Source organism: Pan paniscus, chromosome 21, assembly GCF_029289425.2.
Source record: "Pan paniscus chromosome 21, NHGRI_mPanPan1-v2.0_pri, whole genome shotgun sequence".
Lineage (NCBI taxonomy): Eukaryota > Metazoa > Chordata > Mammalia > Primates > Hominidae > Pan > Pan paniscus.
In genome coordinates, this window is record NC_073270.2 from 8,271,018 (window position 1) to 8,343,106 (window position 72,089).

The 72,089-nt window shown below is 37.3% G+C and overlaps 1 long non-coding RNA gene across 1 annotated transcript; it reads left to right on the forward strand.

Annotated features, from left to right (window-relative positions):
* Nucleotides 1-850: 850 nt before the first annotated feature.
* On the forward strand, nt 851-21,930 carry LOC130541062 (uncharacterized). The gene is made up of 3 exons (XR_008955105.1): nt 851-1,094; nt 14,039-14,223; nt 20,709-21,930. It is a non-coding gene; the product is annotated as an uncharacterized LOC130541062 (long non-coding RNA).
* The last annotated feature ends 50,159 nt before the right edge of the window (nt 21,931-72,089 follow it).

Sequence of the window (72,089 nt, forward strand, 5' to 3'; positions counted from 1 at the left end):
GGAAAGAATCCAGCGCCCTTAAGAACTTCCTATTGTCTAGGCACCTTAGGCATTAGATCTTACAAAAGCTCTGGGAGGTTGATTTTTATCATTAGCTCATTTTAAGTCATGATAAGACAGAGACTTAGAGATGTTGCATAATCTTCCTTGCCTAGATCCCTAGAGTCATCTAGTAGTAAAGTTGGGAATTAGAAACCAGGTCTGTTGGACAGAAGCCAAGGCCCATCCCAGTCAGTAGAATGGGAGAGATGACACACCATTTTGTCATCATTCAAATAACCCCTTTGGGGTCAGAATCTCCTAAATTCTCTACAGAAAAGTATTACAGGAGAGTGCTGGCCAGGTGGAGAGACTCACAGAATCAGATACACACACACACACACGTGTGTATATAGACTGTATGCACTGTGTATACATATACTTCTTCAAAATATATTCCTATTATAAACTAGGGAATACAATTTGAGAACATGTAAAAATGAACATGTACTTTTTTTGGTTTGTGTATTTGATTGAGCCAAGCCTGGGACAGATGACCTCTGAACTGGAGTAATATGGTGTAAACAATCCCCTTGCCCTTTCTGGTATGCCCCTTTCTCTTTCTCTAGACCTTCTTCTCAGAGCTCTGACTTAGCTTCTGATGTAGCTGGCAGAATTTCTTTTCTCTCATTCCCACCAAAGTATATATCTGTTGAATTGTTGAACTGGATTATGTCAGAAGCATTAATTGGAAATCATCACTCTGTAGAGAACAACAAAAACACAAAATCTCATGACCAAGGAAGAGCAAAAGAACTTGTCGGGATTTCTCGACCTCACCTCTCAGAATGTTGACAATGAACTACAACCAAAACACAACCATGGCAACAAATTAGATATTTGTTGAACCAGGCCAAGACACAGAAATATACTGCATGCCAAAATGTAAAGGTGACATGAGTGATCAAAAGAGAGGGAAAGTGAAAGGTCAAGGGAGAAACTCTCAGCATGTAGGTACAGAACCATTTCCATGAGGTCAGCTACATTCCAAAGTGGCTGCGGCACTGGATGGGAGCTGTCGGGACATGCTGCACAGCCCAAGACAGTCTTTGAAGGTTTGTACCCACCCTCGTTTCCTGGAGATTTATGAGGCCAGTTCAGACTCTGTCTTGCCAGTGCTACATCAAAAACATGCATCTACACTCTTCTTAAACGAAACATACATCTATACTCTTCTTAAATGAAATAATAGACATCACAATAAGAAGGGCTGGGTGTATAGGTCAGGCAGATTTCACTCCTCTTTATGGATAGATTATTTTGGTAATTATAAACCGAATGGGCAGAATTAATTCATGTTTATTGAGCATTGAATTCTGGAGCCTGAAATCACAATATTGTATTTATTCTATGTGAGTTTCTTTTTTCCTTCCTTCCTCTCTTCTTTTCTCCCTCATCCTTTCTTTTCTTTTTCATTCAACAAATGTTTACTTGTCCTTACTCTACCAGGCACTGCTCTAGGGGCTGAGAAGGCATCAGTGATCAAGATAGACACAGCCCCTGACACTGTAGAATGTATCAAGACTAAAAGAAAAGATTATGTGAAGGGTTTCTTTGAAAGTCCTATGTGTTCATTTCTGTAGGAATGATCCAGGGGCTTATAAATAAAAATAGAGACAAGTTAAAATATTTCGTGATTTTAAATATGTGCCAAATATTTTAATGGTACACTCTGGCTGTGTATAGAAACTAAGAAACTAAGAGAACTGGAGGAGGTAAGGCATATGATGGGAAGAAGTTGCTGCACCAGGAAGCATAGAATAGTTCAGATCAGTGGTCAACTTCTAGAAGGTTCTGTGGTATGTAAGAGGCGATGCCTCTGCCCAGAGACAGAGCAAGTGCCTGGGGAATGTAGCTGATGAAATCATCAGAAGACCTGGCTTATGACAAAAGGGTGCATGGAAAGTTCAAGAGACTGAAGAAGTTGTCAGAGTGGCAAAGCAGCAGAGAGGGGCATACATGTGTGAAATTAGGCTGTAAAAATTGGAAGTGACCAATCATGCAGGTCATCATAAGAGTTTTGGTCTTTATCCCATGTGAAATGAAGACTTAGATATGTTTTAAGTATGCCAGTTTGTGTATGTCTCTATGTGTGTTTGTAAGAGAGGAAAAAAAAGGAGGGCAATTTTTGGAAATTTCAAGTGTACTGTGGTGGCAGTGAGGTTACTGTAAGGCAGTAAACTTAAAAAAAAATGACATTAGCCTGCAATAAGGTAATGGCCTTAAAGTGAGAGAGAATAGTCAGCTTTGAGTAATGTGAAAAGATAAAATCCACAGGGCATGCAGCTGGCTGTATTTGATAGAAGGTTATAAAGGATAACTCCTAGATTTTTGGGTTTTGTAGCATATAGCTGATAGTGTCATTCCCTGCAATAGAAAACACTGAGGGTAGAGTCAATTTGTTGGAGAGGAGGACAATTAACCTTATTTTGAAACTACTAAATATGAGGTGCTTTAGTGATATCCAAACGGTGATATCAAAGAGGCAGATGAATGGATGGGTTTGGGGCTCACAGGCAATGTCTGCGATAGAGACACTAATTCATGAGTCATCTGTAGTGAGGTGACAATTGAAGCCATTGGCCCAGATGGGATCTTTTTGCTTAACTGTAGAGTATAAGAAGAGGGCATAGGAACAAACCTTGCAAAATAACATTTCTTGGCCAAATAAACGAGATTAAATTTGAAGTGGAGATAAAATAGAAGTAAACAAAGATGTAGGGGGAAAACCAAAACAGTCTTGTGACATGGAAACAAAGAGAAAGGAGCATTTTAAGAATTAGCAAGTAGTCTATAGTGCGAAGTAATTCTTACAGGTAAAATAAAATGAGAATTGAAAAACGTTTAATCTAGGGGTCACTGGCAACCCAAGGTAACTCTTTTACATAGAAGGAAGGGGCTAAGGGCCAGGTAGAAATCAGTTGAGGGGAAAATATATCATGTTAAAAAGGAAAGGCTGAACACACATGAAATAGAAAGGATCATGGTAAGAAGAAATTGGACCTAAAGTGTAGGTTCCATGGACAGCAAAAGGGTTAGCTCTCTACTGACATTTGAGAGACAAAGGAGAGGGTAATGTAAATGGATGCTGAAAAGTTTGCCAAATTCATAGAAGTGAGTTAAGGGAGTTAGCATTATATGGCCTCCATTATCTCTCTAAAGCATTTGGCTATTTTTTGAGGGTGAAAATATTAAATTGCATTGGGAATTAGAGCAGAAGTAAAACAGAGAAATCAGGCAGGAGTTTTGTATTAGCTGCCTATTGCTACAGCAGTGCTGCATAACAAACCAACCCAAAGTGAGTGACTCAAAACACTAGGCTTTTCTTTAATTTGTGTTTCTGTGAATTAGCTTCATAATGCTTCTGGAGTTGTCTGAGATTTATCACATATTTTGAGGCTGGTTGGCTGTCACTGACCTAGGCTGGCTTCATCAGGTCACCTGAGATAAATGACTCCTTTCATCTCTAGCAGGCCAGTCCAAGAAGTTGTCATGGTCAAGGCAGAGATGCAGTAGCAGAAGTGGGAAGGCGCAAGCATATTTTCAAGCATATGCATGCATTATATTTGCTAATATTCTAATTCTATTGGCCAAACCAAGTCACATACCCATATTCAGGATCAAAGAATGGGGAAGGAGATTCTTCTCTGCAGTGGGAGAAACAACAAGGTCACGTGGCAAGGGGACATGAATACAGCGAAGGACACGGAATTGAGACCCTTAATGCAATCAATCTACAAGTCACCAATAGTATTAAGAGCACATTCACAATAATTTAACTTCATTGGATAGTGGAATCCAACAGCTCTATTGTGTGGATTTCTCCAGCAACATTTGATTGCTTAAGTAGAACACCAAAAAGATGTTTTAAACTATATGTGGGAATTGCTAGAATGTATGAAAAAGTGCAGAAAGACAGATAAGCAAGACCATGTTAGATATAAGTAAGGCTGTTATTGATGTAAAGCCATTTTAAAGTATCCACTGGCTAATGAGTCAAGTGAAGTTGTGGGAGAATGGAAAAAGGGGGGCTTGTGAAGCCAAAAGTTACTCATAGTGAATATAGTTTAAAACATAATATTGAAAAAGAGGGGGTTGAAGTCAGGAAGAGGGTGCTTGAAGTTTTCAGAGAGAACAATTTTATGAGATAACAAGGTCTAAGAAGTGGCAGTTTTGAGTAGGGAGCTGAGGTAAACCTAGTAAAAGGGGAAGGCAAAGGAAATGCAGTCAGGGAAGAGGAGAGTGTTGAGTCATTTTGGTAATAAATGAAACGATGAAAAATCTAAGTCTAGTGCTGGATGTGCGAGAGGCAGTAACCAGGAGTTCAGCAGATAAGTGTGGGGAAAGGGAAATATAATATAACCAAACAACACAGGATGCAAGAGCTGCATTTTATGGTCTGATCGATATAGCTGTTGTTATTGGGGAGAAGGGTTAATGAACTAGATGCAGCGAAGGGAAGCAAAGATGCCATCAAGATTTTCTCTCAACCTTGAAACATATGGGCTATTATACAAACAAACAACCAACAAACTCTGGGTTGTAAGAAAGGCAAGATGGAGGAAGCTACAACTTTTCTTTGTTGAGAATACATAAAGTTTTGGAATGAGTAGCGATGCCATGTTGTATAAAGTTGCCTAGCCAAACTGAGTACAGATGTTCCAGAATAGGACAGAGAATGACAAAGTTGGGAAAGGAAATGTGTTAAGGAACAAAATGGTAGGAGAAGGCAACAGAGCAACATTCACCCTTCCTCTCTGTCATCTCAGTGGTTCACTGGCAAGAGGCCAATGACTCCTGACAGTAACTCCATCTCTGTCCTGTTCACTTTCCCCACATTCATCTGCTAAACTCCTAGTTACTCCACCTCACACATCCAGCATTATGATACTGAGCTTATATTTTTCATCTTTTAATTTACTACATCTCTTCTCTCCTGGGAAGGACAGAAACCATTCTCACACTTGGTGATCTCAGAGTCCTTGAAGGAAAATAATAAAAAATTGTGGAGAGAATGGGAGGTAGCACATGGAGATTATACAGGGATAACATTATTATTCACTTTCTTTTTCATATGAGAGAAAAAAAGAGAAAACATATAAGAAAAACATGAAACTAAATATGGCATATATTTATCCTTTTAAATATAACATGAGTGTTAGGAATTATAACTTATTACATTAATGTGTCTAGAATATAATTGAAGGAACTAATTGAAGTGAAAATTAAACAGTATGTGATATTGCACAAAACTTGAATTCACATCCCAGTTTTGTCTGGCTCATAATCATGTCTGTCCTGGTAGGGGCATTGTAAATACATTTGGGAAAAAATGAATAAATTGTTGTATCTTGGAAAAGTATACAAAAAAAAGTATTTCTGATCCGGAGTTTTTCCTCTTCCTATTCTCCTGATTAATTTCTATCCATTCTCAGTATTAAACAACCTAGGAGATATGGACTTGGTATACAGTAGATGCTAGAAAATGATCTTTGGAATCTAAATTTGCTTATGTGAAGTTGGAGGTGTCAATAAAACCTATTTAGTTATTATTCAAAGTTCTTTTGCTGTCTTCTACTCATACTTGCCCAGTAACTCACGCCTTGCATGTTAGCAAACATTAATGATTTTTCTTGTAGGGCTGACCTATCATATTTACACACCCACACTCTCTGAGGTAATCTTGAGCCAGGCTCCTTCTGATTATATTTCGCTTTTTCATGCTGTTGTCCCAGAAGATGTTGACGTCATCCAGAGACACAGTAGCGCAGTCCTTCTTCAGAGGTTCAATTCATTCTACCATCCGGAAATTCTGCCGACAAGGCGGCCAGTGTTAGAAATTAAGCTTGTGACACGCAGGACATGGTGGAGTGCAAACATTGGTCAGTGCTTCCTCTCTCAGCCACAGAGGAAAGCCACACTGATTGGTATTCAGGAAGGGGACCTCCTGTTTCGAAGGATTCCTTCATGCTGTTCAGCAATGCTGTTTAGGGTGGATTTTCCCATTTGAACGGCAAAGCTTAAACACAAATATTAACTACCTGAAGCTGCAAATAGCAGCAGAGTACATTAAAAAAATAATGAATATGTTAACCAGCCTCTACCCAACCAAGAAAAATACTACGCAGAGACAAGGCTGATTTTAGAAAAATGCCCAAGGAAACATTAATAAAAAAGTTGAGTTTCCTTTCAAAGTTTGTTTTTGCTAAACATTCATAGTTTTGCTTTTTCCAATCCAATTTTATTATAAGAAAGATCTCCCACATGTGTACCTGGCATTCCTGTTAAAATAATCAGTAATACGCACACACAAAAAATGGAAATAGTGGGTGAGTTCTTAAGTGTGACAGAAAGAAACGGCAAGATATGTAACAAAGAAGGGAGACACTTCTTTGAATGCACGTGAGTTTGTAGCCTCTTTAGTTATAAGCAGAATTTCATGTCCTTATTATTTTGACTATTTACATTTTGATATTGTTCATTTGGAAAATCCAAGTCTATCTGATTCTTAACTGCAAGGTTTCTTCCCATGAAATCACTGAAGGTGCAACATTGCTTGTAGTCAGTAGAAGACTGATATTTTATGGCTATAATTCCAGGTTAGGGCAACAGATGGACATTCTATCACCTGTTGGATAGCTTCTTTGGTATTTATTTCTGTCCTTGGTGAAGATTAAAACTAAATTATTGGACTTGAAGAGGCAGTTCACACCTGTAATCCCAGCATTTTGGGAGGCCATGGCTGGAAGATCATTTGAGCCCAGGAGTTGGAGACCAGCCTGGGCAACATAGAAGATCCCTATTTCTCTAAAAAAAAAAAGTCTAGGTATGGTGGCACATGCCTGCAGACCCAACTACTTAGGAGGCTGAGGTGGGAGGATCACTTGAGCCCAGAAGTCGAGGCTGCAATCAACCATGATCATGCCACTGCACTTCAGTCTGCATGACAGGGTGAGACCCTCTCTCTCTCTAAAGAAAAGAGAAAACCTAAATGATTAAAACATTCTGTTCAATAATTCTCATTCTCAATTGGTAAAATAGGAATTTTACACTAAACTTAGCGAATAACAAAATGCTTTTGGTGCACTTTCTTTGTTCAGGGCTCTTTTTCTCAACACTTATGTCATTACTTCCTCATAACAAGCCTGTAAAGTTGGTATTAATATTAATCCATTTTCCAGATGAGGAAACTGAGGCACACAGAGATGAAAAACTGTCCAGGTGGTTGAGCCAGAATTGAAATGTTGGCTGTCTTCATCTGGAGCCCACACTTTCTACCTTCCTGTTGTGTTGTAAGTTAAACTCAGGTTGAAATTGGCTAACTTCGCTTTGCCTGGTTTCCTGTTAATCCACTGTCATTTAATGTTGGTTTTTGTTGATTTGTTTTGTTGTTTTTGTTTAGTTTTGTCTAATTTGTGGCTTATAAATCTTTTCTGTAATAATGACAGTAAAACGTGGGGCAGGGCACCTGGGTTCTAGTCACAGCTTAGCTACTAACTTCAAACAAGTTTGGATGTTGCATAAACTCAGTTTCCTTTCTATAAAGCAGATAAAATGAAAGAGCATAACTTTCTGCCTCATAAGGTTTTATCCTCCAAATCTACTGTGCTAACAAATTAAAAATGTTACCATAGATGCTTTTTCACTAAGCCAAAGGGATGCACCAAGCTGAAGTTTATGGAATTCAGTTTGACAACTTGTATATTAAACTTCTAAATTATTTTTCTGAAGAGGATGTTGAAACTAATGGAGAAAGGGAGGTTTAAGCTTATTGATGAATTTTTATTCATCCATTTACTCCACTTCAAGAGTTAGTCAAGAATGAGTTGTGACATGTATTTGAAACAATTAAGAACAATGACTGGCCACCTAGGTTTCTGTAATATCAAAAATGTGGGAATATCTACAAGGACAAATGGATGGTGAAGTAAATTTTGGATGCCAAGTGATACCTTGTGTCACTCTTCCAGGACTGCTGAAACTATTTCTAGGAAACCACACACAGGCACATGCCACAGTTGAAAGGGTCATCATAATATTTGTGCGTTCTTAGCATAAATTAATTTTGAAGACTATTTTAAGACAATTTGTTATTTTTATTTTCAAACATTTATTTGGAAGTCTATTTATTCTCACACCCACATAGGAATATTTATCTACATCCCTAAGTTTCCATTTTAGTTACTTCCTTGTAGAGTATTCTTCTGACTTGAATCTTGGATCAAATTCCTCAGTTTTTACATTGTTTAAAATAAGTTATCCTGCCATCCTTCTCTCCCAAGCTAGTGGTATCCTATAATCTATGAAAATGCACTGAAAATGAAGGAAAACCTTCAGTTAAACATTCTACCCTATTTTCTGAAAGGGATAATTCCTCCCTTTTATCTTTTAGCACAGTCTTTTGAAAGGATGTGGTCTTCATGGCTGGAAAGCCAGGATAGTTTTTGTGTGTTTTTTGATAAATTGAGGCCCATCAATTTGAATCACTAGACACTGTGCTTGTGGTTTTAGTACTTTCTTTTCTCTGGGACATCCTGCCCCCTACCATCCTTAATAACTTAGCTTTTCTGTTACCTCGTTTGATGACTGGCGGAGATGGTGGAGCAGCAGGAACCATCATAGTACATTCAATGAATTATTTAGTGAATCATCCTATAAATATTTAGTGAGCACCTTCTCTACGCAGGAATGGTTTTAAGTACTAAAGCTGTTACAGTCAAATGCCAACTCTGTACTCCTGCTCACACAGTGGTGACATTCTAGGAATATTGAACAGAGAAACCAAAAATCAATTATCTATATTAATATTTGTCTAAATGAGTACATATACCAATGAATAAGCTAATATTAAATTATGATATAAAATAGAAGTAATAAGATGTAATAGAGGTGTATGGGTTAAGAGAGGGATATGTTGGTGTAGTCAGGCTTCTGAGAGATGGCTTTTGAAGGGATACCATAGTTAGGAGAACAGCGAGCCACCTGAAGAACATTTTAGACAGAGGGAACAGCACACACAAATGCTGTGAGATGACAGCTACTGAGAATGTTGAGTAATAAAAAGAAGATAAAGTGAGAAAGATGGAAATTATACAGGATGAGGTCTGAAAGGCAGAAGAGGACCATTTCATATATGCCTTTATAGATTATGGAAAGGGCTATGTATTTTGTTCTAAGTACGATGGTGTAAAACAATGATTCTCAAAGTTTCGTGTGGATTAGAATTACATGAGTGACTTGCTAAGACCTAAGTTATTGGGTCCATCACTGGAGTTTCTGACTGAGTGCTTCTAGGGTAGAGCAAGAATTTTCATTTCCAACAGATGATGCTGACACTCCTGGTATAGGAAAAACAGTTCGAGAACCATTGCTGTAGTCAATAGCTGTTATGTGTACATACTCAGAATAGATTTCACCAAAATCGTACAAGTGAATCTTGATTTTCTTGTGCAAAACATCTCTTCTGTATTCTTAGCCCCAGCAATGTATTTTATTACCTTGGCCACAATGAGTTATTCAATGATGGACATATGACTTTTGTCAGTCAATTGAAATCCAATCCAGGAAAACTCTAGAAACTGTTGGAAAATGAAAGTTCTTAAGCTACCAGACAAGAAGCTCACAGTCAATACATAGGGAAATTCTCTCCAAAAGCTAAGTCAATGCAGATGAGCACTGAGCTGAAAGATGACAAGAGACTGAGCTCTGGTACCTTCCGTTTATACCCCTGGATGTAGTCATGCCTAGGTCAATTATACTTCTCTGATTTCTATTTCCATCACTAATCTTCCCATCTTATGGTTTAGGAAATTTCTCTTTGGGTTCTGAAACAACTCAAAATATAAATACGAATAAAAAGCTATAGTAGATACACCACTTTTACAAACTTAGATGCACCTTGCTTCATCACCAAGAACCAGACAAGTGAGTTTACATTGCTAAATACTACTCTGTACATTTATAAAATAAATAGGCTTCATACAGGCAAACGAGATATTTCAAAATAGAAAATCTCAAGCAAATAGGAGAATGAACTAGTTAGTCAAATTAACACAGGCATTTGAAAATGTGCTAAATAGCACTTGGTGACACTATATTATTGCTAGCAGCATTGTTACCTGACTATTATCTATAATATGACCCCTAAATAAAATTTGTAATTGTATTCTTCTGTCCTTTTATGTGGAAACCTCACATTCTCTACAAGTTGGTGCATGTTTTCCGTTATAATTATACAAAGCAGTTTCTCATCATTTAGCTTCTGTCTAAATGTGATCTGTTCAAATAGTCTTTCTTGACTGTTCTATTTCAACTGTCATCTCCCTACTCAAGATGAAGTCTATCAAGCCATCATATTTCATTACTTTCTGAGAAAACATTTTCTTAGATTATTTTGTTTGGTTATTTTTTATCTCTTAGAATATAAACTATATGAAAGCAGTGGTGTATTCTCTTATCATTAACATTCTGTCACCCAATTGATATTTTAGAATAGAAAAATGAATAAATTGTACACTTTTGCCTTTCCTTAAATACATTTTAAAAATTTGAGTGTTTCTTTTCTATATTTGTATCTATACCTTTGGAACAATTTTAGGTCAAATTTCATTTTAGTCACAAATCTTCTCTGGCTACCATCACCCAAAGCAAGTTCACTTGCTTCTGAGCCTAAGAACTAACGTGATAATATGAAAATTATCTTGTCCCTACTTGTGTTGAGCTTTTCTGTGTGCAAACTTCTCTTCCTTATCAGACCTTCCTGAAGCAATGCCAGTATTTTTTATTTGTATTTCCACTTTATCAATATTTCTTTGCATAGAGCACAGACATACAAATATTTGTTGACTGCATGAATAGATGGATGCATATTTAAGGGCCAAAATGCCCATAGTCATTTAAAACTCTTGTATTCTCCAAATAGATATTTTCTTATTATATATAGTCTTAAAGACTGTGAACTATGCTGTAAGTGAAAAATCTTAACTTCTGATATTATATTGAATATTCATAGAAACTGTACAATATTTATAGAAATAATCAAAGCAGATATTCATAGAACTCATGAAATAAACAGGTGAATAAGTAAAAATTAAAGTATTTAGTAAGATGATGAGTGGGAAAATATGGGGACTGCCTGTAATTTTTTATTTATGCATCAGCTTTATGATTCCAACATGCTGCCACTGACCCGTTGGCCATAAGTGAATCAAAGTGTTTTCCTGCATTAGCGCAGGATTTGTGCCAGGCTCTCCATGCCTCCTCCCTTGTCCAACCTCATGACCCCTTCAGCATGGACTTCTAGGACAAGGTGTGGGCTTTGGCAGACCTGAAACATTTCGGAAAGGAAGCTGGTGTTTTGGGGGCAGTTGTAAGTCTGTTTTTAGACATGTTATTTCTGAAGTAGCAGCAGGGTACTGAGCATGACATCTATATGTATGGAGTTGTATGTAGTTAGAAATATGGCATTGCAGATATGAGAGAAAGATAACATCGTTGGTCTTAGAATTTGAGAGTCATAAGCATATAGTCTTAAAGAAAATGTGGATGAATGCAAAATACAAGTTAGTGGTGATCTCTGGGGAGAGACAACGGCTGATGGTGTTACATGTGGGGAGGATAATTGAGGGATAATCTTCAAAGTTATTGGTAATCTTCCGTAATCTGGTTGATATGTTTTATTATTTTTTCAAAAATCACATATATATGTTATATATGAATGCTATATATCTCACAATAAAAAGATTTACAAGTATGGCTGCCTTTCAAAATAAAAATGTGCAATGGCAAAAAGCAAATATTTAATGCTTCAAATATCTTAGTTAATTTCCTAAAATGTGATTACTTGAAGCATTTAGTTGGAATAACTCAAGTGCGTACAACAATTTGCCTCAGCTTCTAGCTATTTCAGGGACACTCTTGGATGTAAATGAACTCATGATATTTTTCTCAATTCTGTTTACTCTTGTGTGAACAACCATGACTATTTTCTCTTCACACTGAAGGCTCTTCCTCTGTAAAAGATGATTTCCAAACATCTACAACAAAAAGAATGGAGAAATTTGTCCCCAAATTGAATCCTACATTAATGAATGCATGACATATGTACCAGTTACTTGTTGACATAATGATGTTTCATTACAAACCACCCTGACATTTATTGCCTTAAACGTATCATGTATTTGCAGGTTGTCTGGGAGACTCTTAAAGTCTTGAGTGGGCCCTTCCTGCACCTGCAGTCTGCTGCAGATGAGCTAGGGGGCTCTGCTGATCTTAGCTAGGGTCTCCTATGTCTGGGATACTCTGTCAGCTTGTCTAGGACCTCCGCTGGAAAACTTGGACAATTCTTCTCTGCCTTACTTGTCCCATCCACTGAGCATTTTCTCATGCCAAAGTTAGAAGAGTAAATTAGAAAAAAGACACATTCAAGGACTTTTCAGGAGTTTCCAGACTCTGTTGACACCATATTTGTTCATAATTGGGCAAAACAAGAATCAGGGGATAGAACAAAATGCTGTCCAGAGTGGGAGGGCACTGCACATTATGGGGCAAAGAGAGAGGAGGAGAGTGGGGCCATTGATGCAGCTCATCTACCACCACATGTTCTTCCTCCCCTCCTGGCCCTTGCTCATTCTCTTTCTATGATTTCCTGCCTATTAGGATTCTACATGCTAGCCTTCCCTTGAGGCTTAGGTCAGGTGTCCATGACTGCATATGCAGTTATTCCAGCCTTCTCTCCCATCCAAAACGTTAAGGTACTCACTGTTTGCTTCCATCATTTTAACTTTTTTATCTCCATTGTCGGGTGTTGTTTCATAACTGACTGTCTCATCAGAAAATGAGTTATTAATAAAGAATATTTGTTTTGTAACCCTGAAAAATCTGGTAGAAACAGGGTAGAAAATAGACCCTGATCAATAGTTTTGATTATTTGTCCATTGATTTACTTTTATAAATCTGTTCAGTCATAAATACACATGGCCCTTTTCTAGAGTCCTGGTATGTTAACATTGATTCTTTTGGCAACTGGGTATAACCCATCAATTTCTTCCTTCTTTTTATTTCTTATTTTCATGATTCTTCCTATTTCCTTCCATCCTTCTTTTCTTTTTGAAAAGCTTTTCTTTAGATTAAAAGAATTTGACTTGTTCAGAAAAAAGGTCTAAAAACCCTTTTCATCACAGTTAATTAGATTTCTGACTTGTTCTCTATAGCCAATATTTCTTCAGCACATTACTTGAGCACACCCCTAAAAACAGGTGTCAAAACACATTAAAGGCATGGCTTCCTAAAACATCAAAGGAAACTGTGTTCTCTATTTTCATAAATGCCACCACAAAGCTAAAAGCCTGTCTAAGTTAGTCACGTGAGCCATTTTACTGGTCAAGATATGGGTAATTTGAGTGCTGCCCTCGGTATTGATCTCATCTCATTTATACGTGTTTAAAATTCTACATTAATCCAAATTCTACTTTCTGAATAATTTATGCAGAGGCCAAAGAAATGTCAGTTTGCAAATAATTGGAGGACCTTTACAGAGATTCCAGGTAAAAGTACAGAGCTGAAAAGTAGAAAGCAACAGTGCAAATCTTGTCATGTGGACTGTTCAAGGGCACGATAGTTATCAAATCCAACCTTTCAATTTCACAGTCTAGGGTTTAATGAGAGCCCCCAGGGCTTAGGTTTCCCATCAGGGAGGTGACCTTGGCCCCAGCCATCAGCAACAAGGATTTGAAAAACACTAAATCCATAACCCACATTAGATTGATCCCATGTAAACTGGGTGGTAAAATGGGAAATTTGAGATGCAATACTTGAACCTTAGATCAATTGGGCAAGAAATATAATAAGGCATTATTATTCTCATTCCACAGTTGAACTTCTTCAAATTCAACTGTATAATAAAGAAGTTGAATGCCTTGCCCAAGTTCACACAACCAGCAAGTACAAGAGTATCTGGTTTATCTGGCTCTAGAATCACTTTCCTTTGCTTTCTCAACAGATGGCTGGATGCATGACCTTGTCATATACGTAAAACATCCACAGACTAACTGGAAAAGGACTTCACCTCAGCCAAAGTGAGTGCATTGCAGAATAAGTGCAGAGAGCTTACCTTGGTTTTTAAAGATATTGCAATCCGTTTTAACTGGGGATCTCATTGCGATGTGCTCCTATGTCTTGAGACAGGTAAGCAAAACAAAATGAAGGTGATTAGCATGGGGAAAGATGGGGCATATTTGAAGCAAACCCACTTTGTAAAGAATTTCCTCATTCCTCACTCTTTATTCTTTCACTTAAAACCTACTGTGACATTTAGCTCTGTTTTTCATGGCAATGTATCCTTTTCTCCTTTTCATTTTTTTATTTCTCCTTTATCTTGAATAAATTGCTCCATGAGATTTTTCTCTCTTCACTTCCTAAGACACCCTAGACATTCCCTCACATGAAATCAACCAGGTTGGTCTGTCTGCTCATGCCTCCGCTGTTCTCATAAAGAAAGAGAAGAAAGGGGCTCAATGCCTGGAGTGTGTGAAAATGGGGTAAGGTGAGGGCAGAGTGTGGCAGGTATTGTGCTGAGGCCATGAATGCATAATCACTACTGTCACAGCAAATAGATTCTGTCATGAGGAATTCCATGGTTTTCCAGAGGAAATCAGCTTTCCCTGCAGGCTGCCAAGCCCAAATGAGCTCCTTACAGCACCTGCAGATCTGAGCATCAAGCAATTATTCCACTATCTTGCCTAAAAACAAAGACTTTGCTACCCTTTGACAACCTCTGACCTTTTCCCGCTAACATAAACTAATTATATTTGCAGCAGGAGGGGAGGAAGGCTTTCGTAGTCCTCCGTGGGAGTTGTCTTTCATGCTTTGTGCCACGTTGTCGGTTCTGGCAATCCAAAAAATGACCACCCTTCAATCAAAGGAGTTGCTGGGCAAAGCACTTAAAGAGATACAGGGAGGCCCTTATCACAAGTAAATCTCACTGTCTAGGCTTGGTCAGAGTAGCCCACACTGTCCAGTTAGCAATAGTACAAGAGAGCCATTGTTAAGTGTCACTTAGCAGCAATTACAGCCTGGTCAAAACAGTTTGTGTGTGTGTGTGTTGTTTTGTTTTTAGACAACCTGTTAATGGGCCCACAATTAGGTGTAAGGAATAACCCGGGCTGCAGGCACTGAAGCAAGGTCAGAGGTTAATTGAGACTTTCTATCCTAATAATCTGAGTTTTTGCAACTTTTTGCTGAGAGAATAGTCTTCAACAAAAAGGAGATCATATGATACAATTAGTTGGAAAGCAGGAGGGTCAAAATTCCCAGATGAGAAAGGAAAACTGGCCAAGGAAATCAGGCCAGAGGGACCACCTGGGCCACTTCAGATGCCAAGAATATCTGTGGCCATTCATCTGGTGGATGAGGCACAAAGCGGTGTGCCCTCCATTCATCACATCCCTCCTGTCTACCAAAGAAAATACAAGGTCAATGCCATAAACAGGAGGCATCTCAGGGTAATTGAAATTCCAGAAACGGCCTCATTAGAATAGCTTACAGGCAATCATGTTTTTCTTTTCCTATTGAAGGTATATTCATGTCTTGAAATTGCATGGAAGGCCTTCTTTGTGGTGGCTGGGGTTGCAGAGGGACTTTCTGATAGTTTTTGAAGGATTGTGTCTAAATAAACGGCTTCCTTCATAGCTGAGAGGAAGAACCCAACAGAACCTCCTGGGCTTGCTGGCTATGGCGCAGCACATGTAACGTCCACACCTGCTCCCTTGCTCTTAACTGTCAAAGGGCCCCTCTTTCTCCATTCCTTCTAGGTCATAATCAACGTATTGTGTCTTAAGCAGCTGTTCTTTATCTGGTATCCTGAAACTACTATTGGAGGTTTCTTGGCTTTAATCTTTCTTACAGTTTTTCTTTTGCTTTTAACCCTTTCCCTTATTCACACCCGCTAATGCAAACTTTTGACACTTCCAGCTGGCAGATCCCTCTGATGGGAAGTGGACTAAAATTTGCTAAATCATTTTGTTTCTTTCCTTTTTTTTTTTTTTTCCAGTACAGCTGGTGCCAAAATGTGATGATTTGTTTTGCTCCAGTCACTGAAGTTTTTGTTTTCTTTTATTTCAACCCCATACTGGCTTCCCAGCTTGATGCTGAGTCATCTGGTGCAGGTGTTCTAAGCGGCTGGCATTTATGTCACTTGCAGGTGGTTTGGGTAAATTACACGATGTTCCTGCAGCTCTGTTGAGGCTCTCTCAGGTCCCTTTGATCCTGGCCTTCCTGCGGGTCTTGCACATATGCAGAACTTCAGGGCACTAGGTGAACTTTTAGATGGATTCTACTCAAAGCTGGTTGGGTTGCTATGGGCCTCACAGTCTGATGGGCTGCAACTGAGGGTAAGAGAGGTTCACTAAAAGAAAGAACCCTGAAATCACAATGTACTGCAGCTTCACCTACATAGGGAATTACATACCCAATGTGCAGTGGAACGTAAGTTAATTCTACAGCTTCTTAAGTAAATTGGAACAAAGGGACCACATTTTGCTTCTGAAGAAGGAGAAAGGTATGTAGGAAAGTAAGAGCTGGAGTAGGGAAATTGTTAAGTATTAAACATATGTATTTAGTGTTTTTTCTTCATTACGTTTGTCTGACCCCAAACTGTCTCTAGCCCCTGTTCCAATGCTCAGTGCAAAGACTGGCTCATAGGCAAGAATCTCAAAATCTCATCTACTTATACTGTACACATACAGCTTCTATTAGAAACTTACAAATCCTCACTACCTTCTATCTAAGAAGGCTGCTTTTATCATGAAACAATACACACCACTTGGGAACACTCAACATCTTCTTTTCCTGTAAAGATATACAACTTAGTGAGAGAAATTTCTGTTTGGTCATAGCCAAAGGCAAGACATATCAACTTCAATTTTCAGAATAAAGTTTTTGGGAAAGCTGTGTCTTCCTAGGACTGCAGAAGTCCCACCATTGTAGGTGATATGGTTTGACTGTGTCTCCACCCAAATATCATCTTGTATTTCCACATGTTGTGAGAGCGACCCAGTGAGAGGTAGTTAAATCATGAGGACTGGTCTTTCTCATGCTGTTCTCATGATAGTGAATAAGTCTCATGTGATTTGATGGTTTTTAAAAAGGGGAGTTTCCCTGCACAAGCTCTTCTCTTGTTTGCCACCATGTGAGACATGACTTTCACCTTCTGCCATGATTGTGAGGCCTCCGAGCCATGTGGAACTCTAAGTCCAGTAAACCTCTTTCTTTCATAAATTGCCCTGTCTTGGGTATGTCTTTATTAGCAGCATGAAAATGGACTAATACAGTAAATTTGCACCAGTAGAGTAGGGCACTACTGTAGATACCCAAAAATATAGAAGCAACTTTGGAACTGGGTAATAGGCAGAGGTGGGAAGAGTCTGGAGGGCTCAGAAGAAGACAGGAAAATGTGGGAAAGTTTGGAACTTTCTAGACACTTGTTTAATGGCTTTGCCCAAAAGGCTAATAGTTACATGGACAATGAAATCCAGGCTAAGATGGTCTCAGATGGAGATGAAGAACTTGTTGGGAACCAGAGCAAAGGTGACTCTTGCTATGTTTCAGCAAAGAGACTGGGGGCATTTTGCTCTGCCCTAGAGATGTGTGGAACATTGAATTTGAGAGAGATGATTTAGGGTATCTGATGGAAGAAATTTCTAAGCAGGAAACCATTCAAGATGTGACTTGGGTGCTGTTAAAGGCATTCAGTTTTAAAAGGGAAACAGATCATAAAAGTTAAAAAATTTGCACCCTGGCAATACAATAGAAAAGAAAATACCATTTTCTGGGGAGAAATTCAAGCAGGCTGCAGAAATTTGCATAAGTAACGAGGAACCGAATGTTAATCACCAAGACAATGGGGAAAATGTCTCCAGGGCATGTCAGAAACATTTGCAGCAGCCCCTCCCATCACAGGCCTGGAGGTTTAGGAGGAAAAAATGGTTTCATGGGCTGGGCCCAAGGTCCCTTTGCTGGGTGCAGTCTAGGGACTTGGTGCCCTATGTCGCAGCCGCTCCAGCCATGACTAAAAGAGGCCAAGGTACAGCTTGGCCTGTTGTTTCAGAGGGTGGAAGCCCCAAGCATTGGCAACTTCCATGTGGCATTGAGCCTGCAGGTGCACAGAAGTCAAGAATTGAGATTTGGGAACCTCCACCTAGATTTCAGAAGATGTATGGAAATGCCTGGATGCCCACACAGAAGTTTGCTGCAGGGGCGGGGCCCCCATGGAGAACCTCTGCTAGGGAAGTGCAGAAGAAAAATGTGGGTTTGGAACCTTCACACAGAGTCTCTACTGGGGCACTGCCTAGTGGAGCTGTGAGAGGAGGGCCACTGTCCTCTAGACCTCAGAATGGTAGATCCAGTGAGAGCTTGCACTGTGCACCTGGAAAAGCCACAGACAGTCAATGCCAGCCAGTGAAAGCAGCCAGGAGGGAGACTGTACCCTGCAAAGCCACAGGGGCACAGCTGCTCAAGACCATGGGAACCCACCTCTTACATCAGCATGACCTGGATGCGAGACATGGAGTCAATGGAGACCATTTTGGAGCTTGAACACTTGACTGCCCCACTGGATTTCAGACTTGCATGAGGCCTGTAGCCCCTTTGTTTTGGCCAATTTCTCCCTTTGGAATGGCTGTGTTTGCCCAATGCCTGTACCCCCATTGTATCTAGGAAGTAACAGACTTCCTTTTGATTTTACTGGCTCATAGGCAGAAAGAACTTGCCTTGTCTCAAATGAGACTTTGGACTCTGGACTTTTGAGTTAATGCTGAAATTAGTTAAGATTTTGGGGGACTGTTGGAAAGACATGATTGGATTTGAAATGTGAGGACATGAGATTTGGGACATTCCTGGGGCAGAATGATATGGTTTGGCTGTGTCCCCACCCAAATATCATCTTAAATTTACATGTGTTGTAGGAGGGACCCAGTGGGAGGTAATAGAATCATGGGGTGGCAGGGTCTTTCTCGTGCTGTTCTTGTGATAGTGAATAAATCTCACAAGATCTGATGGTTTTAAAAAGGAGAGTTTCCCTGCACAGCTCTTCTCTTGTCTGCTGCCATGTGAGACATGACTTTCACCTTCTGCCAAGTTTGTGAGGTCTCTCTGGCCACATGGAACTGTAAGTCCAATAAACCTCTTTCTTTTGTAAATTGCCCAGTCTCAGGTATGTCTTTATCAGCAGCATGAAAATGGACTAATACAGTAAGCTACTGCATGGGTTTTCACAGAGTGATCAACCATCCAAGGAGTTTCTCAGGATTGACTCTGCTAAGATCAAAACAGTCCTGGCAAACTGTGGCCAACCTAATGTGTGTATTGAATTACCTGCAGAACTTGTTAAAAACATAGACCCCTGAGCCCCACCCCTACAGGGTCTGGGGGAGCCCTGAGAATTTGTATTTTTAACAACCTTCAATGTGGTAGTGAAACTGCCAGAGCAGGGCTATTCGTGGAGTTGGACGGAGCATCTCTGTAGAACTTGTGAAGGGGAGCAGATGAAAGTGAAGAGCACAGATCTGGAGCAGTGCGGATGATACAGAAAGGCATACTATTTTAAGTGACTCACCCCCAATGTATCAGGAACTTATTGCCACCATAAACAACAACCAGAAAATCTCAGTGACATGAAACAGTGAACATATTCTCATGTTCACAGAACAGCAAGTAGAATATGGTTCAGCTGGTATGGGCTCAGCTGGGTGGTTGTATTTCAGTCTGTAAGTTGGCTGCATGTCTCTCCCATATGTCTTAGTGTGGTCAACTGACACATGTTTTACTTCTGTTGAGAGTCATAAGTGGAAACATGTGACACTTCAGAAAGCTTAGACTCAGAACTGGCACAATATCGCTTCTCATTGGCTATCACCAGTCAAGCCCCAAAACAATGGAGTGAGCAGTGTGCTCTTCCAATGAAAGTAAGGAGAGAGTAAATATTTCCTAAGTAATAATCTAATCTACTATAGTGATCTCAGAGTTTTAGAGTACTCAATCTAATTGGGTATATAATTGGATACATGTCAGTGACTGGTATACAAATGCTGTATGTCTAATAACCTACAACAAACTTTCATATTCTTTTACCATTCAGGTAGGAATAAATACCAGGAAGCTGAAATGTTTACTAATTGCTAAAGTACATATTTGTCTCAAGACATTTTCCCACCTTGGTTGCCCAATAACTTGGAATATACAAAATTCAATGTTTTTCCAATTTATAAATGTTTGGTTAGGCATAAGAGTACTGTATTTTATTTTTATTTTAACTGATTTTTTATTTTGCATTTTGTTTTCTTTACTCTTTTCTTTAAAGTCCTCAACCAGCTTTTTTTAGTTAAATAAACCTGAAAATTTAGTGGATTTTCCCTGTGTAATTATTACAAATATTTCCTGTGACAGTGATATATCATGTAAGAGACTTATAGATAAAACACAAATAACTACTGAAACAAGTAAATTTTTTAAAAATCATTTTGAATCTATAACACAAATATACTACCTTCTAACAAAAGACTACACTAGAACCATCTTGTTCTTTAAACATGTATGTTGTTCCTGATTCTTGGAAAAAATATTTATTAGAATCTATCAATATACAAAACTTAAAAGGTATTTATTATCCTTGGCAGGGCCTTCAAGGGGATCAATATTTCCAGGATGTTGGTATTAGCATCCATTGTTCGCTGGCTAGATCTTTTCCAACAGAGCATGTGACTCTCGTCATTACAGCAGCGGAATGCATTTATCAAAGTTAAGGAAGTCGTTTGCCATTCGGATGGCCCAAGAAGCATAAATATTTATCATTGAGCCTTGAGAGAACTCTCTATTATAAAAAGATTGGCTAATTTCTTAAAACTACTCCTTCAGTAAGGACCCAGGTTATGTGCCATGGTATCTGTAGCTTTCTGGCTGGGTCAGGGTGACCTGCACACAACCCTGGCAGGACGCCCTTGGACACAGTATTTGCACCCCTTTGGTGTGCCAAGGTATCAAGCATTCACAGTTCACATTGAAACCACTAAACGAAGAGCTGCGCAAACAGGTCATCAGTTTCTCCAGAGGGGAAAAATCTTACAACTGTTATGAAGGGTCAAAGGTAACTTTCATTTTGAGATGCTAACTACTCCAAGAATTTGATGCAGGAGGCAGCTGGTTAAAATGAATGAGTGCTGCAGCGTTGAAGGGGAAAATCAAATGGATGGTTATAATAAAAGTGCAATATGCAACATAATAAGTATGCAGAGAATAAGGGACACTATTGTTAATAAACATCTATTAGTCAAGATGATCTTTGTAGAGCTGGGCTCTTTAATATTATACCTGCTAATCACATGCAATTAAATTTAAATTTAAGGTGGTTGAGATTAGAAATTCAGGTCCTCAGCCACAGAGGCCACATACAACGTGTTCAATAGCCACGTGTGGCCATTGGCTACCATATTGGAGAGCCCAGATATAGAACATTTTCATTACTGCAGAAATTTCTATAGGACAGCAATGACCTGGAGTGTTTTGCTATTGGAGGGGTTTTGGACTTAGCGCTTTTATATAGGAAACATGATTTTTTTAAAGAAGCCATCCCATGGAATGCTTCTCTCAGTCCAGTGCTGCAGAAAGGGTTGCCCTAAAATTAGGACCTAGAAAATTCATTTATCATAAATGAAAAAACTGTTACTACTATTAATAATATTTTTGTCCTGGTGAATATTTACATTGTACCACACACTGTGCTAGTTGCTTTATACATATTGTGTCATTTAATTCTTGCCTTAGAGACTAAGATCTATCTGTGAATTACTTTGAGATAAATCAGGTTAAGAGAAAAATAAAAACTGACTTTAGATCACAATTAAGTAAATATATTTAAACCTAAAGCAATTATTGCTCTTTGAGAGAGAGAGAGAGAGTGTGTGTGTGTGTGTGTGTGTGTGTATAACTAGCAGCCCATTGTTACTGAGATAACTACACAGAATTAAGCAATAAACTCTGCCAGAGCCTGGGGATATAAGGACAGGAATAAAGACGATTATCAGAGACAAGGGAAAGAAAGAGAAAGTGAGAGGTATTTGAAGATTCACTAAAGAGGCTGAGATTTAGTAGAAATAGTTGAGAAGACTCAGAAATTTGGTTGTAAGATCCAGGCAAGCATGGAGAAAGGCTGCACTTAAGAGATTTGTGGGTTCCCAGGCTAACTCCAGAAAAGAGGATTAGGGCAGCAAGACTGATGCTGAAACCACCAAATGGTCATATTAACATCTGAGTTTCCTTCCAAGATCAAGTTGGATCCAGTGCATAGATGAAAGGATTTAAGAACATGAGGTTGGATGTGGATTGCTGCTTTCAAAGACTTGGACAAAAGAAAAGTCACAGCCTCTTAATTTCTCTCAGTGAACCTCAGCTTAGCCACTAAATTTCAGAGGAAGCAGATGGCACACATTCAACGTTCTGGGATATGACTATACACAGTCAGACTAAGAAAAGGTCACAAAGAAGTAAAAAAAATAAGTGTTGTACATCAAGATGGTTGGTAATGAAAATACCCTATCCTACTCAGTTTATAGTAAATCGCTTCTATATAGAGTAATTTATTAAAATCTCAGAACATTAAGAATTGCCAAGTCTTGATTTATTGCAGAAAATTTTGCCATGGTGTTTCCATTTAGAAACTTATTTCTTATCTTACACAAAGTAAAAAAACCATCTCTTTAGCACCTGGTATTATTAGTGAGGTGTAACTGGGGTGACAATATAATTTATTATCCAAATAGAGACACTTTTGAGAATGAATGTAATTATTTATAATTACAGCAAAACCACAGGTGTAAACTAGAACTGTCCAAGGCAAATCAGGGCAAAGCAACAACCTAGGTATAGACCACAGCTGGATGCAATTGGACTCAAGCCATTTTCCCAGTCCAGCTGCTGAGTGTGACTCAAAGGCTACTCTGCTGTCAGCTGATTTACAAGCTGATTGAAATAATGGTGCAAAGGCACAATGATGAAGATGTCCGATGCCCATTTTAGGTAAACATAACTAGTGTAAAGAAAAATACCATTGATCATTGTTGTTGAGTTTTTATTTTTAAAGAAACAGTGACTCGATAAAATACATCCAAGAAAAAAGAGTCTGATAACCAATCTCTACTCAGCATAGGAGGGCATTTCTCTTCAATTTTTAAAATAATAAATTAAAATAAATACTATCTTTAAGGTACTAAAGATAGCAAGGTTAGATATACTAGTTCAGCTAATCTACATTCCCACCAACAGTGTAAAAGTGTTCCTGTTTCTCCACAGCCTTACCAACATCTGTTGTTTCTTAACTTTTTAATAATTGCCAGTCTGACTGGCGTGAGATGATATGTCATTATAGTTTTGATTTGCATTTCTCTAATTATCAGTGATGTTGAGCTTTTTTTCATATGTTTATTGGCCACAGAAATGTCTTCTTTTGAGAAGCGTCTGTTCATGGTTTTTTGTCCACTTTTTAATCGGTTTGTTTTCTTGTAAATGTGTTTGAATTCCTGTAGATTCTGAATATTAGACTTTGTCAGATGAATAGATAGCAAAGTTTTTCTTACATTTCCCATTACTGGGTATAAACCCAAAGGAATATAAATCTTTCCATCATAAAGACACATGCACACATATGTTCATTGCAGCACTATTCACAATAGCAAACACATAAAATCAACCCAAATGCTCATCAATGATAGACTGGATAAAGAAAATATGGTACATTTACTCCATGGAATACAATGCAGCCATAAAAAGGAATGAGATCATGTGTTTTGCAAGGACATGGGCAGAGCTGAAGCCATTATCCTTAGCAAACTAACGCAGAAACAGAAAACCAAACACAGCATGTTCTCACTGATAAGTGGGAGATGAACAATGTGAGCACATAGACACAGGGAGGTGAACAACACACACTGGGGCCTTTTGGGGGTGTGGGGGGAGGGTGTGCATCAGGAGAAAAAGCTAATGAATGCTGGGCTTAATACCTAGGTGATGGGTTGATAGGTGCAGCAAATCACTATGGCACACGTTTACCTATGTAACAAACTTGCACATCCTTCACATGTACACCGGAACTTAAAAAAAAAAAAGAAGATATACTAGTTAAGGTGTATCCTTAGGCATTAGAAGAACTTGGAGATTGAGGTGCACTACTGGTATTCAGTGAGTAGGACCTAGAGTTGTAGATGTTCTACAGTGTGCAGAATAGTCTCACACAATGAAGAATGAACCTGGTCTTATGTGACATTCATGTGGGTGAAAAACATATTTATATATTAAGCCTAAAACTTAAATTCATTTTACATATAAATACAAAGTATCTCTTTTACACTGTATTAATAGAAACTACCAGACACATTGAGAAAATATATTCTTTATTTTGTTTGGCAATTTCTCAATAATTTTTTGCTATTTCAGAAAATCACATCACAGAAGGCAACCCTAGTCATTATTTTTAGTAGCTACACAACATATCTACATCTGTAACTGACATTTAAGGTGATCCTATGAATGAGTATAAGCATGACAACTTAATTATATCTTCCAATGTACTTATGTCCAAACATTGACATGTTGAAATGCTTATTTTATCATAAATTATTTTCCTCTTAATTTCATTTGCAATTTATTTTTACAATATAATTAGACCATTATATTGACTTAAAGATAAGTATGTGGGTAGTTTATATTATCTATGGATTTCATTTTAGAGTAGTAAAGGCTGTGTTATAAAATATCTTATATAAATAGTGGCCTGATAGGGCTGTGGAGCAGGGCTCCAAGGCAGTGCTGTTTCAATGTGGTCTCAGAATTGGCAGCAGAGAGCTTGTTAAAAATGCAGATTCTTGGACTCCACCCCAGACCAACAGAATCACACTCTCTCATGCAGCATCCCAGTGATATGTGATTTATCAAGCCTTCCAGGTGATTCTTCTACTGCTCTTATGCACACAGTGATTTGAGGATTATTGCTCATGGTAAGACAAACATGAGTAATATATTGTCTTCAAAGAACCTATGCTCTAACAGGAGATGTAAAGATATCTTTCTACTTGAGTTGGATGAGTAAGAAAATCACAGGGATCATGATCACCAAAAACACAATAGAAATTTGGCAATAACCTAATTCCAGAGACTATACCCTAAACATGACATATCAATAGCAAAAAGCTGGATTCAGAGACAAGTTTAAACGACACAACTCTGATTAAAATGAACAGGACTCATGCTGTTAAGACTCTGTACAGTTCTAAAAACATACACAGCAGAGCACTTAAGCTGTTCCAGAACACGTCATTCTCTACTTTTTAACAGGGAGCAAACAGCTGGGATGTGTTACTAGTAAGCCATGTTTTCATAGGCTTTCTGGTTTTCTTTAGCCAAACTCTTACAACAGTCTTCGGACAAATTATTGCCTGAAGCTATAGGAAGTCTTTAGTTGTCTTGGAGAACTGCAGAGTAAGTCAGGTCTCAAAGACAACATGCCCACAAGGACTTGCCTTGCCACCTTTGGCCTTTCCACCTTGGAAATGCCTTCACAACCAATTACACTATTCTCAAATGTCTGTTTATTTTTAATGACTCTAGTTAAATGTTAAGAGTTATTCCGATGACCTAGTTCAAGACTCTAAGAAAAAAAGCTTAGACAAATCAATAGACTAAACTGGGAGGCTTGCAAAGAAATGAACAAGAATCTAATCAATATCTTAACAAAAGACCAACAAATGGTTGAATACTTGTAGGCCTGCATGGTTCTAAGGCCGACCTTGCTTTTCAAAAGACATTAAAGAGTTCAATATGGAAGCAGTGTTGTGAGAAATCACTTTCTCTTTCTAGATACTCTCATGTCCACTTTTGCTCTGGGAAATGTGTGTGTGTGTGTGTGTGTGTGTGTGTGTGTGTCTTGTTTTTCTAAATTGTCAGTACAGTGAAATAGTTGTCATGGGTTCACCAAAACAATTTTCAGAGATTTTCTTTCCGAATTTTGTTGGGGAAAGTCCTGAAACATTCCCTCCACTTCCACACACAAAAAGGCAGCCTCCCTAAGGTTCTTCCTTAGGTTCCCCCGGCACCTACATGGGTATCGGCAAACATTATTGAATCTCAACAAGCACATTTATTTCAGATTCTACACATGAAGGGTTTTCAAAATACTCTTCCGTACCCATGGTTCATAAGCCCATGGTCCAGAACATCTAGTGTCTATTTTTATAGCCCACAGGCAATTGCTACAGCTGTATAACCCTATTGAGAATGAGAGAGGGAGAATGTCACTAATTCTTTTGATATCTTAGGATGCAAATGTCTATGTGCAATGTCATCTGCATAAAAGTATATACTCCCCACTTCACTTTGGCTGAAGGCAACTACACATTAATGGTTACATCCCCTTTTGTACTAAGAGCTACTCAAGGAAGCATTTAGCAACAGGTGGTCCTAGTTGCACTTAAACCATTCCCCTAGGGAACAACACATGCTTATACTGTACATTCCCAGGCCAGTAAACCCATGACAAAGTTATAACTCCCAGTAGTCAGCTCATTTAGCTTTATGCAATAGAATCCATCCTCTTTTTTGGGAATGGAAAATGTATTCCTTTCTGAAAAAGAGTACAGTATAATAGAAGGCATGGGAAAAAATCATTCAAAATTTACAGATTTGGGAGATAATAAAAATTCTGCCAATGATCAACTTTGGAATTTACAGTAATAACTTAAGATTTCTGCTCATTAACAGTGTCAGCATGTATAAAAATTAAGAGGTTTAAGAATCTTAGAAGCCCTGTGGAAGGAATTTAGAAAGTACAAAGATACATGTATTTGAATAAAAATTTGGTGCTTGTCAGACCATGTTTTTTTTTTTAATTGATTTTTACAAGAGTAGATATGACCAAAATATTAAGTCATGGGATAAAATTTCTCTAAGGAAACTTTATCGCCATAATAATCATTGAGAACTTCTATAAGTCAATATACTGTGTAAGGCTTTTGAAATACATAAATAGATAGTACATAAACCCCGAACAGCATACTGTTTCATGGTTTTATTTTTATTTATTTATTTTTTTGAGACATGGTCTCAATCTGTTGCCCAGACTGGAGTGCAATGGCGCTTGCTGCAACCTCTGCCTCCCAGGCTTAAGCAATTCTCCTGCCTTAGCCTCCTAAGTAGCTGGGATTACAGGCGCGCACCACTGCGCCCGGCTAATTTTTGTATTTTTAGTAGAGACAGGGTTTCACCATGTTGGCCAGGATGATCTTGAACTCCTGAACTCAAATGATCCACCCCCTTGGCCTACCAAAGTGCTGGGACTACAGGAATGAGCCACTGTGCCCGGCCACAGATGACTCTTATTTGCCGAATTCAGTACATCACTTAGGAGCACCTGTATCCTTTGAGAGTTTATTACAAATGCAGCATCTCAGGCCTCATCCAAGTCCTCTGGAACCAAAATTTGCATTTTGACAAGATCATGATTCATATACATGTTAAAGGTTGAGAAGTTCTGGTCTGTAACACTCAATATTTCCACTTCAACCTTCTAAACTAAAGAATTGTGTGATGTGACCTGTCTTCTAAAGAAGCCTTCACTTTAGTGTCATTACCTTTGTCTTCATAAAATATTCTGTTTTTTTATAATCATTTAGAAAAATCCAATAAAACAAAACTACAGTCATTTGTTGCTAAATGAGGGGGATAATACCTCCTGAGGAATGTGCAGTTGGGTAATTTTTGCCCTTGTATGAACATCCTAAAGTGTACTTACACAAATCTAGACGTACTTCTAGGCTATATGGTATAGTCTCTTACTCCTAAGCCATAAACCTGTATAGCATGTTTCTGTACTGAATACTGTAGGCAACTGTAACACAATGGTAAGTATTTGTGTATCTAAGCATATCTAAACACAGGTAATGTTCAGTAAAAATACTGTCTTATAATCTTATGGGATCATCATTGTATATGAAGTCCATCATTGACCTAAATGTTGTTATGAGGCACATGATTGTGAATTGCAAGCAAAAAAAATCTACCTTCTTATTTCTGTATCTAAACATTTCTGTGTTTAATTTGTTCAGTTACAGGATCACATTGATATCCCTAGCCTAGCATTATTGTAGTTCACAGCAATTGCACAGTGTATTTTGAATGAGTCAATATCAAGAATAATATAACAGACTCCAGGTGTGGCGCCTCACACCTGCAACCCCAACAGTTTGGGAGGCTGGGACAGGAGAATTACTTGAGCCCAGGAGTTCAAGACCAGCTTGAGCAACATAGTGAGACCCTGTCTCTACAAAACAAAACAAAACATTAGCCGAGCACAGTGGCATGCACCTATAAGTTCCTGCTACTTAGGAGACTGAGGCAGGAGGATTGCTTGAGCCCAGGAGTTCCAGGCCTCAATGAGCTATGATGGTGGTACTGCACTCCAGCTTGGGTGACAGAGCAAGACTCTGTCTCAAGAAAAAAAAAAAAAAAAAAAAAAATTAAAATTACACACACTCCCCCCACCAAAAAAAAGTTATCAGAAATCTTTGTTTAAAAAGCAAGAAAGTGACTTCTACTTCTGGCCAAGGAAGAACAACTGAAAAACACAAAACATATGAAACAAATTTTGCCAGACACTGGACATGAGGCAAGAAGGGCGAGTGATTGCTGAGCGATGGAAGTCAAATGAGATGAGTGTTTCATTTACCCCAGATGGCTGCCTTGGGTACCTAGGAAAATCTCAAGAAATTCCTTATTGATAATAGATTTGAGAGTCTGCAGAGAACAACGTAGCTGAAGTTGGCAGGGCAGAGTACCAGAGAGGAGAGAGATGTAGAGAGAGAGGACTCTGGAGGTCTGCGGAGGTTTCCCTTGTGTATTTGATTTGTTTGTGTATATGAGGAAACTACTTGAGACTGAGGAAAGAACCACCTGAAAAAATTGCCACTGTCCTGTCTAAGTGGATTCACAAGAGATTGGAAATAGTGCCCATTCCCATCAGCTAGGTTAGTTACAAAACCTCAAGATTCAAGGGGCGCTGTGTAGAGTGCACAGAAAGATCTTGCCTTAGTAATGGGAAACACTCAGATCCAGACTGAGTGTGCTCTTGCCACCTAACACATTTCAAAAACAAGACTCAGGAAGATTAAACTATTACTATTAAATAAGTAATTCAGCTGTATTCCTAAACAAAATTCAAGCATATTAATATAAATAAAAGGATATTCAGCACCCAGGAAGCAAAACTTTACAATATCTGGTATTAAACCAACAATTTACAGGCATGCAAAGAACAGAAAGATACAATTCATTATGATGGAGTCAATCAATCCTTCCCAATGAATCTAAACTCCCTCGGATGTTAGAATTAGCAGACAAGGACACCATTAAATTTTGAATTAATTAATATCGTTTTTTTTTTTTTTTAAAATAGGAAGTATCATTCTTTTAGGAGAAACATCACCATCTGGTGGTATTTTCAGGTATTGCCAGTAAAGATATTTAAAACAGGAAGGGTGGTTTTTCTTGGTGTTTACAAATATGTGTATAAATAATTACAACTATATCTATGAATAAACAGCTGAGCAATTGTATAAACCATACAACTTTTATTCAAACACTTGTATAACGTTTATGTATATGTTATTTTATATATACACATACAAATATATTTATATATAAGTATTCATAATTATGCAAATTGAAGATGCAACAATAAATAGACTTTCTGAAGTAGTTGTTCTGATAATTAAATATCCAGTTACCCATTGTTGCATTGCCTTAATGACTTTTTCTGTCCCTCTATCTTTGCCCTAGGGTCTTTCCACAAGCTTTCTCTTGTTCTAGGATAATCTTCCTTCCACCTTTCACTTGGTCACTTCTTCCACATCCTTCAGATTTTACTTTACCTGTCACCTGCTCAACAAGCTTTCTCTGATAATTTAGAGGCAATTAAGCCTCTATCACAAATACTCTCAGGTAATTTACTAAATCCCTTGAAATAGTATCCACATTTGTGGTTATGAATTTACTTGTGCACTTATGTGGAGAAGGTCTTCCTTTCCCACTAGGTACAGTGTTCCATGAGGTCACTTTTCCTCATTATGCACCTTTCAGAATCTAACACAAAGTTGGCACACTGTGTGCAGTTGTTGGATGATGTTTCCCCACCCAGATTTTCATCTCTATTATTGAAATGTGATTAGGATTTAGGCTTCACAGGTAAACCAAATGCAGCCTTGAATTTCAATCTCAAATTCCAGGACATGTGGAGGTACGAAATCACTACTCAAATCAGCTTGTTTAAATTCCAGAATAAAAAGCCCTAAATGCTTCTCAACTTATACAGTTTTTTTCTGCAAATCCCAACTAAGGAACTGAACTTCATTTAATTCAAAATAAAAAATAATTCTGAAATCTGTATTAGGTTTTTCCAGAGAAATAGAACTGATAAGATGTGTGTTTGTGTCTGTGTACACAATTTCTTAAAATTAATCTCTCTATGCATGTAGGTCAAACATTCTGGACATGTCTATGAAGGTGCTACTGAATGAAATTAACATTTGAATGGGTAGACTGAATCTCTTGATGCATATATATGTGTGTGTGTCTATGTACAGACACACACTCATTATATATTTATAGATAAATAGATAGATAGATATTCATTATAAGAAATTGACTTATTTGATTATGGAGGCTGACAATCTGCAGTTGGCAAACTGGGAACCAAAGAGAGCTTATGGTATATTTCCAGTCCAAAATGCTGGTGCGCTCAAGACCCAGAAAGAAAATATGTCTCAATAGGAGTCTAAAAGCAGGAAAAAATCTAATGTCCCAGCACTAAAACAGAAATTCCCTCTTATCTACAAGAGGATTAACTTTTTTGTTCCATTAGGGCCCCTTTGACTAACTGGAAGAGTTCCACCCACATTAGAGATGTCAATCTGCTTTACTCAGTCTGCCTATTCAAATGTTAATCTCATTCAGGGGCACCCTTACATAAGGGCCCAGAATGTTTGACCTAATGTCTAGCCACTCGATAGCCCAGCAAAGCTAATACATAAACTTTACTATCACAATTCTACCCCTTCTCATCTTGGCACATATACGCCTCTCCTTAAACCATACTGATATGGTTTGGCTGTGTTTCCACCCAAAATCTCATCTTGAATTGCACTCTCCATGTGTCAAGGGCAGGACCAGGTGGAGGTAATTGGATCATGGGGGTGGTTTCTTCCAGGCTCTTCTCTTGCTAATGAGTGAGTCTCATCATGTGAGATCTGCTGGTTTTTTTGTTTTCGGGTTTTTTGTTTGTTTGTTTGTTTTTGTTTTTGAGACTGGGTCTCACTCTGTCACCCAGACTGGAGTGCAGTGGTGCCATCTTGGCTCACTGCAACCTCTCCTTCCTGGGTTCAAGTGATTCTCATGCCTCAGCCTCCTGAGCAGCTGAGATTACAGGTGCCTGCCACAACACCCGACTAATTTTTGTATTTTTAGTAGAGATGGGGTTTCACCATGTTGGACAGACTAGGATCTGCTGGTTTTATAAGTGTCTGGCATTTCCCCTGCTTCCTGCCACCCTGTGAAGAAGGTGTCTGCTTCTCCTTTGCTTTCTGGCAAGACTGTAAATTTCCTGAGGCCTCCCCAGCAATGCAGAACTGTGAGTCAATTAAACCTCTTTCTTTATAAATTACGCAGTCCTGGGTATTTCTTCTTAGCAGCCTGAGAATGGACTAGTACACATACTTAATCTCCAAATAAAGAACATAGCACGGCCATAATTTCATAAAACATGATAGAACTATTCTGCACATAACTAAAACCACACTAATCTCTTCCCCTAAAGAGCAGGTAAAGTGTTGAGTGATTTTTACTCTTCTCTTTGACATCTTATAACTTAAATAATATAACATAAAATTAACAACACAAATATATGAAGTCAATACATCTTATGTTACATAATAAGGGAATAAGTGAGGGAGGTTAAATTATATTGTTTTCTTATACACACAAACATATTCGTAACAAAATATGGAGGAAATAGTCATGACATTTACAGTCCTCATTTTGATAATGGTCACATAGTTCGCTATAGCTGGTATTTATAACTATCTTCCCCTACTATCCATTCTGTATTCTCTTTGCCTTCAGCAAGCACTTCAGCTGTGGTGATTCTTTACCTGATGGTATAAAACCTTCATTCCTGAAAAGTCTGGATATCAGTGTCCTCCTTTGATTGGGTGTTATAATTTTCTTTTGACCCTAATCACAGGACATGGTAAAACTAAGAGATGCCTTCAGGGATTTGCTGCCTGCCTGACATATTCCTCCTTACCGCCAGTGTGGAGAAGTAGTTCAATTTCCCCCTGGGTAGTCAGGACCAATCACCCCACCCACCACAGTAATTCAGTAATTTCCCTCTTTCTGATGATTCAGATGCAGGAGGAGCCCAAAGTGACCATGTAGCATTAACTTCCAGTTAAATGAAATCATTGCTGTTTCTCCTGGTAGCAATGTTCCCCACTGCGGAACTAAAATCTGTAGGTCAGGGGAACATAAGGCCATGAAAACAAGAAGAAAAACTTTCTAGTAGCTCACTAGAGGATATTAGTGAGCGGTACCTGGCCCATTTCCACCACTTGATTCCTGGACTCATGAATCCTGGCTATGGGAGAAGTAGTACCGTATACTGGAGGCTGATTCAGACAACACACAGCCTGCTGGGGAATATTTCTCCAGTCTCACAAGGTATTGCCACCTAGCTGGCACTGTAACTGAGTATTCAAGAGGTCAGTACATGGTTCTATCCATCCAGATGCTTCAGGATGATGAGGAACAGTGAATTCCATGAGCATGGGTAATTGTCACACTTCATTTATTGGGTAGTGAGTTCCTTAATCAGAAACAATGCTTTATGGAATATCATGGTGGTGGCCAATGAATTCTGTAAGCCCACCGATGAGTTTTTACAGAAGCATTGCATGCATAGAAAGCAAATCTGTATCCAAAGTAAGTGTCTATTCCAGAAAGAAAGTACTGGAAATAGTGCCCTTTCTGTGATGGAAAGAGTCCAATGTAATCATCATGTCACCAGGTAGCTGGCTGATCAACAAAGGGAATGGTGCCATATTGGGGGCTCATTGTTGGTCTCTGTTGCTGACAGATTGGACACTCAGCAGTGGTCATAGCCAGGTTGGCCTTGGTGAGTTGAAGCCCATGTTGTTGAACCCATGCATAACCTCCATTCCTACTACCATGGCTACTTTGTTTATGAGCTCATTAGGCAATGACAGGAGTGGACGGGGAAAGAGGCTGACACATATGCAGAGAATAAGTCATCTTATTCACTTGATCGTTAAAATTCTACTCTGCTGAAGTAATCCATTGGTGAGCATCCATATGGGACACAAATATCTCCACATTATTTGATTACTCAGAGATATCTATTCACATACCTTTTCCTCAAATTTCTAGTTATGTTTCTCCCAAGTCTGTGACCATCCAGGGAAACCACTGGCCATGTCCCATGAATTGACATATAGTCATACATAAGGCCATTTCTCCTTCCAAACAACGTGAACAACCAGGTAGATTGCTCACATTTCTGCCCCTTGGGGGGATATTTTTTTTTCTCCTCTATTCTTCAGGAATGCCTTTGAAGTTGACTGCAGTGTTCTAATTGTCCATTTGGATGCTGCATTCATATTGTGCAGAAACATCTGAGAATGAATCCCAATTGCTATGTTTTGAATGTTTGTGCCCCCTCTGAAATTCATGTTGAAACTTAATCCCTAATGCAACAGTATTCAAAAGTGGGGTCTTTAGGAGATGATTCGTCTATGCAAACTCTGCCCTCATGAAGAGATTCATGCCCTTATAAAAGAACTAGAAGAAACCAGCTAGGCCTTTTCTGCCCTTCTGCCCTTCTGCCCTTCTGTCCTTCCACCATGTGAGACACAGGAACAAGGAGCCATCTCGGAAGCAGAGATTGAGCCCTCACCAGACACTGAAGCTGCTGGTGCCTTGATCTCAATCTTCCAGCTTCCAGAACTGTGAGAAACAAATTTCTATTTTTTATAAATTGCCCAGTCTCAGGTACTTTTTAACAGTAGCATGGATGGATTTAGACATCAAATCTTCTCTTCCCCTGTCAACTGATCCTTTGGAAGCTTCTCATGAGGCCATAGGTAAAAGCTGGGAAAGAGACAGTAATATAGCAGCACTGAGGACCATGGACATTTTCTCTACTTCTTTGTGTGACTTAACTTGAGCCTTCAGGGCCTGTGTGGGTCCAATTAGGTATACACCACTTTCATTAGATTATGGAGCTCTGTTGTACACATCCAAATTTATGGAAAAGTGAGTCAAATACTAGCTGGTTCTTGATGGGAAGCTCAGGTCACCTGGTAACTTACTAGCCCACATCAAGCACCCAGCCTCTACAAAGGCCCAGTAGCAGGCCAAGAACTGCTACACACACACACACACACACACACAAAGAGTAGTTAACTACAGAGGACAGCATGGCAGGATATTGCTCCAAAATCTAAAGGGCCCTCTCTGTGATTCACCCTTAGGGGTCCTGACAAAGGCTCCAAATAATGTCTCTATCTGCTGCTATCACTTCAAGCACTGTTTGATCTGTTGGGGCATATGCCCTACATGACAGAGCAGCTTGCACAGCAGCCTGAACTTGTTGCAGAATCATATTTATTTTGAGCCCCATTCAAAACTAATCGCTTTTGTATCACTAGGTAAATGGGCTGGAGCAAGACACCAAGTGAGAAATGTGTTGCCTCCAAAATCCAGTAAGGTCCACTTTTCTTGTGGTGCCTCTTCTTTAGTTGTAGTCAGGACAAGATGAAACAAATTATCCCTCACTTTAGAAGAAATTCCTCAATATGCCCCATACCACTGGGCCCCTAGGTAATGAAAGTGGGTAAAACCACCCTCTGACACACAAATGTCTTACCAATATGTCTAGAATAGACTTAGAGTTGCTACTTCTTGTTCACTAAGTTCAATCAGCATTATGTTACCAATGTCAAGGACCAGGATGATACCTTGTGCAAGGGAAATTCAGTTGAGATCACTGCAAACTAAATTACGCCATAGGGCTGAAGAGTTGATATGCCTCTGAGATAGGACAGTGAAGAAGTATTGACGGCCATGCCAACTGAAAGAAAACTGCTTCTTATGGTCCTTTTGAAAAGAATGGACTAAAAAGCACTTGCCAGATCAAGAGCTACATATCAAATATCAGGAAAAGTGTTAATTTGCTCAAGCAATGAAATAACATTTGGTATAGCAACTGCTAATGGAGTCACTACCTTGTTAAGCTTGCCATAATCCACTGTCATTTTCCAAGGTTCATCTATCTCCTGCACAGGCCAAATAGTCATGCTTAGGAATGGGAATGTTGTGGGAATTGCCACCCCTGCATTTTTCTAGTTCCTTGTGGTGGCACTAATCTTTGTAATACTTTAATTGCTTCTGATTTGTTACTTTCCTAGATAGAGATTTTTCTAGTGGCTTCCACTTGGCCACTCCTACCATAGTAGCCTTCACACCACAGGTAAGGGAACAAATGTTGGGATTCTGTCATTTGCTAACTATGCCTATTCCACTTATGCCTTCCAGAACCAGGGAAATAACCACAGGCTGGGGTCAGGGACATACTTGTCCCTCTGTGAGAAGAATCTGAGCTGAAACCTTTTTAGTTACCTGACTTCCATAAGCCCCTACTCTGACTGGTGGACAACAGTGATGTCTTAGATCTCCTGAAAATAGGATTTGTCCAGAACAACTACCTAGTAGTGCAAAAAGGGTATAATTATATCCGTTTTCTTAATGCACAGTTATCCTGGTAAAAGGTCATAGATCACTTTGGTGAAGGCTAGGAGGAAAATAAATAGCAACAAAAATTTTTTAAAGTGTACCAGAGTCTAATATAGGTTAGATATTTGTCTCCTCCAAACCTCATGTTAAATTTTGATCCCCAGTGTTGGAGGTGGAGCATAATGAGAGGTGTTTGTGTCATGAGGGTGAATCCTTCATAAATGGCTTCATGTTCTCCTTGTGATAATAAAGGAGTTCTTGCTCTGTTACTTCACTCAAGAGCTGGTTGTTGAAAAGAGGCTGGCCTCCCTCCCTTCACTCTTGCTCCTTCTTTTGCCATGTGACATGTCTGCATTCCCCTTGTCTTGCACCAGAATTGAAAACTTCCTGAGGTCCTTACCAGAAACAAATGCTGTTACCATGCTTCTTGTACAGCCTGCAAAACTGTGAGCCAAATAAACCACTTTTCCTTATAAATCACCTAGCCTCAAGTATTGCTTGATAGCAACACAAAACAGACCAAAACAGTGTCCTTTCTCAAGGGGACTTGATCTTCTATTCATACAATGGGTCTTGGAAGTGTAAACATGTTTAGTCTGGGAATGGATTGAGCAGCCGTGACCCTCTGTTTTATCATTTCGGTTAGATTTTTATTCACTGAACTAGAATTGTTTTGCTAGAACAAAAATTAAGAACTTATTATTTTTCCTGTCTGTTTCACTTCTAGAAATGCCACAATCAACTAGGCAGTATTAATAAATTCATCTTGCTTCAACACCATAGGTCTGAGAAAGTCAGGTTATTCTGATTGCTGCTTTGATTCTGCTGTCTATTACAACAACCACTCCCATCTTACTTTTAGTGGTTGAATGCCGCCAATGGTCCCTTGCCAATATGCCAGGATGAAATTACTCCAGCTGAATTATGTTTTCCAGTTCAGTGACCAAAGTTACTACTGTCCACAGCTCTCACTGTAAGGTCTGGCAGACAGAGAAGAGTTACAGAGACCTCTTCAAGGAAGAAAGGGCTCCACTCACAAATGTATTTCTCACAGCCATGGCAAAAGGTATGTCTTCTGAGTCTTCCCAGACTGGGCAAATATACTTTTTTAATTTTTTTTTTTACTTTTATTTTAAGTTCGGGGGTACAAGTGCAGGTTTGTGACATAAGTAAACTTGAGTCATGGGGTTAGTTGTACAGATTATCTCATCACTCAGGTATTAAAGCTACCACCCATTAGTGATTTTTCCTGATTCTCTCCCTCCTTCCGCCCTCCACCTTTTGAAAGACCCCAGTATGTGTTGTTCCCCTCTGTATGTCCATGTGTTCTCATCACTTAGCTCTCACTTATAAGTGAGAACATGTGGTATATGGTTTTCTGTTCCTGTGTTAGTTTTCTAGGAATAACAGCCTCCAACTCCATGTCCCTACAAAGGACATAATCTCATTCTTTTTTATGGCTGCATAGTATTCCATGGTATATATGTACCACATTTTCTTTATTTAGCCTATCTTTGATGGGCGTTTAGGGTGCTTCCATGTCTTCGCTATTGTAAATAGTGCTGCAATGAACATACATGTGCATGTGTCTTTACATTAAACTGAAAGCGACAAACCCACTCTAATATTCCAATCTCTCTAAGCCTGTGAATCCCTTACTATACGTTAAACCAAAGCAAGTATGGTATTTCTAACTTGTTTACTGTAGGTCACCTTTTGGTTCAGTTTTCAACCAACTAACCAATCAAACAAACTGTTAGAGTCCTTTCAAATTCACCCCAATCTGAAACAATGAATGCAAATTGTCTGCTTACTGACTTCATAGCAATAAATTCCATAAATAAAGTCCATATCAATAAATTCATCCTGCTACAACTTTATGTGTCTTCTATCACTATCCCACACCTTTAATATCTTTTCCACATGTGTTTCTTGAATTTTTGTCAACATAAATTAGGAAACTCAAGTAATTCTTTTGGAGTATGGCACATCTCCACATAGGTCACACTTTGTTTCTCACCTTTAAGGACCTGCTCAGACATGAGTCTAATTATAGGTCTAGAAGGAGAAGAGTAGTGGGATGGGACTTGAGGAAAATCAGCATTGTCTTGAATGGCAACTGCCTCCGGAGGGGCCACTACCATTTCTCTGGAAATCAGATTAATCCCCACAGATAGAAGTGGAGATACCACTCTAACTAGGGATGAAACTCATTAGAATGTAGTGCTCCTACTTGTATTCAACATAGTTCTGGAAGTCCTAGCCAGAGAAATCAGTCAAGAGAAATAAAAGCCATCTACTTTGAAAAAAAGGAAATCAAACTGTGCCTCTTTGCAGATGATGTGATCTTATACCTAGGAAAACCTAAAGACTCCATCAATAAATTCTTAGATATAATAAATAAATTTAGTAAAGAGTAGAATAAAAAATCAACATGCAAAAATCAGTAGCATTTCTATCACCAAATAATGGACTAGCTGAGAAAGAAGTCAAGAAGGCAACTTCAATTACAATAGCTATAAAAATAATACAATATCTAGAAATAAATTTTACTAAGGAGGCGAAAGACCTCTATAAGAAAAACTACAAAACACTGATGAAATAAATTGGAGAAAACACAAAACTTGGAAAGGCATGCCATGCTCATGAATTGGAAGAAATAATATTGTTAAAATGACCATACTGCCCAAATAATCATCAGATTCAATGCAATTCTTATCAAAGTACCAATATCATTTTGAACATAAATAGAAAAGATAATCCAAAAATTCACATGGAACTAAAAAAAGCCCAAATAGCCAAAGGAAAAAAATCAGTATATCAAAAGGATATCTGTACCTCCATGTTTATAGTAGCACTATTCACAATAGCAAAGATATAAAATTAACTGCAGTATCTCTTAATGCATAGGCAAAGAAAAGTGGTATATATGCACAATTGAATACTATTCAGCCATATAAAAAAGAATGAAATCGTGTAATTCTTAACAACAGGAATGGAACTGAGAGATCATTGTGTTAAATATCATAAGCCAGACACAGAAAGATACATTTTCCATATTCTCTCTCACTCATATGTGGAAGATGAAAAAAGTTGATCTCATGGAGGTAGAGAGTAGAATGACAGATACCAGAGACTGAGAAGGGTGTATGAGTGGAAGTCCGGGATAAGGAGAGGTTGATTAGTAGGTACAAACATACAGTTAGATAGAAGGAATAAGTTCTAATGTTCGGTTGCAGAGTAGGGTGACTACAGTTAGCAACCATGTATCGTATTTTTCAAAATAACTTGAAGGGAGAACTTGAAATGTTCCCAATACCTAAAAATGATAAATATTGAAGGTGACAGCCGCCCCAAATAACCTGACTTGATCATTCTACAGTCTATGCATGTGATACAATATCACATGCACCCCACAAATATGTACAAATATTATGTATCAATAAAAATAATTTTAAAAATAAATTTTAAAAAGAATTAGGTGTTCAACATCTCCAGCTCCAATAGGGTCTTATGATTTCCATTCATCTTTGTAATCTCATTCTTTTCCAATCAGTGCCCTCACTTTAACATTCCACACTCTGCAAGGCTGTGAGTTTAACTAATTTTGTTATTCATTCAGTCATAGAATGAGATTCTGGGTTGGTTTGAGTAGTCTCAGCCCTGCAGGTACAGGAAATGAGGACCTCCTTCAGGGCATAAATAGAAACTTACAGGTAATTCATGCAGAACTTGAGTTGAGAATTTGAATCCTTGTCTCATTTTGTTTTCCCACTTTGTCCTGCAACATTAGAAGCAAACAGCAAATCTCACTATATTCATTAGTTTGACAAAGATGTTCAAAAGTATCACATACATAATACCCCGGGTCCTTGTTTCTTATAAGTGGTTGATTAGGAGTATTCAATGGTGATAATTTTGCATATCTTTTTTCAAATCATGTCATATTCTATCAGTGCTGTCTTTACTATTGGAAATAGAGTCATTAGCATCTTTAAATCTAATCAGATTAAAGAGGAAATTCTAAAAACTAGAGACCCAATTTAGAAGACTCATCTTTAAAATTATGTTCCTTTAGAACCCCTCTTGGTACCAAAATCTGCATTCGGGTTTTTAGGTCTTTCAGAGAAATAGAAGCAGTTGGCAAGCTGGAGAAACAGTAGAGGCAATGGTACAGTTACATTCCAAATGTTAGTATACTCAAGACCTAGAAAGATCCAACGTCTCAGTTCGATTCTGAAAGCAGGAAGAAAAATAATCAATGTTATAGATTGAAGACAGTCAAACAGGAAGAGTTCTCACTTACTCACAGGAAGGTCAGCCTTTTTGTGATATTCAGGCCTTCAGCAGACTGGATGAGCACTCCCTGCCTCCCGCCGCCCCACCCCACATTAGGGAGGGCTATCTTCTTTAACTCTATCTGCCAACTCATGTGTTAAACTTATTCAGAAATGCCCTCGCAGACATACACAGAATAATATTTGATCAAATATCTGAATACCTCATGGCTCTGTCAAGTTAATACACAAAATAAAACATCACAACATCTTATATGTACTATGCATTGTACTAAGCATTAGGCACACTGATGTGGATAGAATACAGTTCCTTGTGTTCCAAAAGGTCACACTCACTGGGCAGAAACAGATGTATGTATGATTCAGTATCATGAAAGTCACAAAGTTCTCCTTGAGAATACATTCTCTTCGGAGGGCTAGTGGTATGCTTCACAGAACATGCAGTATTTGAAAATGAACAATAAGGGACTTGATTGAAAATGACATTAATACCATGTGTCTTATCTTGGCTTCTCCAAGAGCAGACCCTTAGATAAGCATTCAAGTGCAAGACGTTAATTTAGAAAGTTCCAGAAACACCAATGGTAGAGTAAGGAAGTGAGACGAGGAAGATGAGGAAGCCACTGTAGGGTGAATTACTAAACTACTCTGGGCAATTGAAGCTTAATCACTGAGGGAATACAGAAAAAAGTGTTGACTATACTCAAGTTTGTTGTTTCTCAGGAGTAAAGAAGTGTATTTTATATATCAACAGTCATTCATTGAGAGCTACTTCTATAGTAAGTGTTAATCTCTTGGTATTCCTGCCTTTCCATGTGCAAAGCAGAGGGGACTCTGGTGGCTAGACAAAGCTCCCAGGCAAAGAGATGTGAGGATTAATATTTGTTACTCAGATTTGCAAACTGTGAAATGGCAAAGCCTGGGGAATCGGGAAGAATTCCCAACAGCATTCCTTACAACAAAGCTGGGTATTAGGATTTTGTTCAGTAGATATTGGAGTTCCATTAAAGGTTGTTGAATGTAGGTTAAACAGAAAGTAAAAGATAGCGAAGGAAAAAATTGGCACCAGTAGCTCAGAGACAACCTGATATTTCGTTTCTCTCACCTTTCACCTATGGCCATTCATGTCACTTTTTTTTTTTTTTCTATCTCATGAGCTTTTTTTTTTTTTTTTTTTTTTTACCAACACTATTTGGACACTGAAACCATGATCTCACCTAGATTTTTACTTTAGTTTCACAATTGTCATTGAAAGTCCCTGTACCTAGCTGTTAGCCATTGTCCTAACATGTTTAACTGTGAACTTCAGCAAGGCCTACATTTTAAATTTCAAGTCGTGTCTGGAACCATATTAGGACCTTTATAATTTGAGTTCATACTTCCTTTCTTTTGCCACACTAGCCACACGAAATAACCTTACATAGCCCCCCATTCCAGCCACACTAATCTTCTCTTCATTTTTCTTACTGTATATCCATTCATGCCATAGTGACTTTGTACATATTCTTCTCTTTGCCTGAAAATTAGGTCTCTGGTTTTTCAAATAGTTATGTCTTCAAGTACTCATAACACACACACACACACACAGAGATGTATGTGTGTGCTTGTATATATTGATTATATAAAATGCATATGTACATATATAATATATATTGCGTGTGTGTGTATATATAATATATATGCATATTATGTGGCACATGCAAAAAATACTTGCTTAATGAAGAGCACAGGAGAAAATAACAGCTTTCAAAAGAGAGATAATGAGTCCAGGGTTACCCCTCTTGATCTTGAAGGGAGTGTGTACACAAAGGGAGTATCCACAAAGAGGTGGACAGCAAGCTTTGGTAAGTGGTGTTTGGTACCAGGAGGGGAGTGGAGAGTTGTAGCAGCATGCCTCTATTTGAATCTGATTCTGAAAAAGAACACATGATTTAAATACAAAGCACATTAGTCTTCTTTCCTTCTGCCCCCCACACCTTTTTCTTCTAGAAAACATACAGGATTACTCGCACGACAAATAAAACCACATACGGGCTGGGTGCCGTGGCTCACACCTGTAATCCCAGCACTTTGGCAGGCCAAGGCGGGTGGATTGCTTTAGTCCAGAAGTTAGAGAACAGCCTGAGAAACATGGTGAAACCCTGTCTCTACAAAAAAATACAAAAACTAGCTGGGCGTGCTGGCATGCCCCTGTAGTCCCAGCTACTCAGGGGGCTGAGGTGGGAGAATCGCTTGAGCCCAGGAGGCAGAGGTTGCAGTTAGTCCACTGCACTCCAGCCCGGGTGACAGGGTGAGACCCTGCCACAAACAAACAAACAAAACAAAACAACAACAAAAAAAAAACACACAAAAACTCACATACGGCAGGACATCTTCAAAGTGTAGTAATTAGAAAGCAAGTACGAGATCTTAAAATTCAAACTATAGAAAGACTCTTTACTTGCCCCTCTGGATTCTTCCATATTCAAGCAGGACCAGTTTGAAAAAGCAGTAAAGATTCTACCTTCCTTTTTTTCCCCCTTCATTTCCATTGACATTCCACATGGATCTTGCTCTTAAATCCCTGCTTACTCATAAGTCATAGGTCAAATTTTTGGGGGGTAAACTAAGTGTATGCATTTCTGTAATTATGGAAGATTCACATGGAATGGTTTCCCTATAAATCAGAGTAACCATGTCAGGCAATCTTGAAGAAAAGTGCTATTGTATGATTAATAAATTGCTTATGCACATGTCTACTATCTTATGAACCAGAATGAGATTCAACATTTCTTAAAAGGAAGTTTTTGAATTTTATGTCTTGTCTCACAGAAGTAGCCTTTCTTTCTTCAGCAACACAGCCACCACCGAGCTTCACAATGAGCAAACCACACACCAATTTTCTTATATTCTTAAAAGTCCTGCCAGAAACAGAATCCATATCCAGTCATTTAGTACAGTTGTTAGTTTTATCTATCTGATTTGGATGTACCCACATTTCAAGTTAAAGAAACTGCCTTCTAGGTCAAAATGTGCTGGCATGTAAATGTGCTGAACCAAACATACGATTTTCAGAGACAAATATAAATAACAGTACATTTATTTTTGTTGCTCTTATGGCCAGCGAAGAACCCTGGTCTTAGAAAACTACCTAGATCACAGATTCCAGCATGAAAAGACATCTGGAAACTGATGGGACACACTCTGAAGAGGAACAATAAATTATTTAGCCTAACCAACAGCAATGTCCCCAGAAGCAAAACTATACAGAAATAGACTTCTCCACTGGAAGGACATATGGAAATCAGGAATCAAGGCAGGAGGTGCCTCTGATGAAAAGGATGTGGGAGTCTTCGGCTCACTAATAACTGTGAGAAGATGTCATAAAGATGGTTTTATAGGAAAAAGAACCATTCTCTGTTTCCGCCACAGCCATGAGGGCCGGTCATTTGGCTTGAATTTCAAAGGCTACACACAATTCTTTAGAAATCCAGGGAGAAACTTTGCTAAATAAGGGTCAAGTATGCTCAGTCAGAATGCATGTGTAGTATCAGGAGCAAATGTTGGAAGCTACTTTATCCTATCACATAAGAATGATGAAACTATTAAGAATATCTCTGTTTGAATGCATTTATAGTCTCTTAATGTAAGAATTTTCACACGGCATATGTTACTCAATGGTTTATCAGTTTCAACACTTTTCCAGCAAGGATGAACTTTTTCTTCTATTTTATTATAAGGGAAGCAAACTTTTAAAAACATTTAGTTTTTTGCACAATTTTCATCCCCAAGGAACAAAAATCTAAAAAAAAAAAAAATCCTAAACAAAAATCTTTCAGTGATTTTTGCTTAGGACTACAATATTGATTACTGAGTAACTAGATAAACACTAGTGTAGTTTTCATACCTCTTACATTTAAAAAAAGCTAATGAACATTTCATACCACTGTCAGATAGTCTATCTACATAAGCAGCTATTCCACTTACTAGTAGTTTAAAGTTTTTAATCCACTAGCAACATAAGATAATGGTATTCTTGATTTAAAATGTAATAAAAATATAGCACCCTCATACTCTGCTTCCATTACTTTTGAATATCTAATCCACCAAATATTTTGAGATTTCCAGTGTGTGAACACTCCAAACCAGCTTAGTGGCTACCCCTGAGCTTCCCAACCAATGCAGCAAACCAATCAATTTGACTTGTATTGTTTCCTGAATTGACCAGTTATTTGTTTGACATCACTGGACAACTAAGGTAAAATGCAGCAAACCAATCAATTTGACTTGTATTGTTTCCTGAATTGACCATTTGTTTGACATCATTGGACAACTAAGGTAAAAGTTGAATTACTGTGCATATAACATAAACTCTGGGTGTGCACTGGCAGCTTATATACCACGTTCCCCAACAATCTGACACTTACTTTTATTGCGCCAATTTGGATCATTTCCATTTCATTTCTGCTTTAGGTGAAGGGACTGTATTGACACAGAAGTTCACATTTAGTATCTTACATTCACTGAGTATCCACAATGTCCTAGGCATTTTGCTGGATCTGTGAGGTGGTGAACTAAAAGCAACCAGGACCACACACTCATTTCTAAAGAATTTTCTCTCTCAGCCATCTCTGTCTTTTGGCCATCCTCTGCTTCACGACAGAAGAATTGTTCTTCTTATTTGAGTATACAACCATGGTCTTCCTTAACCACTTACTGGTCAGACTGTTCCCCTGCAGAACCAGCCCCTGCTAAATTGATATGATCTGCAACACTATAAAATCCAATGTCCCACTTGCTCCTTTGCTGCACATCATGCCCCCTAGCCTGACAATGAGGAACCATAAGCTGCAGAAAAGCTGCTTTCCTGACAGACATTAGAAGGGGATATTTGTGTGTAGTTCAATAAATGCCATCTTTTCACACCAATATTTTAATTATTGTCTTTGTAAATATTATGGAGGTTATGCTGTCATCGATGGCACCATAGAGCCATAGAGAGACATCTGGGAAATGCCGAGCAGAAAGAGCTCCTAAGAATCAATTCCTTCTTCTCCCTTATTTTTTCATGCAAAGAACTCAGTTACCCAGTTGTTAAGTGTCTTTGTTCACATAGTGCTTACTTCGGTATCTAAAATGAGTGAAAAAAGAAGAGATAAAATCTAAGCATAACTTATATCTGAAGTCTAATTCATTATTATAAAAATGCAAGTTTAATTACAGTGATAAATTATTATTATTCTAAAGGGTCATGTCTCCTTATATTCCTTCAATTACTTTACTTAGAAAAATAACTATAATTTCTTCTTTCAAATACCAAAATTAACAAAAATACTACTAATTCTCTGGGAACCAGGAAGAAAAGAGACTAGAGCACACTCATCCATGAGCACGTGCGGTTAACATATTTTTAGCATTTATAAGGAAGTAAGTTTTTTTTCTTGGACAAAAGAGTCTGTATGATATAATCTGTTTCCACTTTTTGAATAAAAATATTCAGTTTTAAACACTTTTACCTTCTTCCTATTTCTAAAATTGTCCTAAGGCAATGTGATTTTTGTAAAATGGCCTAATCATTTACTGCCAATGCCTAATTTGAAACCTGATGTTCTAGAGAAATGTGTGGCCTTAACCATGCCAGAATGTCTCATTTTATGTTTAAATGGTCACAGATTTAATAATGGGCTGCAAAATAAAAGATTGCATTTAACTACATCCTTTACTTTTCAAGCACTCATCCAAGTATGCACAAACACAAGGGCATGCCATACGCTTTCAATCCATAAGCATCATGGGAAAGGCCCACTCTAGGCTCTGTACACATTAACAAATTATGTCCCATTGGGTCAATGCAAAAATTAATTGTGGGATTCTTTTCAAATCCACATTGTTTCCTGGCCCTGTTGCAGGCCACTCAATTAGACACGTCTCAAGGCCTTTGTGCTGGACTAAACGCAGCTAATTGTTCCATTTCTGCATGGAGTGATTCATCTCCCAGATATCTCAGACCTTTCAGCAGCTCTGCTTCACCAATATCTGGACATATGAAAACAGAGGCATTTGGGATTTGGGCAGAGAGGAAAGATTGGGAAGCAAATAGAGCAGGGTATTCTTTACCCCTGCCCTTTGGTATGATTAATCTTCAGTGAGAAAGGACTCCTGAATCATTCTCTTGACAGGACAGCCCCCTTGCCCTATCTGGCTCCCCATGTGAGGAGCGATGGATGAATGCTTCCTTTTTTCCCTTCCTCCAGGTGCAGGCCTATTCACACTTGAGCCTGACAGCACATAATAGAACAGTTTCTACTTGCCCATTGCCTCGGTTCTCTGTATTCTCTCCCCAATGTTTCTCATTTGTCCACATCCTAGTGACAGAGCCAGTCAAACTGAAAATACATGAAAACCCAAAGGCAGTCATTTATTTTCTTGAAGCACCGATGTGTGTGCATGCATGTGTGTGCATGCATGTGTGTGTGTTCTTACAAGAAGCATATCTTCAGAGTAAATCTATGGAGAAAGATTCTTATATCTCTTACATATGTAAACTACTGGGTTAGCTTGAGTGTTTGACTTTGACTTTGAATTTTGCTTTGGCTTGGCATTTTCTCTTCAACTCTCTCCTTTACCCAGAGCAAATAGTGTTATTCATTCATTGTAACAATTGAGTATATAATAATGGATGTTTTGAAATAGAGAGAGGTGTCCAGACCCTCTATCTTTGTGGTACCAATCACATGTAAAGGAACCAATAATTTATTATTATTTAGTTTTAAATTGAACACAGGAAGACAAAAATCTTCTGATTTAAAATGAGATGAAAAATTGGTACCTACAACAATGTTTTAACTTTATATGCATCCATGTATAGATTTAGGCTGTTCCCTACTCAAAATAATTAAGCTAAACATTGGTCTCAGTTTGAGATTTCTGAAAACAGACATTTAGACTGGGGTGTGAGTATATAGAGTTTAATTTGGAAGTGATTGCAGAAAGAGAGTTAGGAATAATTCAATGAAGAGAATAAAGTCAAAATATATATAGGATATATTATCAAACAAGTTTCCACTGTGGGCAGCTGCAGCTCAGTCCCAATGGGGAACTTCAAGAAGCTGTAGAAAACATGCAACTCAAGAGTCGTTCCCTCTGTGGAGCAAGAAATCTGGAATATTTATACACTAACATCCATCAGTCAATAGGTGAGGACTACTCTCAAGAAATGTAATTAAACCAGTGTACCCAAGCAATATAGACTCTCATCATCAAACAGTATTCAGGCAAATTGATGGAGATGCAGCTGTTGAAGGACTGCTGGGGAGCACTAGGATGGCAGGGCACCAGCAATGTCTGCTCCACCACTGCACTTTCTGGAACTTCAACAAGAACGATCACTGGTTTTAAGCTAACCTTTGAAACCCTGCACTGATGTAGCATCTGTGGGAATCCCTGGCTTTGAAATATAAGGCATACTTGACTTTTAATTTTCTCATATTCATGTTTCTGACTGCCTTTCTGTGTCCCTTACTTAACTAGACATCAGATATCTGCATGGCTAATCAGCCTGAGATCATAACTCTAGCAGAACCTAGTTGTCTGTTGATTATTGAAAGTTTGGTGCAAGTATTTTTTCCCAAACCATTTGAGAGTAAAATGCTAACCTGATTCCCCCATACTTTCAAATATTTTAGTGTATTTTATACAAACAAGGACATTCTCTTAACCATGTATCATAATCACAACATATCCATCAAATCAGGAAATTAACATTGATGCATTTCTATCGTCTAATCCTGAGATCCCATCTGAGTTTTACAACTTGTCTCAGTAACAAACTTTATAGCAAGATAATTCATTTCAGAATTACACGTTGCATTGTGATTGTCATATTTCTTTAATCTTTTTCAATCTGTACAAGTTTCTCAATCATTTTTTAAAACTTTTTTAAACCTTGACACTTATGTTGTAGAATGCCCTTTAATTTGGGTTTAGATTTGTCCTGTTTATCCTCATGATGATATTTAAGTCAAATATTCCTGGCAGAAATATCACAGAGCTAATACTGTATTCTGCTCATTACTTCATAATCGATGGATAATTTTGATTTATCTCATTACTGGTAATGTTAACCTTGATCATTTGGTTGAAGTGGTCTCTGGCAGCCTTTCCCACTGTCAGGTTACTATTTTCACTTTTGCAATTAAGAAATATTTTGAGAGGAAATACTTCGAGCCTATGTAAATAACTCACCAGTCATAAAACTTTCAATTATTTATCAATGTATGTATTTATACACATCAGGGTATTCTCATGGATTCCTGCTTGATTCATTGATTCATTATCTTTACTATCTTATATATTCTGATGATCAACTTGTCTCAGCTTTGGCCGGTAGGAACCCCTTGTGGCTAGCTTGTTCATTCTTTTGACATATCCCTATGTCTTTGAGCACTCCCTAGGAAGACTTTAACATTGAGCGGCTCACCAAATAATATTCCACTATGATAAAGCAAAAAATAGTGCTCACCCTATCTCTATTGCCACCAAGAAGAGCACAGTGAGGAGAAAACCCAAATATAAGACATGAGTGGTTTGATTGAGCCAAAAGACAGCTTCTGTCATAGCGCTACACATTGGCATGGAAATCTCCCACATTGAACATCTTGAAGCAGTGAATAGATTCTAATCTTTCTGGAGTTACTTAGATGTGGAATTTGCTTTGACTACTTTGAATCAAAGATCCCAAGATATTATATCAATAGCTTGTAAATTGTGATTTAAGCTGCAAACTAATATTTTTTCTTATAAACAACCAACTTTGGAAAAATAAAAAAAGAATAAATTAATTGTATCAACATTTATATCTTCAAAATAGTCTGCTAGGGAGAAGGATCTCATTGTATTTGGACTGGCAGACCCAGGGATACCAAAACCCATTCCTGTTTATGATTTACTTTCCAAGGGATCTTGAGGTTACCAAGAGAAGTAAGTGCACATTGGTCAAAAGCCAATGGAAAACAAGAGCATGTTTTCATCAACTCAGTGCTTAAGACCTACCAGCAAAAAGGTTTGACAAAACTGAATCTCCCTCTTTCACCTCTAATCCCAAGTCTTAACAGTTACCAGTTGGTCACATGGAACAAGCAGTGGTCAGCACAATGTGAGCATAAAGAGAGTAAAGAAAGCAAGCTTCCTGGGTGTCAACAGCTATTGGCTCCTTTCACATGGAGTGAGTGAGAAAAGAAACAGAGTTCCTGCTTAACCCTTGGCCACCCTGCCGTTCATAACTGGGTCCAGGTGAATGTCCTGAGCTCAGCATTATGATTAGCAAATCTTTCTCATCCTCTTGGGAGGAGATGGTAGTAATGAACTGAGAGGTACACAGAGTTCTTTCTTTCCTACATATTTATTGTAATAGGATCTAAAGGCATTCTCAGCATGGCTCATTCAAGGATCCTGCCTTTAATGGAGGAAAATTAGTTCCACAAATAAAACACAAAATAGAAAGTGTGAAATTATATGTAAAATGCACAGAAATAGGCAAATGATAATGTATTAATGGATTTCTTTAAAACATGATTTGAATTTAAACAGTTTAAGGCGTGAGATTTTTTTCATACTGAGCTTCCCTACATGTAGAGTTGGAAGGTTGTCTCAGGTCATTACACAAAATCCAATTCTAAACAGGTGCTTAGGGTCACGGGTTCAGTTCATTCACTGAACGTACTTCCTTTGGACTCAGTCAACTAAACCCAATGCAGGAGAGAACTTAATAAAAGAAAGGAAATCCTACCAGGGCTTGCTCCAAGGATCTCAGGGTTTTAAATCTATTGCTTGGTCTCCGTATACCTTCAGGTTAACCATATGTAAACAATTGCTACTTTTAACACCAGAAGCAGGTTACCTTTCAGAGGTGGACTTATTCCTTGGCCATAAAGTTTATAAGTCTACCAGCTAAGTTTATGAAGTGCTCAGGCATCTTTTGGAAATGAAATGTGCTGGGTAGTGGCAAGGGCTCTAAGGTGAAAAGGAAAGGAAACTCAGCCAAGGAACCTAAGTCTCATTAGCTCATACATGGCTATTGCAATGAAATTATACACATTCTAAGAGAATTAAGACTGATTTGCAGCACTGAAATGCCCGTGAGCTGGTTAAAGCATACAGCCATTACCTGCTCTGCTTCTGAAGGCTACTAAGCATAGGAAAGCCCAAAGAAAGGCTGGATGAAGTAAAAACAAGTCCTTTTTGACTGTAATGAGTCTTGTTCCTGCTGTAGACTTCAGGCAATCCCTCAGTGGATGGTTTTTCCCTTGAGGTTAGTGGGGGTTCTATCAAGACTTGGAGGATTTGAATCAAATTTCCTCATTTTTCAGCATTTTGATCAGAGTTTTTACTTTCTCTGAGTGTGATTATGTCTGCATTAACTCCAGAATGAAGTCAGACTTTCCTTTTTTAGTCACCTGTCCTACTGGAAGCTTCTATTCCCTTTAAAGGAGAATCAGATACTACTTTCTTTCGAGGTAGGGAAGTTAGTTTTGCTACATAATATATTACATACAAATGGATGACTTAAATTTAAACATTTTAATTTTCTTAGGACACTGGGTTATAGACTCAATATGCCCCGTCTCAGCCCAAAAATTCAAGTGTCGAAGATTAATCCCAATTTTTATGGTATTTGGAGGAAGGCTTTTGGGAGGTGATTAGGTCATAAGAGTGGAGCCCTCACAAATAGAATTAGTGCCCTTATAAAAGAGGTCTCAGAGAGGTCACTTACCCCTCCCACCATGTGAGTACACAGACAATGAGAAGACAATTGTCTATGGACCAGGAAATGGGTCCTCACCAGACAAGAAATCTGCTGGCACTATGACCTTAGACTTTGTAGCCTACAGAACTGTGATAAATATAAACAAATAAATATTTGTTGATTAATCCACCCAATCTATAATATTTTTGTTACAGCAGCCAGAACAGACTGAGACATACTGTAAGTTGGCACTTTGGGCTGGGCTTATGTAGGATTGCTTATCTCTGCTCCATAAGGTGTTGTTAGAGTGTATCCATTTGTTTGTGGTCAGTTGGTGGCTGATGGTTTCATTTACATGCTTTGTGGTTGGATAGCTGGCTATAGGGACAAGGCAGTAACTGGACCATATATGGTTCATTGTCTAGCAGACTAGCTGATGCTCATTTTTGTGCTGGTAGTCAGAGTTCCTCAGAGTTGGAAGAGAAAAGCAGCTCCAGTATTCAAGCACATTTCCAGCCTCTGCTTACATCAGATTTTCTAATGCCCCACTGGCCAACACTATATCACATGACTAAATCTACATTAAAAAATAAAGAAATAAACTCCACTCCTTGATGGGATGAACTGCAAAGTCTCATTGAAAAAAAAACACGTAGATTCAAGAAGAGAAAGCATTTGTGCTCTGTTTTGCAATTAACCATATGAGGCAAAAAAACGAAAAGAAAGCTAAATACATTCCTGCTGTAAGTGCATTCAGTTCTGCTTACTGAGGAGAAAATGTTGAGTCTTTCATAGTATGATATTTTTGTTTAAAATTTCCCTTTCACAGTATGTGCACATTAATGAAGTACAGTTATTTCCAGAAAAATATGCTTATTATACCCCTTAAAATAAAATAAAAATAAAAATAAAGAAAATAAAATAAAAAGGTAAATAAAACAATTTCAACTAGATTTTTTTCTCCTTTTTTTCTTCCTTTCAGACTTTCCTATAAAGCAAAATGAAACATGTGGTGAACCTATTCACACTTTCTCACATTTAGTAAAAACTTCATACATTTATTTTTCTATGTAAAGTAAAATTATATTCATTCCAATTCTGCCACTTACCAGCTGTGTGGCTTTGGCAAGTTACTTAAACCATTTATGCCTCAGTTTCCTTATCATTAAAATGGGAATAATACAAGTTCCTCCCTCAAAAGTTATAATAAGAATTAAAAGAGTTATTACTTTTAAGTATGTTAAACAGTGCCTGAAATACAGCTATGGTTAAACCACTGTTGTATAAGTGTTTGTTAACCAAAAACAAAATTTGGGGTTTATTATGACCATGTTACCCAAGGCTACAGTCATAACCAAGACTATCTCAATTTTAGGGACAAATTTATTTTCATTTATGAAAATAATTTAGGCAGACTGTACCATCATTTGCCCATTCTTAGTTTTTCATTGTTAACATGGGGGCAATGTTGTTTAGATATAACAACAGTAATAATATCAGCTCCCCCACCTTGGAGAATGTCTTCTTACATTTAAAGCACTTTTCCACATATTTTATTTGATTCTTGCAGTGGGACATGAGGAGATTTACAACAGCAGTATTTGAGGTATGTTTCAAAATACCCGCCTTAGCGCAGAACGAACTGAGAGGGAAAGCAAAGGGAAAGGAAAGAATTAATTTTTCATCTTTTGGGGACCTAATAGCCATGCTCCTTGAAAAACTGCCAGCATGTTTTTCAGGAAGTCTGAAATCAGCAGCTTCACTTGTGAAAATCAGAGGGAAGACACAATAATCGGAAACAATCACACTTCAGATAAAATTCATGACTTATGAGATAAGCATTATAAAAAGAAGGAAATTACCACAAATTTTTTATGACCATAAAAAGCCCACATTGGGAGTAGCTAAATTATATTTATATTAGCAAAAAAAGGTGTCCTCGATACTTTCTAATTGATACATACTAGTTGAGAATTTCAGGCGTCTGATAGATTTCACCAATTTTCATTAGGATGCTTTCAGCAGCAAATAACAGAATACCATAGTACAAAGGAGCTTCACAATAGAAGGTTATTTTTACTGCACACAGAAAACTCTGTAGGAAGACACTTGTCAGCTTTCCTGTAACTCTTGGCCTTTTCCCCAGTTGTCAAATGGCTGCCGTAACTTTAAGCCTCACTCCACACGGAAAGAACTTCCACATGCAGAAAGGGAGATAAGAGTGCACTTTACACATCTCATCCTCTTGACAGAGACACAGCACTTTTCCCTGAGCCACCAGATTTCTCCTCTCATGTCTCATTGGCCAAGAGTGATCACATGTTCACACAATGTCCGCAAAGGAGGTTGGGAAAGCAAGTGCCTACTCTCTTTAGGTTTTACTCGGGTAGAATGAAGGGAAGGGATGACAGAAGTAGAAGTTTTCTCATGGGCAAGAAGGTAGGAGGAGGGAGAAGTTGTTAGTAACTCACACTGCCTGTCCCAAACAGTATGATGAGGAAGATATTTTGATCTCAAACATTTTATATATGAGTCTTCTCATATCTCCCACACTGCTGTAACACCCACATTCATACAGCGAACAACTTTAATGATATTTTATGAATAACTAAGTCTGAATTGGGACAAACATAAGTGGATCTATGCAGGTTTAATGAAGTTCTGAGGACCACTTCATCAGTGATAATGAATAACATAACGAAAGATATCAGCCTAGGATCCCATGGCTTAGCTTAATATACCACCAGGAAATAGTTTCCATTCTTATTTAAACACACATATGTTTTGATATACGTGCCTATGTGTCTTTATATGTATTTCTACTCAATTGAAAGAATTGCAACTGCCAGTATTTTATTTTACTATCATTTTAGACTTCATATTAAAGCAAACCCCTTTTAACGTTGTTCAGATGTAATAAGATGTAGTGTAGTGATTTTTAAAATAGTGTTTGTGGTACTCTAAGATTCGTTGAAGCCAGTGGATGGAGTGGAGTGGAGGCAGCCATTGTCATTTATTTGATTTGGAACTAAGATAATTCCACTTAAAAATCTATGTGTAAAATGAATTCTATGGGTAAGAAAAACTCTTTAGTGGAAAGAGTTTATAATTTGGAGTTAGAATGTGATTTGATTCTAAAACTGCCATTTACTAGCATGCCAGGGGACTATGGACGAGTTAGAACTCATTCCCCCCATAATGGTATTTTAATGTTGTAAAACCCATGAATTTGGGGAGATAAGAGGGTTTGCAAAGTCACCTGAGCTCTCTAGGTACAAATTAAGTGCCCAGGAACTATCAATTCTTTCCTTATTCACAGGTTTCCTGTTTTAATCATAGCAAAGTGCCCCATTAAGTTTGTATTCCCTAATTTTATTAGCCAAAGAAAGTTGTTTCAAATGCTTTGTTATAACAACTATCATTCATGGAGAAGATTTTTGATTTACTGTAATTTCCCGTGGAATAAATTCTAGGAAATGAGCTTATGGATATGAGGATATAAATATCTGTTTGCTACTCCAGAAATTTTGCCAGGTTTTATTTTCTATTATAAAATTATAATGATTTATGCTGCCACTTGCAATATATCATTGTACCAGGTTTTTAAAACCTTGCCAATTTCAGATATTTCTTCACTTAATTTTGGCAAGTAGCAAATATGTAAAGTGTGAAATAATATCAGGTAGTTGTTAAATTTGTAATGGCTTTATTACTAGGGAGGGTACACATTTTTCATTATTTTTAAGAATGACTATTGTTTCTGTAAAAATGAGGCAATGGTCATTATAAAAAATGGAAGCAATTAATAAACTTATGAAGAAGAAATGAATAATCCAAATCCCACCATCTATATTTCATTTCAAAATTAAGTAAATATTTTCCAGAAATCTCAACCTCTCTCTCTTCCTCTTTTCCTCCTTTTCCTTCTCCCTCACACATATCTTCACATGAAATGTTAATGAGGATAGATAAAAATATCTAGAGACAAAGACATTGTACAAATTGAATTATATAACTACTTTGTATTACTAAAAGTATAGTTCTTGATGAATGGAATTAGTAGAATAAAAAACCAAATAAAACAATACTTTCCTATTTTATCTTTAATTTAGAAAAGATAAATTTTTCACCATTGTTATTTTTACAGGTAGTTTCTAAATGATTCCTCCAAAATTAAGTCAAAATATTATTAGAATTATCATTTTTATTTCAAAATCTACACACTTTACTACTCATCTTTGTCTTTATACATAATTTTAAGTTTTAAAGGTTTCAAATACACGTGTACCTATACCCATGTAATGTTAACATGTTACTTTACTACTTCAGATCATTTTTAAAAGAAGTTAAATACTACAAATAGAGCATTTGAATCACTTTTCTTTCCTTCTTGTCTCCCTACGTGGAGGAAACTTATTTTGAAATGAGTGGTTTTCTATTTTCATACAAATGGCAATTTTACTACACATGTAAAGCCATAAATAATATACCATTGTTTTATGTGTGTATCGACACTGTTTTATGGCCCGGCCAGATCTTTTTCACTTCTGGTGCAACTACACTTCATCTGCCGCGCATGTTGGCTCCTCCTGGTTCTAGGTCTCCTGCTATCTGAAGAATTGTCCTGGGTTAAATGGAAGCCCTTTCACTGACAGGATGCCTCCCACAAGTCAGCACACATTAATAATTGACTGGCAAAGGTTTGTGTAGAGGATGGGAGATGGGTCAACAAGGTTAGCCCCTTTCCTTCAAGATGAGACCAGTGCTATGGTTCAGTTCATCCTCCAGGGCTCTTTCTAGGATCAAACTGACACAAGAATTCAGCCAAGACCACAACAACCTTACTCCACTCCTTCCCTTACCTTTTCAACCTTGCTTTCCTCCCTCCCCTTGTTCTGAGAGCCACCTTCCAATAAATCATATAAACTCAAATCTCTGTCTCTAACACGCTTTTAGAGAAACCCCTCAAAGAAAATGTGATTCCTAAATTTACAATTATTGTATCAATTGTGCTATACTTTATTGAGCATTATTGGCACCTTGCTTTCTCCACTTAACCTTGCTTTCTCCAGGTAATTTTGAGAGATTTGTCATTCTTGATATTTGAGGCTAGAGTCTATACCTTTCGTCTAAATACTAATTATTCTATTTTAAAAGAGTTCATTCCTCCATTCTCCTAAGAGACTGTTAAATGCGTGTTCTATTTTTTTCAGTATTGCAAGCACTGAACAATTCCATATATGTTCCTCTGCATATGCATTACAATGGGTACATGGATCTCCATTTTTCTTCAATATTGCCAGTTTACCTAGAAAGTGGGAGTACCCATTAAGACTCCAACCAGTTGTTAATTAGCATTCCTATCTTGCATCATTTTTGCCAACACTTCAGGATGTCAAATTTATTATTATTACACTTATTGTTGTTGCTAGTTTTAAAGGGTTTGAAGTGGTAAGTTATTGTTTTGATTTCTATAATATTCTTTTTTTTTACATACATTTTCTTTTTTTCTTTTTTTATTTTATTACTATTATACTTTAAGTTTTAGGGTACATGTGTGCAATGTGCAGGTTAGTTACATATGTATACATGTGCCATGCTGGTGTGCTGCACCCATTAACTCGTCATTTGGCATTAGGTATATCTCCTAATGCTATCCCTCCCCCCTCCCCCCACCCCACAACAGTCCCCAGAGTGTGATGTTCCCCTTCCTGTGTCCATGTGTTCTCTCTGTTCAATTCCCACCTATGAGTGAGAATATGCTGTGTTTGCTTTTTTGTTCTTGCGATAGTTTACTGAGAATGATGATTTCCAATTTCATCCATGTCCCTACAAAGGACATGAACTCATCATTTTTTATGGCCGCATAGTATTCCATGGTGTATTACTAGTAATGTTTTTTTTAATACATGAATTGGCAGCTTAGAATTTCTCTTTGCTAAAATGTCTGTTATAGACTTTGTTTATTTCTCTCTTCTTATGTATAGATTTCTTGTTAATTTGCTCACTTCATATATTTTGGATAATAATATATTTATTTACAATTATATTTGTGTTTACACTTACATTCATACAATTTCCTCTGGTTGATAAATAAGCTGACTATCTTCTGTTTTCCTTCTGGATCTACTCTCCATCTTTCTCTACACTGCTTTCTACCTGAGAGACTGACCTTGTTGTGGCTGATCTGTATGGATGTATTTTCCTGTCTAGTTGGGCCAATAGGACCAGTATCAAGAGACAGGGAGAAAAGAGGGAAGTGAGAGTATGTATTTTGGCTCCCTCTTTGTGTAGTTGTCATCATCTGGCTGCATCTTTTTAATGAAAAGCCATTGTTCCTGTTAGGCATTCTTCTTCACGAAATGAAAACACCTCGTCCCGCCTTAACTTGCTTGACAACTAGAATGTGGCAGAATGATGGTGTGCAACTCTTCAGTGTAAACAGAAGTTTCCATATATGTAGGATGGCATGGAGAAACAAAGTTTGGAAAGCAGCAGGAATATTGGAGAAAAATAAAATCACTGAATACCTTAGCTGAAGCACAAAACTGGGAAGTCCCCACAAATCCACCAGGAATAACTACAATTCTCAGAAGTCTCTGGCAAAGCTCTCACCTACTCTCTAAGCCTGCACCATCAAAGAGGGTGTTCCTAAGAAGGCTAAAGCTGATGAAAATTAACATCTCTTTGCCTGAAGAACATCCTGAGAAATGTTCCCAGCAGTTCTCCTGAAATTGGTAGATGATATTTGACAAGGGGAATATTAGTTTGTTGTTTTATAAGATTGTAATACATACGTATAAAATATGTAAAATTACATATATATGTAGACATATATATATGAGATTGATTGATATAGTGATTGATGGAGTCTCCCTGTGTCCAAGGCTGGTCTCGAACTCCTGTGCTCAAGCAATCTTCTTGTCTCAGGCTCCCAAAATGCTGGAATTACAGGCATGAGAGTGTATGTTTAACTTAAAAAGATCATCTTAGAAATTGACAGTGCAGACTGTCACAGTTGGCAAACTGTTTTTCTTCTGAGCCTAACAGTGAATATTTTAGGTTTTGAGGACTGTGGTTTCAGTGGCTGCTCCTCTTTACACCATTCTCATTCTTTTTAACAACTCTTTAAAACTGGAAAACCCAATCTTAGTTCTAATGCTGTACAACACTAGTTATAGGCCTTTGACTGTGCCCATCATTTTTTAAATATACCTTTGGCTATTAGGTATTACCATATGACTTTTAAGATCAGATATCTGTCTCTGCAAAAAAAAAAAAAAAAAAGATAGTAGAAATTTTGATGGGAACTACACTGAATCCAGAGCTCAATTATATCTTCTTTAATTTATTTCCTGAGCATGCACACAGCGTTACACATCTGAGTGGCCTTCTAGGTTCCCAGGAATACATCAAAGCTTTGGAATGCCCCATGGACATCTCATTCCTCAGCTTTTCCTTTTGAGCTTGTTTATTAGTCTATGGTTTTGTACCAAATGTTATTAATTGTCTCAGGCAGCCATGACATTAAAACCATTTGCCTGTAAAGGTTTTTTGGACAAACAGTCACTCAAGAGGGGCTTTTAGCACCAAATGAACACTGAGTCAGGTAATATAAAGACAATGGTTACACATGGCTAATTTTGATAGATGTTGCCAGATTGCTGATCCTAAATTCTATAAAATTTACATTTCTACCAATAGTGGGTATTACTTGTAATGGTGACAGTTTGATGGGTGCAGAGATACGTCTCTCCACTGCTTTATGTCCCATCTAGCTACAACGCTCATGTCTAAGATATTCTCATAATTTGTTTCTTCACCTCCTTCAGGTGTTCAACTGTTTCATCAGTTAATCTTCACTAATCCTGCTACATTGAAAATTTAATGCATAACAGGCAATGAAATATTTTCAAATGAAACAATTATTTTTAAACTTTTTAATTTTTGTCAAATTTAAACATGCATATGGTTTAAATTTTCAGAAATATTTGTAGGACTTATAATGATAAATGTCAATCTCCCATTTCACTCTTCTTACCACCTAATTCTCCCTTTTCAGATGTAACCACTTTTAATGCATTTAGTTTTTTCTACTGACATGTCTCTTTACCAAAGGATAGTAATGTACTTCTATTTATTGAGAACTTTTTCTTTTTATGCATTGCCTACTATAGAATTCTACATCTCTTCACACACAAACATACATAATTCCTTTTTTCTTATTATGTCAAATACTAATATATAATAATTTTATTTAGTCAAACATTATATGATAATAATTATAACCACATTGTTTACAACTCATTTTTTATAATTTATAATTTTTTAGAAATAAAATTATTTGGGTTTTTGTCACGAATTCTATGTAATCCATCTCTGAGTTATTTGACAAAATTATATTTCTTCTCTTGATACTTTAAAACCCAGTAATGTAACTTGTAACTTGTTTTTTCTTTTCTTTTCTTTTTTTTTCAGTCTTCTCTTTTGTCCACTTGTTTCAATCTGGGCTGGTTCCTTTCTAAACTTCTGTAACGCTATCATCCCCAAATCTTCTTTTATTATCAAATCGGAATTTTTTTCAACTCTCCTGGAAGTACTGTCTCCTTCCTGGATATTGTATGTTTTTATTTTGATTTTTTTAAAGACCAACCCTCTTGTTCTGTTGGGGCATATTCTGCAGTATTTATTTGAGAAAAAAAGCATAAAAGGACAATTGTTATAAAATTGCACTTTTATAAATGTTTTTATACTATTTGCATACATGATGGAAAGTTTGCTGGGCATAGATTTCTCAGTTGAGAGACATTTTCTCTCAAATGCTAATGCTAAAGGCATCACTCATTATTTTATAACTTCCAATTGTTGCTTAGATGACAGATACAATTATCATTTTAGATGTTTTAATATGAATAATTTCTCTCTCCCTTTCTCTTCTCTTCTCTCTCTCTCCTTTTAAAATCTTATCTTTGCTTCCAAGTTACAAAATTTTATAATAATATTTCTTAATTTTTTTCAACCTATGGTTTTGGGAATAATTATCAAGGCAAAAATCAGTTACTAGTAAATCAAACGGGGATCCAGTTGCCAAAACAGAGATGAGGTAGATTAATTGCAAAAATTATTTTTTTCCTGATATATTTCTCCCTGTAATATGACTATAAAGTCATTGTTACCAAGAGGTGACATTTATTTCCTCACCTCTTGAATGTATATCAGGTTAGGACTTGGTTTGACCAACAGAATGTAGCATAAAGACTTGCATGTCCTCAACTCTCTCTCAGAACCCAGCCAAGTCACACTGGGAATAACACCAGGTAAACCTATTGGAGACTGAGGTGTGTCATGGAGCAGAGATGAGCCATTCTCTCTGAGAAAAGCCTAGACAAACCAACACTGTAGCTGACACAGCTCACCTGGAACCAGCTAGGTGACAGAGACTCTTGAGATATCAAAATGCTTAATGCTTAAGCCACTAAGTCTTGGGGGTCATTGACTTTGCAATATCAAACATATACATATAGAATATGGTAAAAATTATTTCAGAAACAAGACCCAATCATTCAACTTGAAAAATGAGGCCACATTTTAATTATAGGCATGGCTGTGAATCTGATTACCACTTTGGACAACAGATTTTACAGTCACTTTTGCCCTTGGAGCTGAGTCTGCAAGCTGTAGGACACAGAAGTACACACTTAGAAAACAGAATATGAGAGACTCTCCCAGCTATTCCACTCCTTAAAGCTTAAAGTGCAACCCTCCCCATTGCCACTCTAATGCTAAACAAGAAGACTTCAATACTGGGATCAAAACTGTCAGTCAAACACTCTGCCCCAAGAATTTAGTGCTCACAGCTACAAGAACTCAAAAATAATCCAAATCATAAGTTTGAAATAAGCATAGGTATAGGCACATCTAATAGTTTTCAGTAATAATCCCATCTCAACAATAGATATTCTATCTTTCATCCAAGAACAATTAAACTGTGCACCCTAGGCATACTGAACTCTATTTCAAAGGAGGTGGAGTCTTGCCCCCTTCTCTTGACCCATGGAGGCTCATCTAGTCTAGTAAAATTTTCCCCACCTGGATTTCCCTATTAATAAACATGAGAATGTTATTGGGAGCAGGGGTGGCAGAAGGTGTTTGCCACCTCTGCACTATCATGGACATGTTGCCAACATCCATCTGGGATTCTAGAAGACAAGTTTGATAAGTAACTGGAGAAGATTGGTAAGTGAATCTATTGTGTGTGAGCTGGCACCTGCTTATCATTTATTATTTATAATTTATAAATATCAGATCAGTTTGGTTAGCTATTTTTTAAAATTATGGTTATAGTCATATGCAACATCACAGTTAAGAAATATATGCATTTTTAGTTGAACACTTGTCTCTCCTTTGCCCATATTATAAAAGAAAATTGTCTCTCAATAAATAGGCCAGGCATGGTGGCTAATGCCTGTAATTTGCACTTTGGGAGGCCTAGGCAGATGGATCACCTAAGGTCAGGCATTCGAGACCAGCCTGGCCATCATGGTGAAACCCCATCTCTACTAAATATACAAAAATTTAGCCAGGCGTGGTGGCCGGAGCCTGTAATTCCAGCTACTCTGGAGGCTGAGGCAGGAAAATTCCTTGAACTGGGGAGGTGGCAGTTGCAGTGAGCCGAGATCGCGCCATTGCACTCCAGCCTGAGTGACAAGGGCAAAACTCCAACCACCCTTCGACCAAAAAAAAAAAAAAAAAATCAAATAAATATCAAAGTTCAAGATGCTCACATTGAATAGCTAACATTATCTTAGATGTTTTCCTTTTTTAATAGAGGCATTTAATTTTTTTCCTCTCAACTGTACTCTTATAAACTATACTTAATGCACTTTTACGTTTACACAAACATCATGTCTTATGTGTTAGCAGGCCAGAAATCTATTAGAATATTCCCTCTCTTGTTGTCATACCAAATTCAGTATAAATTAATTTTCTGAAGATCTTGCAAATGTCTCATTTAACTTGGTTTCAGACTAAATGTGCTTAATATAAATGTACACAAGTGGTCATTCTCTGTTGGGAGATTCATTGAGCCAAGATGTTATTTTGGAAGGATCTTTGAGCTTTAAGTGATTCTCTCAAAAAGTATGCTACGTATTACCTGCTCTGGTTAGCTGCCAAATAGCCAGCAATTTTAAATGACTACTTTTCAAAGCAAATTATTCACACCTTCCTACTCATCAGAAAGTCTCAGCTGAACTAACATTTTAAAAGACTTCTCAATTCATAATTCTTAAGGAACAACATTGAATTTTCTTCCCACTCTTCATTTTTGCTGTAACACTTTGGCTACTTTTACCACGTCACTGTAATATGCTACCAAAATAAAGTTCTAAGTTGGTGACATGAGATCAATTCTGGTATTCATCACTGTTATTCTCTATTGCTCCATCCATTAACAAATCATAGAATGTTAAATAATCATTTTTTTTCTTTTTGCCTATCTTATTTTGGCAAGATGTTTTAGTCTGTCAAGAAAGAAATGAAAGCCATGTGTTTTGAGTGGGTTCCATTGCAGCATGATTCTTGCAATGAAGACATTTTATTGTGTTAATTTTCATTAAATAAAACCCTGTTGAAAGCCAGTCGTTTTCCAAAACCCATATGATTTATGGCATGTTAATTTTTGTAGGGAGACACTCTGTTTCAATTATATGGAGTAAGTGATGCCTTTCAGAGCAACTTAGTAATAATATCACCTATGACAACTTTAATTTTAGACCTATACCTCGGCTGTGAGACTTGGGAACGTATCAACAGCATTGTCAGCTTCTGCACAAATTTAATCTTCATCACCTCCATGCTAGGTTTAACATCAGATGGTTGTGCTTGCCAGGGACTTCCAATAATGTGCTTCCAGAAGGCAGGCACTTCATAAACATTAAACGCTGGGTTTGCCATAACTCAAACATATTATATTTTTTTCTTTTACAACCAACAGAATGAGAAGTGCTAAGGCCCTAAGGCAAATGTGGGTGCACCTGAAGGAAATGGGCTATTTCATATAGTCTTTCCTTACTCTATCTTTTTTGTATTTGGTTTACTAATCACATACTTAATGACTTATCTTTTTCTGAAGACCTTGAGTCTAAGTAAAATATATTAAGTGAAATCAATATATTTTTATTATTTTTATGGAAAAAATATGCATCAATTTCAACCCCAAAACATGAATAAATTTATAACAGATGAAAATGTATCAAATAACCAATAATAACAAATTTACATAGGTAATAAACAGTAATTTGAAAGTGCACAAATAGTGTGTACATAAAATATAATGAAGTAAAATTTATTGTACTTAATATGGTACAATGAAGCAGGTGGTGGTTGTTGAAGGATGGGTTTCAGGGAGTCATTTTTTTTTGGAAGATCTATTCCTTCTGCACTATTTTTTCACTAATATTTGAACTTCTATGAGGCTCATAATTTTCTTACATTCAAACTGAAATTTAAAATGAAGTTAAAGCACAGAAGAACATCTTCAGTCAAATTAATTGCTAAACATTAAAGGGCTCAAACACATGTAAATAGGACATCCACACAACAGCCGGAAAAGTTGTGGAAGATTATACCTTTCCATTGCTTCCTCCAGTTATAAGCATGTAAGGCAAATCCCTTAGCCCTCATACAAACATGGCATTCTATTCTAACTTACTCCATATGATGTCCTCTGACCATTGTGTCAAGTGAATAAGTGTGATTTTGCCTGAAACCACAATGTTGAAATACAATTTTTAAAGAGCCATGAAAAGTCATTACCTGAGCAACCCTTATTGGGTTAAGTCTGTTTAGAGAGAACATTCTGTCCTTGGCTTTTGTGGTTATGCAGTACAAATGATTCTTCTGCTTCTCTTCTGATTGATATTGTACCCAGATGATGAATGCTCAGGGAAAAGTGATGAGCTAAAGCATTTAGAAAACAAAATTCTCTGTCTGCATGGAGAAATTGGAGATTCCATTAAACATTTTCAGTATCCAGTAGAATTGCTTTGCTCCTAAATTATGCTATTGCCATGAGAGGACTATTAACTAGAACAAATTTGTCACTCAGCATGTATGATGATTTCTGATCATGTGTACAAAATGCGGAATATTAATTTCCCAAAAAAGCCTATTTGTAGTGATCAAAGGGCTATAAACAAGTGATCCCAAGAAATGATAAGTTAATCCTATGTTAATGAAATGATTAGAATAGTGACTTCTTTTAAAATTTGGATGTCATTCGTGTCTTAGAAAATCATCAAGATTTTAGCTTAGTATTATTATTATTATTTAGTGAAGTTTGTTGAGAATAATAAGAAAATGGCATCCGGAATTATAGCTGTATATATCTGCAACCCTACTTGTTAAGGTGACAGAGGCTCAAAGTGCAGGAAGCAGATAACTCATACACACCTTCAGGAATTTCACTTTTTAATACCCAAATAAAATAAATGAGCCCTATGTATCTCGAAAAGAAAATAGAGCCCATCCTTGAAGAATCGACTTAAAATAACTGATATGGTTTGGATTTATATTCCTGATCAAATCTCACGTAGAATTGTAATCCCCAATGTTGGAGGAGGGGCTTAGTGAGAGGTGATTGGACTATGGAGGCGGACTTCTCCCCTGCTGCTCCCATGATCATGAGTTCTCACGAGTTCTGGTTGTTTAAAAGTGTGTAGCACCTCCCCCTTCACTGTCTTCCTCCTGCTCTGTCCAGGAGGAAGAAGTGCCTCCTTCCTCTTTGCTTTCTGCCTGAATTGTAACTTTCCTGAGGCCTCCCCAGCCTGCTTCCTTTCCAGCCTGAGGTACTGTAAGTCAATTAAACCTCTTTTCTTTATAAATTACCCAGTTTCAAGTAGTTCCTTATAACAGTGTGAGAATGGATTAACACAATAACCTTTTAATAATATCCTGAAACAGAGTTCAGAAAATTCCATATGGAATTTTTCTGTCTACATCCCATTCAGAAAAAATAAAATCACTAAACATCCTTCTTTTTCTTTTGATTTTCATAAAGACAACTAGTTTTGTTTGGTAAAAGGATAGTAATTTTTTGTGCTTTTTATATTTATATTTTTATTTTTAAAATAACTTTACCTTTTATTTTAGATTTAGGGGGTACCATGTGCAGGTTTGTTACGTGGGTATATTGTATGATGCTGAGGTTTGGAGTGCAAACAATCTTGTCACACAGATAGTAAGCACAGTACCCAATAGTTAGTTTTTCAACCCTTTCTCCCCTTTGTCTTTCTTCCCTCCAGTTGTCCCCAATATCTATCATTACCACCTTTTTTTTCCCAGGAGGACCCAATGTTTAATTCCTGCTTGTAAGTGAGAACATGCAGTATTTGCTTTTCTATTCCTGCATGAATTCAGTTAGGATAGTGACCTCCAGCTGCAACCATGTTGCTGCAAAGTACATGATTTCATTTTTCTTTATGACTGTCTAGTATTCCACGGTGTATATGTACCACATTTTCATTAACCAATCCAGCATTTGGTGGGCGTCTAGGTTGACTTCAAGTCTTTGCCGTTGTGAATGAATATATGAGTGCATGTGTCTTTTTGGCTGAACAATTTATTTTCTTGTGGATATATGCCCAATAATGGAACTTCTGGGTTGAATGATAGGTCACGTTCTCTAAAGAATCTCCAGACTGCTTTCCACAGTGGCTGAACTAATTTACATTCTCACCAACTGTGTATAAGTGTTCTCCTTTCTCTGAAACCTCACCAGCATTTGTTATTTTTTTGACTCTTTAATAATAGCCATCTAACTGGTGTGAGATGGGATCTCATCGTGGTTTTTCATTTGCATTTCTCTGATGTTTAGCGATGTGGAACATTTTTAAATATGTTTCTTGTCTACTGACATATATTCTTTTGAAAGTTATCTGTTCCTGCCTTTTTCTCATTTTTTAATGGGATAATTTGTTTTTTGGTTGTTGAATTCTTTTAGTTCCTTATAGATTCTGGATATTAGACCTTTGTCAGATGCATAGTTTTAAAATATTTTCTCCCATTCTGAAGGTTGTCTGTTTTCTCTGTTGATAGTTTCTTCTGCTGTGCAGAAACTCTTTAGCTTAATTAGGACCCACCTGTCAATTTTTGTTTTTGTTGCAATTGAGTTTGAGGACTTAGTCATAAATTCTTTCCCAAGGCTGATGTCCAGAATTATGTTTCCTAGGTTTTCTTCTAGGATTCTTTTATTTGAGGATTTACATTTGAATCTTTAATCCCCTGAGTTAATTTTTGAATATGGTGAAAAGTAAGAGTACAATTTTATTCTTCTGCATATGGCTAATCAGCTATTCCAGTATCACTTATTAAATAGGCAGTACTTTCCCCATTTTTTTTTTGTCCACTTTGTCAAAGATCAGATGACTGTCAGTGTGCAGCTTTATTTCTGGGTTCTCTGTTCTGATCCATTGGTCTGTGTGTCTGTTTTTGTACCAGTACTATGCTATTTTGGTTTCTGTAGCCTTATAGTAGAGTTTTAAGTTGGTTAAATGTGATCCCTTCAGCTTTGCTCTTTTTGCTTACGATTGCTTTGGCTATCCGTGCTCTTTTTTGACTCATATTTTAGAATAGTTTTTTCCTAGTTCTGTCAAAAATGACTTTGATAGTTTGATACAAATAGCACTGAAATTGCAGATTGCTTTCAGCCTTATGGCCATGTTAATAATTTTTATTCTTCTAATCCCTGAGCATGGAATGTTTTTCCATTTGTTTGTATCATCTATTGATTTCATTAAGTGGTGTTTTGTAGTTCTCCTTGTAGAGATCTTTTACCTCCTTGGTTAGATGTATTCCTAGGATTTTGTGTGTGTGTGTGTGTGTGTGTGTGTGTGTGTATGTGTGTGTGGCTATTGTAAATGGGTTTGTGTTCTTGATTTGGCTTTCAGTTTGAACGTTATTCATGCATTAAAATGCTACTGACTTTTTTACATTGATTTTGTATCCTGAAACTGTATTGAAGTTTTTATCAGTTTCCAGAGCCTTTTGGTGGAGTCCTTTTTTTTTTTTTTGTGGAGTCCTTAAGTATAGGATCATATCATCTGTGAAGAAAGATAATTTGACTTCTCCTTCTCCTGTTTGGACACGTTTTATTTTTTTCTTTTGCCTGATTCATCTTGCTAGGTCTTCTAGTTATTTTTTAAAATGTAGTAAAGCAAATAAGAAAGTTTATTTAAAAAACAAGTGCCTTAAACCACTGTTAGAAAATATTTAGTTAAACAGACTGACAGATAACACACACACACACACACACACACACACACACACACACACACACCCCCCATAGGCTCTGAAGTATAAAAGAAAAAATAAACAAACCCTCTAAGCCTCAGATTTCTTATCTTTAAAATAAGAAAAAGTGCAGTACCTACCTATAGGGGGAAATTCAGCCAGATATCAGGCAAGATTCACCCCCGATATTTCACGTAGATTCTTTTCTATTTCCCCTAAGTGTCGGCCATTCTGAGAAATAAAGGGACAGAGTACAAAAGAGAGAAATTTTAAAGCTGGGTGTCTGGGGGAGACATCACATGTCGGCAGGTTCCATGATGCCCCCTGAGCCATAAAACCAGCAAGTTTTTATTAGTGATTTTCAAAAGGGGAGGGAGTGTACGAATAGGGTGTGGGTCACAGAGATCACATGATTCACAATAATAAGACATCACAAGGCAAATGGAGGCAGGGCGAGATCACAGGACCACAGGACGGGGTGAAATTAAAATTGCCAATGAAGTTTAGGGCACACATTGTCATTGATAACATCTTATCAGGAGACAGGGTTTGAGAGCAGACAACTGGTCAGACCAAAATTTATTAGGCAGGAATTTTCTCTTCCTAATAAGCCTGGGAGCACTACGGGAGACTGGGGCTTATTTCATCCTTACAGCTTTGACTATAAAAGATGGCCGTCCCCTGAAGTGGCCATTTCAGAGGCCTACCCTCAGGGACGCATTCTCTTTCTCAGGGATGTTCCTTGCTGAGAAAAAGAATTCAGCGATATTTCTCCCACTTGCTTTTGAAAGAAGAGAAATATGGCTCTGTTCCGACCGGCTCACCAGCAGTCAGAGTTTAAGGTTATCTCTCTTGTTCCCTGAACATTGCTGTTATCCTGTTCTTTTTTCAAGGTGCCCAGATTTCATATCGGTCAAACACACATGCTCTTCAAACAATTTGTGCAGTTAATGCAATCATCACAGGGTCCTGAGGTGACATACATCCTCCTCAGCTTACAAAGATGATGGTATTAAGAGATTAAAGTAAAGACAGGCATAGGAAATCACAAGGGTATTGATTGGGGAAGTGATAAGTGTCCATGAAATCTTCACAATTTATGTTCAGAGATTGCAGTAAAGACAGGCATAACAAATTATAAAAGTATTAATTTGGGGAACTAATAAATGTCCATGAAATCTTCACAATCCACATTCTTCTGCCATGGCTTCAGCCGGTCCCTCCATTCGGGGTTCCTGACTTCCCACAACACCTACCTTACAGAATTGCAATGGAATTAAATGAGATAAAGAATCAGAAGTACTTAGCACTGTTATCTGTTATAAGGTCAATATCTAAAAACGTTAGCTTTTTTTTCTTACCTTATAGGTTATGCAATTTTACATAAGGAATATCTCACTGTGGAACTTTGCAAAAAACCTGCTTTATCATGTGGAAATCTTGTCCTGACTTTCTTGTCATTCAGTATAAATCTATATCATTATGTTTAATAACCAAAGTTAGGTGGCATATGTCTTCAATTCCCAATGGTTACTACTTAGGTAATTATCAATTATTCAATATTATAAAGAAAGATGGTGCAAATTCTGATACAAAAATCTTTTTACAATTGCAAAATGTTTCTCTTAGAGTAAATTCTTCAAAGATTTCCAATTAAAGACAACGTTGCACTTTTAAAGTATACAGTGATTAACAACTTTGTCCCCAGAAATTATATTGATTGACATTTTCTCCATCAGTGGAGACCATTTTATGACATCATCACCAATATTCACTTTTTCTTGCTCTGTTATTCTAGCCAAGTTGACATTTCAATGGTGCTTATAACTTGTACTTTTAGTTATCTATTAGATTTACATATTTTAATGCTTACTAGCCTTTTTATTTATCTTCTTTCATGAATTCATGTTTTACATATTTCGCTTAATTTTTTCCTGAGTGTCCCTGTTTTTATTCATGATATATAAAGACAGTCTTTATATGATAAATGTTAACTCATTGCCTGGTGCATGAATATCAACTATGATTCTCAGTTTGTCATCTGTCTTTTCACTTGTTTATGATGTCTATGATTGTTTATTGTTACATGAGATTTCTAGTTTTTAAACCTCAAATTTATCAATATGTTTCATTATGACCTTCAGTTTAAACAACATTGTTAGAAGGTTATTCTTTTCCACAAAATGATGACAAATATTCAGTCATCTTTTCCTTTCATGTTTTCATTACATTTTAAAAACTTTTTATATTTAATTTGTTTTAGTAAAATTATAAAGGTCTAGTTTTGTTTTTTATTCAATCTACTAACCAGTTGTCCCAATATTGTGTAATAATCTATTTTCTCCCACTGTTTTAAAATGCTACAATAATTATATATAAAATCTATTTATCTGCCTATGTGTGCATCTCTACTTCCTAATCTATTGATTTCCTTTCTGTTATTATAGTAACAGTATACTTTTTAAATTACCATAGTTTTACATTAATTTTTAACAACTGGCAGACAATTTATTTCCCATAGTTTTGAATATAAAATTGTTACCACATGTCCTACAATCTTCAAGTGTTTTTCCAGAGTACTGAGAACTGAAGGAAAATTAGAGTTACTAGAGTACCCTATCAATCAATAGTCTATGATCAACTATCTTTAACACATAGTATGATTACACATAGCAAATGTAAACATATATATATCCACACACACAGAATAAGTTTGTGCTAGCTCAGCATATTTCATAATTTAATGCTTCTGTAACAGTAATGACTACCATTTTTGAATGCTTTATATATACCTACCACTGTCTTAAGTGCATTGTGCATGCTTTATTATTTAATTCTTACAACAATGTTGTCAGTATTATTACCCACCCATTTTACAGATGAGGATACTAGGATTTCAAGCAGTTTTTATTTTTAATATGTCACATACAGAACCTACCAAACTCCAATGTCCATGCTCTTTTCACAATACTTTACTACTTCTCTGTTCTCCACAGAAACAGTAGAGGCTGAGACAATTATTTTGAAAAGATAGTTGAGTGAGAAATAATGCCAGAAATAAATAATATATTCGAGGAGAGGAAGACTGAACTCACATAGTCCTGATTAGGCCTCTGGATTCAGAGAAACATCAAATTTCTCAATATTTCATTACAGTCTGCTTATTTAGCTATAGACTTAAAGCAAGGGGAAACATCAATAGCTTTCAGCATGAAATATGAAGCCAAATAAACTCTCTGTCTCTTATCTCCTTAGAATTAACTTCTCCAAAAGGGGAAAAAAATAATCAATGGCTTCGAAACATCACATTTATGTTTTCCAAGCAACAACAAGGAAGGAGCATCAGTACAATCCTAATAAGTAAGTGGGGAAAAATAATCAATGGTTTAGAAACATCACATTATGCTTTCGAAGCAAGACAGTCTTAATAATTAGCCACTGCTCCCCACCCACTGCATCATTCTGACTCCATAATTAGAAAGCTATGCTTGAATCTGCTTTATGTTAAGTCCTTGCACTTTAAGTCTGTATATGCACTAATGGTTATCAAATGGGCAGTTGTTTATTTTGCAAGGTAAGGCCAAGCCCACAGACTGGGTTGTTTTAAGTACTTTAAATAAACATTCTCTATAAACCCTAAAATGGTGCATTTACTATGACTTCTATAAAGAGCTCATTTACATTTATGTGGGGAAAAAATAAATAGAACAAAGAATCATTTAAACCTGGTCTTCACTCAAGTTCAATCTCTAAGTTCAAGTTGTTGATACTCCCTTTTAGACCAGGTACTTTGTGATTGGAGTGCAAACTGAGGTGGGCCTACTAAGCCTGCAGTCAGATTACACAGGATTTCCAAGATGGTCTGGGCCCTTTGGATGGTAAGCAACCCCAAGGTGGGGCCCGTTTATATTCCCCATTGTGCATGCTACACAGCCTGATGCAAGCATTGCTGGTGCCTAAGAAAGGCGATCATCTGTAGAATGTAATTTCATCCTTAAATGTCCTTGATGTAGAGAATAAGCACACATTGCCCGTACTTCTTTAAGTGGGCTTCAGTGCTTCACACCCACTTTTTTCAGTGAATGACATTAATATTCTTAAGAAGTACATGAAATCAGCCAGATTTAAGGGCACTGAAATGCCTCCAGAGAGAGAACACGTTTGTGTGAAAAACATCGTTTTTTTTCTTTTAAATTGGAGGCTCCTTTGCCTGTATATATAAGGTAAGAAGGAAGCATAGAGTAAACTTTCTAAGCACTGCCTATAATGGTAACAGAGCTTACTTTCATTCTTCCTCCAATGAATAGCATTCACACTTTTTAAATAAGTTGTGAGAGTTACTCTTTCTTCAAAACCACTTTGTATAACATTTTATTACCTATTTAGAAGAGTCATTCTTCCAAAAAAGCTCAGGAAAAGTTAATCAAATACCATGACAAGACATTTTTAAAAATACCTTATATCGCAATAAATAAGAGCCTAACAAAGGTAATGTAGTTGGGTAGGAGTTGTATGAGTGTACAAATATTTGGGAATAGAAAGACTTAAGACTCTTTTGGGTTGAGGTTAAACAACATAAACAGCTATTTAAAAAGTGAAAAATTAAGTGAAGAGGTTATTTTGCCTGCACAATATCATATAATTAGCTATGCTTATTTAACTCCTTTGAATAATTTATTCCAATGATAAATAGGTACTGACAAAGAGTAGAATGGCAAATGGAAAGAACACTTAGCAAATAATTGTTCAAATCTTTGCCTTTGGCAAGAGAAAAACCTTTTAATTTTGAAATAGTTTTATATTTACAGAAAAGTTATAAAATAGTGCAGAGAGTTTACATATACCTT